At 50.5% G+C, this 56,476-nt stretch overlaps 2 protein-coding genes across 2 annotated transcripts; one reads left to right on the top strand and one right to left on the bottom strand.

The window, feature by feature from the left end:
• Positions 1-1,681: 1,681 nt before the first annotated feature.
• Positions 1,682-5,268, bottom strand: LOC119097649 (ATPase inhibitor mai-2, mitochondrial). Its single transcript, XM_037220690.1, has 3 exons — positions 5,095-5,268; positions 3,578-3,719; positions 1,682-1,937 (listed from the first exon to the last, which is right to left on the bottom strand). The coding sequence occupies exons 1-3, from the start codon at positions 5,148-5,150 to the stop codon at positions 1,794-1,796; spliced, it is 342 nt and encodes a 113-aa protein (XP_037076585.1). The 5' UTR covers positions 5,151-5,268; the 3' UTR covers positions 1,682-1,793.
• Positions 5,269-9,971: 4,703 nt separating this feature from the next.
• On the top strand, positions 9,972-45,240 carry LOC119096700 (integrin beta pat-3). The gene is made up of 15 exons (XM_037219594.1): positions 9,972-10,100; positions 12,148-12,239; positions 13,569-13,749; positions 20,610-20,729; positions 21,131-21,342; positions 24,985-25,149; positions 31,059-31,184; positions 32,584-32,724; positions 33,052-33,228; positions 39,343-39,512; positions 40,297-40,488; positions 41,174-41,386; positions 42,355-42,509; positions 43,236-43,354; positions 44,035-45,240. Exons 1-15 carry the CDS (start codon positions 10,043-10,045, stop codon positions 44,287-44,289), a joined length of 2,376 nt encoding a protein of 791 aa, XP_037075489.1. The 5' UTR covers positions 9,972-10,042; the 3' UTR covers positions 44,290-45,240.
• Positions 45,241-56,476: the final 11,236 nt, after the last annotated feature.

Consider the following 56,476-nt stretch of genomic DNA (forward strand, 5'->3'; position numbering starts at 1 on the left):
TGACTTATGACTTTATGACTCCAGAGCCGTCGCCAGACTGGCCGTGTCCGAGTTGCTGCTGTAGCGAACAGCGTGACCTACTTGTGGTACTTCTGCGCGCCCAAGGTGTTGTTAGTTCATACGTGCAAATGTTTGTTGCGAGCAATATGTGCGTGTTTTGACGCCTTATCGCGAAATTCTTGGATATTCTTCCGCGCTAGCATGCTTTTTATTTGCACTTGCATTTTCCGTTACGACGCTGGTCGCAAGTATCATTTCGTATCATTTCAGAAAGTATCATTTCGAACTGTCCGGACCGAGAACAATCCTCAGGTAGCTCATTTCCTGTGAATGAGCATAGACCTTCCACAGCTTTCAGGGGGCCGTTTAGATGGTTCTTTCTGGATGAGTGCAGCCGGGCCTCGTCATTGCGATTTCTTCCTTTGTTGGTGCTATTTTTGAACGGATTGGCGAGCGTCTTTGCAATTGTGGTCATGCCCCTAACTTTCTTTTATTGCACCAATAGCTCTTGTTCGTGATGCGGGCGTATCGCCCTTTCACACTTCCATGGATGACTGATATTTGTGTCCAGAACGACGTGAATGGTCCCTAACTCGTAGTACCGCACGTTTTGGGGTTGATTTTCTGTGATGGCAACACCGTGGCACTGAAGGAGCGCCTCATTTTGACCAATCCCCTGAAGCTTCTTGGCCCGAGTTTCCCAGACAGCCCAGTGCTGTCAGCGTGGTGGTTAGAACGGAGTATCCAGCCAAGTAACGCTCCATGATCTCTCTCACGCACACCCGACTCGAATGGCCACACCCCTTGTACGTGACTAATGTGAATAGGGAACCCAGGCGTGACTCATCGCACCTCCACCGGATATCAGCGATGACCCCTCCCGTTCTGCCCGAGCGATGGCCCCTCCCGTTCTGCCCGCACGATGCCTCGGACCGCGCTCCAGGTGGAGCCGCAGCCGACCGCCGCGTGTGGGTGGACTGATTCGACACTCGCTGGACGAGTCCACCTGGAAATACCGACTAACCACGCTACTGGCTCTAAAGTAAAAAGCAAGTAGAATCCCGAAATCATGGTGGTTTTAAACTGAAAGTCCAAACTGATTTGGAAACCTTTGACGCTACATTCATATAAGGATTTCTGATGCTCTAGTGTAATGCTGCATCAAATGTAAACATGTGTAAGTCTATCGCATTTGTGAATTTCGGGTCTGTGATAAATGCTTTTTCGCAGAAATCTCAGGTAGCCGTGTGTCAGAAGTGCCGTTTGCTGGTTGAGGCGGTATGGAATGACCCTGTTGCCAGACGAGACGTCGCCAGCAGCCTCGTGCTCACTGCTAGTTGTGTTCCTTGTGATCCGGCACCTTGTGTTCCGATGGGATGGTCTCCAAACGTAGAAGTTTAGACCTTCTGGGAATCAGTTTGGGACTCACAGAGGACCGGGAGGTTTCCTGGTGTCAAACTCCAGCCAAGTCTCTGAACACGCTCAGCGTTATTCGTCGGCAGCGCTTCGTGTCCGATGTTGTAACCGGCGGTTTTCACCGACAAAATCACTATGTTCGTTGAGACATGAAATCTTACAACGTGATCCATTTCACGAACGAACGAACGTCTGACGAGGCGCGTTTCTTCCCTGGGGCACGATCACCTTAATGAGGGGGCGCGTCAGCGCATACCAACACATCTAAAATTACGTACCTTTATTAACACATATGCTGCGATATTCCCGACTCGTTACACACCCTGCTCGGGGACCCACTACGCGGCAGGGCCGCGGCCAGACCGGGCCCCGGCCGATCACTTCTGCTCCTTCTGCTTCTCCAGGCTGCTGATCCGGTTCCGGTGCCGGTCGATGGCCTCCTGGTGGCGTGCGATCTCCGCCTCGTGGTGAGACACCTCCTCGTGCAGGTGCTTTTTCAGTTTGCGCAGCTGCTCCTCTTGCTGTTGGACAGGAACGAATGGAACCAGTTTACGCAGTCACTCGCTGCCACTGACAGCTCACAGACGCAAACAACCTTGCACTGGCAAGTCACCCCCGTCAGTTCAAGACAGGACATTTCCAGGTCATACGTACAACTCCCATGACGAGGGCTTCTAACAACCTTACAGCCCGTCGCAACCATGCTAATGTAGGGCACACCAAGTGTTTTAAGGGAACGTGCCAAATATGAAGAAACTGAGGCAAGCATCATGCATATCAAAATACTCTGGCTTGTAACATTAGATTTCATAAAGCTGGTCTAAACCACGAGCTTTGAGGTTTGAACCAGTGCATAACATGGATCATGTGATACTCTCATTCCTAATGCTTAAGTGTGACTCAACAACAGCCACTGTGGTAAACACCATAGGGAAGAACTCAAAGCCATAGTACAATGTTTCGTTGCATTCGCGGGATCCCATTCTTATTTTTGTCTTAACAATGCTTCAAGCTTTTGTAGCATTTATCACACAAAGATTCTGACACATTTATGTGTTCCAAACATAACAGGAGACACACAGCGGAAGGATTCGGGTAATGTTCCCATGGCCTGATGCATCAGACTACCTAGTCTGCATGAAATAGTCTGCACATGTTCCTGGGTCAGAAATGTCAGAAATCAGGGGTTTTAGGTCTGAAAAAGACAGGGTTGCAAACTGTGCTAAATGATCCCAATTTGTCAGTAATTTTCTCACTTTGATGACAGAGCTTTTCAGCCGCCTCCGTGGTCTTGGGGAAAAATGCTGGACTCGTAATCCAGCGGCACTGGGTACGAGTCCCAAAGTGGGTGCACTGTTTGACCAGGCTGAAATGGAAAGGCCAGCTGGCAACTGGCCGACGAGGTTCAACCCAGACCCGAGGCGGCCGTGTCACAGCATTGTGAGGCACGTAAAACCCTCCGCATTCCTGTCTGGCGAAAGGGCGGAGGCAAAATTAGCTGTTGAACTGGACGGCACGCTTGGGTGGTGGGTTCGGGGTACACGCAACAATCTATGCTTAGCAGGTACTCTGAATTCGAAGTCACCCATACAAACCATTCAGAATAAATTTTAGAAAAAGCCCTGCCAATCTGTTGTTTTTGTTTTCCATGTGTGAAATCGTGCAGGGGGAAAAAGGGCATTTCTAGGCATTCCCATAAGGAGGTTATATTGAAGAACTCAGGATCCTGTTCCATTACACAGTGCACCATCACCAGTCAGCAAACCACCATTGAACAGCTTGCCAATGGCAGATCTTTGGATACTGTACTGTGGCACATGATCCAATAATCCTCCATAGGGGAGACAATCAAAGCACACACTCAAAGTATCCTGAAAAATTCCCATTTTGTCAAAACTGGGGGACATCCATTGCTCCTTCTCCATTTGTGTCATATGGTTTTCAGATATCTGTTGAGAAAATGAACAAAGCAGGTGTGTCTCATACATACTGACCACAAGAAATGTTTCAAACTATTACTCTTTTATGGACTTTAAATTTTGCTGAATGTGCAAAAAACAGCCATTAAAGTTTCAGATGCATAAGATTTAAGGTCATCCCATTGCCATAGATAGCTTTGCTGAAGCTGTATTTTGACATTCATGGCCTTAAAACCACTTACCATTTTCCGGAAATACTGCTCCTCGTGAGCAAACTCCATCTTGCCAAAAGCACCACCAGCATCCCGAATGGAGCCACCAGTGCCACCACCCTGGCCAGCACCAGAGCCTGGCTCACCACCCGAGGAGGACATGCGCACTTGCCTGCAATGTAACAGTCTGTGTTCAGTAAACAAGTGTGAACTCAGTCAGTATGGATGATCAGCATGGGCATGCATTTGAGGAAAGCATGCAAGGCCATCTGGCTTTGCCAAACACACTCAACTGACTAAAACAATATGTCAAACACCACCAACAGACAAGCATAAATCAAACAGAGTTACTTGGGATTGTAGACAAAATGGTCATGATTGGTTATCACCAAATTCAAAACATAAAAATCACAACATTGCTGTGTAAAATTGCATGATACAATTGAAAAAAAACAGGCAGTTTTTGTGAGAAAAAAGTGGTGAAAACATAACCTTAATGTGGTGCAACACTCAGCACAGCCCAACCTGCCCTTTGATAAAATCTGACCTTTACTGCAGTCACTGCCACCAACCACACGCCAAACCAATCAAGACAAATAGCAAGCACCTGACGGGACTTGAACTCACTCTGCCAAGGGTGGGTGACTCAGAAGGCAGGTGCTTTAACCAACAGAACCATAGGGATGGACAACCAGAATATCTGACTACCTGACTGGGCCAAAATATTCATATCTTTGATTGAATTTCACAAGATGTTAAGTCTCCTGCACTTCCAAGGGTATTACAATAAAACTTTTGAAAAATGACTTATTCAAAATGTATTAATACATTAAAATATTGAATTTCTTTCTTGACTAGCCTTCTGGTAATGCCAGATTTCCCAGAAACATCTCAACTTGCAGTCACCCAGCCAGCCTGATAAGGAGAACAATGGATCTCTATGCACATTTTAGCACAGGACCTCCACCAATTACAGTGCATACAGTTACAGTTACAGTGCATAATGCATGCCATTCTCAACAGAATTACTCAAAACATTTTTCCAAAAAAAGAAGAAACTCATCACATTTTGGCCCAACCTGAGTCTTGTGTATGAGTGAGCCAAGTTAGGCACATTAATGTCATGTGGATGTGTAGCTCAATTAATAATTTGTTTGTAGGCTGAGGTGCTATTTGACTTGATCACTCAAAACAGGCCATCCAGATCCAACAATCATTAATATTTTAAGCTGAAGAAAGCATGTTCTTGAGTGGCAGTGATCAAACAATTACGATGTTAACAGGTCACAATAACTTAATTTTTAGCAGATGTCATTAAATGGAAAAACATAGCGTCCAATAACATATCATGTCCTGTCCAACAGCATGACATATTGTGTCCACCCCCTCCATCCCTCACTTTTTCATGTGTTTCCATAATTGTGAGCCATCGACTTCGACCCTCGGCAAAAAGCATGCATCATATTAGGTTGATCTTCGTCCAAATCGATCTTCTTATTACATCAGCCATTCTCTCACACATCGCCGGCAGCTGTCGTCCAACCCACCTGACGAGCGGTGCGCTTGCTCTCATGAGCGCAGATACGCGTGGTAGGGAAGCCATCACACGTATAAAAGACTCCAAATTTGGGTATTTACGCAGCGCGTATCTGCCTTCCTTGTACCTATAACGCTACGGTGCCACTCCGGGTCTCAACGACGTATATTGACCAAAGACAGGGTACGTGATAACTTGAGACGGCTTTAGGTAAGGAGTAATATCCAACGGTTCCTTAGGTAGCTTTTATGATCAAGAGTAAAAGTTTTTAGATTTTATAAAATCTTAAAATTGAATTTAAAAAATTTTATTTTTAAAATCAAAGTTTTGGTACAGTTATATTTTTATTTAATACAAAAAATGTGTCGTGTAATAATATATAACCACTAGGTTTACGCACCGCTTTTTTCATGCAAAATGGGACCAAAAAGTGTTCCCATTATGACACAGCTACGACAATCTCAGCGCACTAAGGAACCCTTCTATAGTTGCGCGGAAAATCCGGTAGATGGTGCAGTCTGATGCAATCTTGCAAAGCTGTGTGCTACTTGCATCTAGTACCACGCAAAGCATGGGCGCTGATGTAATTATTTTCGAGGGACCTGTCCCTTATGTTGAGTTGCCCCGCCTCCAGTGTTGGCTTGACCTCCTGTCCAATACTTGTGGCTGAATTAAAATAAAAAAAAAACGTAGGGACATGTTGACCATCACGCGACTATTTTCTTTGAACATTGCTGGCTATGACTGAAGGTTCGATCAAGGCATTTCGATAGATGGGACTCTATCTAGAATGAGTTTTATCAAGGGGCCCCGAACAAAAAATTCAGATTTTGCAAAAAACTTGATTGCCACATTTTATGAAATCGCTGAAGACACAAGCTACACACACTTGGCCAACTGGTCTACACCAAAGAGATAACCTTATGCGATGAAGCAAGGTCTGCCTCACGTGAGCAGTGTGTAGTTCGGGTTCCCGTAGTCCGTCCTGTACGACTCATGACTTCGGAACATCCAGCACCCTTATTGGTAGTGCTTTGGTTCCTACGATCGGCAATAGATCACAAGTAAAATACACCAAAGACCAGTTCGTACTTTGGGTTATTCGGCTATTATTGATCAGCATTTCGAACAAAGTAGCAAGGTTTTTTTTGTTTCGTTACTTTCCATACGCTGTGCACACTGCCTTTAAGAAATGTACACCCGACTCAGATGTGGGGGCGGAGATGGTTTCAGTTACGGGTTCGGCTTCGCGAAGTCAGTTTTTCTCCAGTGGCGCGGGTTCGGCTTCAGCTTTGAGCCGCTCTTTACGGCTGGTTCGATGACGGGTTCGGCTGCGGGCCTTTGAAACGGCTGGAAGCGGTCTCTGCTTCGGGTTTTCAAGCGGTTGCTACGGCTTTGACTACGGCATCGAACACGACTTCTGAATCATGTTTCCGTCAATGGAGTCTTGTCTTTTTGGACAGTTGGCTTCGGCCTTTTCATGGTAATTTTCCCCTGTAGTTGCGACTTAACTTCATAAAAGCAAGTATGAACTGACAAGTCTTGCCTATCTTGCCTGAAAAAGCCTGAGTTTGACCTTGAATAGTGACCTTGCGAGGTCAGGACCTTTTTACGGACGCCAGTTAATGAGCTGGTGAATATGATGATGCTTGGAAAGTTAAAACCGGCCGGTAGATTTTTGGTGATATTGAGTTCCTCGTCAATTGAACCTAGGTTTGACCTTGAATTGAGAGGACCTTGGGAGGACAGGAATTTCTGGCGGACGCTAGTTCTTGCGCTTGGGAATATTCTGATGCTTGAAAGTGTAAATTGGTCAGCAATTTTTTGCTTATATGGAGATCCCCATCCTTTGAGCCTGACTTTGACCTTGAAGGGTGACCTGGAAAGGTCAGGATTTTTTTACGGACGCTAGCTCTTGCGCTTTAAGGATTCTGGTGTTATTCTGATTCTGGGCTTAACTAACTAGTTTTAAGCTAAGCCCGCCAAAGTTTCACTGTGTTCCGCTTAGTGGTGAGAAAAATATACAGTTCTGAACACCAATGAAGCAAAAAAAAAAAAACGTCCATAAGCACCATCACAAAGTTACAGTTAGCCTAGCTTACAGTGCAGCCGATGAGGCAAAACGATCTGTTATCAACCTCTCCGCCACCCTTGCGGGGACAGAGATGTTAGAGGGTGAAGGGGGCGGGGTGATGTTTTGTCTCCGAGCACCTCTGACGTATGCCTCCGAACACCTCTGACTTAGTCGTGCGGGTGAACGCCTCATTATCAATGCGCCGGCGGCGAGGCTGCTCACGCCAGCCGCCTTATCTACGAGTCGCGATCCAATCTTGCCAAATGTGTGCACAGGCCAGAGGTTTCCAATGTCTGCCAGGCCCCGAGTCGTAGGTGGATCGATCGTGCCCGCGCACACCGAGCGCCCAGGACATAAATATTGCAAACTGTAAGTGACAGCTGCCCGGCCCCGTGGGTTAGGCCTGCGTCGTGTATTAAAAGGTTCGTGGTGTCGTCCACTGGAAAATAATATCATGGAAAATAATGAATCCTGACACATTGATAAAGTACTTCACTTTTTGGTTCCGTATTTTGAAGTTGGAGATCATACAGCCATATACTCGACCGATGAAATCACTCGGCGAGATTCTGCCTGGCAATACCTGGAACAAGTACTGCGGAAATGTTAGTCATGAGAGTTTTTGAAATTGTGGTGCGCCGTGAAGTATCTTAGAAAGCTTTAGGTGAATTACGCTGAACAGCACGCCGTGCTTAAGGCTGTATTTATATTGTCCATCGATTCTCAGGGTTTGGAATTCCAGCACAAGAGACCGGTTGAATTGTCGGTTACAACCTAACTCCCTTCCTTCTTCATAGGCTGATCAAGGAGGCACGCAGTTTCCCACTTGATCCCGGAACAGGCTACACTTATAATAAAGACAACAAGAAATAAGTGCATTCCTTCCAGCAAGGCACACAGAAACGTAAGGGAACAAGCTTTGTTCCTCAGCACTGTTACTAGTATTTGCACGCGTGATATTATATCGACGGGGGGCATTTGCGACGCGATGACTGTGGTATCGCATCGATGGCGTTTGTCACAATATCCACAGTCTGGTTGATCTCAACAAGAGATTGACGGACGTTTTGTTAAGCACTGAAAAGTTGTGGCATATCACAGCGTCAAATTGTGGAATATACCAATCATGATACTTCGTAAGGCATTGCTAAGTTATGAAACGGTTTTTTTAGGTTACGTATTGATCGCGCTTCTGTGTGCAATGGGAAGGGGGCATGAAAACACCCCAGGTTTAACTCACCCCAGATGATAACCATTTGTCATTTGTAACCAACTTACTTTCCGCGTCAACTCTAGACTGAAATGCAAGCATCCTAGATGTCCCAGATCCCATTCCTGAAAAGATTCCTTCCACATGGAAAATGAGAGGCTAATGCCCACCAATCAGTGGTGGCTGGGCCAAACACACCGCCCTTTTTATGTCAGCCTTACAAGAAAGAGATCACCTCATTTGGTACCAAATGAAATGCTCGAATACTTTTATAAGCGGTTGCGGAAACCATGGGCCGTCGTTAGGACTATTCAAATAATTCCGGAGGCATATTTCTTTCAGTATATACCCAATTGTCATGTGAAGTTTGCAGTGAACTATTGTCTGGTCTCATTGAGCCAAATATGCCACGGTAAATCAACCAGCTGGCACATGAAGGCGCAACAAAACGCCTGCAGCGTAAAGTTCACCGGCTATTTTAAAAAGCCCGACGAAAAATGATGGTTCGTCCCTTGCGCATTCCATTTCTGTGCATTTTAGAAAACAGATGCCTGTGGAACATAGCGGGACCAAACTAGTCATCGGTCGAACAAACATTAGAATGAGGAGATTTCTCGTAGATCCAAACAACGAACGGTGAGTACTTCCTATACACTACAGCGAGTCTCTCGATATGAGCCGAATGAGAGCATAGCCGTTAGAAGCAAGCGATTATCACCAGAAATGAGCGCAAGACTAGCGAAGGTCAGACCACTGGGTATAATTCGCGTGTGGTCCCTCTGTGTCATACTTCTTATGCACACGTCCATGGAAAACCTGTACACTCCATTTACTACTACGTTGGAATGCAAGACACGCCAAAGGCAAGAGCGCTGGGGAACAGCAAAGATCGGAGGTGCAGCACCGGCCGGCCGGTGTAGGTCAATGGTCCGGCCCCAAGTTCGGTCACGCTCCCGACCTCCCCTGGGCGGCGGATGGCGGCCGCGGCGTGTTTGCTTCAGGGACGTCCTTCCGGTCGCGCCGCGTTACGTGCGCTGCCGCCGAGGGCATCAATACGCCGGCGAGCACCTCCATCCGCCGCCGAGGGTCTCCAGCCGCCGCCGAGGGCCTCCAGCCGCCGGCGACGCCGTGGATGGCGAGTGTGACCGTCGACTCCGGCGCGCGGTGGTCACCGGCCGGTCGTTGCGCGACACCGGCGTTTGCGTCCCTGCCCGAGCAAGACACACTCGCCCGTCTGGCACCGTCGCTGATGGTGTAGGGCGCGGCAGCGGTGGAGGTTACGCGCCTGTTGTTGGTCTGTGCGGACGCTTCAGCGGGCGGTGGCCGTGCCGAGCTGAGGCCGGTCGCTGCGGCTGTCGCCTCTCGCCACAGGTCGGACGGGAGAACGGTCCTCACGGTGCTCCCCACGGTCGAGCGTTCCCATCGAGCCACAGTCTGAGTCACGCCGGCGGACCGCCACGCCCAACTCCCGCGCGACGACTCCCGGCCTCTTTAACGCAGGGCGACATCTATACGCGTTGAAAACCCCTGACGGACCGGAAGTTTCCGTTATCAGCCGAGCCTCAATCTGATACGAGAGCGAGGGGACGGGCCAGTGGTCTGCACGTGTTGTGCCTGCCGTGGTCGTCCTTGTTTCTCGCCTTTGCCAGCCTTTGGGTCGGATGTGCCGCGTTCATGGCTCTGCACCGGATAGTGGCGGTTCTCTGGGCCGTGCTGACACTCCTGGCGTACGGTAGGTGGCGAACAATCGCACGTCAACACCAAGCTATTCTAAACCAATGTCAGGTCTACTGAGGAGGTCTCACTGTAACCATCCAGCCGATTGGACACTTGGCGCTAATTTTAATGAACTCTGGGGAGTTTTGTGACAAAGCGCACGCTGGCCTGAGGCCATCGAACACGTAAAGCAGCCAATGCAACCTCTCTTCATGTCGAAATTCTTCATGGAGGCGAGGACGAAGCTAACCTTGCAATTACAGAGTTTCAGTGCGTCCAAGACGAAAGGGTATCCTGAACGACCAAATGTTGTCATGGAAAGTACTCTCGCCGCGATCGCATGGTTCCTGTAAGACATCACCAAACGGTACGCTAGATGCTCCTCTAGGAATGCACCGTGTGCATAGGCGGATCCTGGGGGGGGGGCACGGGGCCATGGCCCCCCAAAAAACTCTGGGAGTATGTTTGGCTCCACCCCAAAACATTCCCATAACTTCATAGAAGTTTCGTCTACTTACCGTCTGTTTTCACTTTGATGGTGCGGTATCAAACATTTCTTTCCGTTTCGGAAAACTTTATGATGAAAAGTTGGCAGCGATTTGAACATAAAAAGCGCATGTTGACGCGGCTTAGTCATACTCGGCGCAAACATCGTGCTTGATAAGTGCACTGGACCTCTGATCCCACACCAGCCAGCTGGCGACCAACGGTTGCCCTCCCCCCCAAAAACAACAACTCCGGGCTAGATCCGCCCCTGATCGTGTGATAGTTCCATCAAGCTTTTAGGATTGCATTTTGAAATATAGCGAATGGCCGATATAACTTTTAATAAACTGTATGAATAAACTTTATGAAATATAGTTTAAACATGTGGTTATGATTGCGTGCTGCGATGCGGCCAACCACGTCGATAATTGACATGATTCGCGTGGGTGGATAGGATGGGAAATGGATGGGAAATAATGAAGAGGCATTGGTGGACGTATTTTATGTGTAGCATTTATGTATCTACATAAGCCCCTAATGTGTCATATTTCTGGACATGATAATGTTACACAGCTTTCGTGCTTCAATAACGACTACCCGTCACCCATCAGAGCGCGTTATTTTTTAGCGCGTGCTCTTGACTGACAGCGGATGGCATTGTATGATTGTCCATAGATTGGGAAAATCCCGGGCAGAAAGCTCGTGCACAATATGGAAAGTTTGGATGTGAGCCAGTGTTATAAGTCAGTTTGTAATGAAGTCTGCAGAACAGGCTAGCCTCAGATAGCTCGTAATCTGAAAACTACAAATATTAAATAGTCAACAACATCAAACATGGCGAGGATATAAATCTGCCCCTGTTGTCTTTACAGGCAGTAATTATTAACTTGTGGTTCCGCATAGTCAGTGGAATATTTCATCTGTTTCAAATTGCACAGACAACAGAACGTCTTCCTGATGCCTTTTTTGCAAACATAAAGCAACGCTTCTAGTAGAAAGGCCAAAACAGGTCAAGTGAAGCCTATAACGGACCTAGAAATGTCATACAGATACCCTCAAGATGTCCCTGCCCTCTAAAGTTGATTCTAATCGAGTCCCAAGATCTGTTAAGGCGGCACGAACAGTTTGGCGGATGGCAGAAAATAGAGACCTCCTAAGTTTGAAACACTCCCACATCTCACCAGCAAGTCTGACTTCTTATATTGTCGCTTCACTGAAGTGATCTCGTTCTCGAACGCCACATGTCAGATATGTGTAAGAAAGGCGCTTTGTTTTCGCTTAACGAAGCATTTACCACATCTCTGCGCGCCGCAGTTATTATCCTAAAAAGTCTCAGGATGTCAAACGCTTATGAAATAATCGTTTTCAGTACAAAGAGGTCTGGAGGCAATTTGAGGTCAAGTTAACATTAAGTCAACCCGAAATTTTGTTTAGAACAGTCGGCGTGGTCTCAGTGCTATTCACCAAAGGACCCGAATATTACGTCACTAAAACCCATAATGAAAGTTGAGGTCAAGGTCATCTCAGGTCAAGTCCGGGCCACTCATCCGTTTTCAGAGACCTGTCCTTGCTCACAGGTGCTGCTGATCCTGCCGCCAGCTGTGAGGGTCAGACCAGCTGCGGCGCCTGCCTGACGGCTCACTACAGATGCGCCTGGTGCCGCTCGCCGGTCAGTCACGTGACCCGTGCGCCCGGCTCGCCGCCGGATGTCACATGTCACCCAGGTTCAACGCTTAACACGTGCCGGGTGGGGGTAAATTTGATCCACGAAGGCTTTTACAGAATAGTTTCCGAACGGTGCACTGTAGTCGAGCCAAGTTTTGCATAGTTGAAGAAAATTGGAAATAGGATCTTTTGGTATAAAAATTAACTTTGTAAGGCCGCCAACCTTTGGCAGATCAAAGTCAGGCCGTGACTGTGAGTGGAGGCAATTTCGACGGAACGGTTTAATCTGGCGCGTTAGCGGAGTGTCAAAAAACCATACATTCATGAGATGGTTTATTACACAATAAAACAACTAAATCTGGGAGTGAGTAAATTTCATCAACCTAGGGCCTGGTATGACGGTCAGGCCGAGGTCCATATTAGCCTGCTTTTTTACTCGGGAGTTTGCTGCATGACAAAATTTCTTATGATAAGTTCGAAATCAGCAATGACAGGGACTGCATCAGGCCTCTTCCAAGGACTTCTTAAAGGTCAGAGTAGCGCATTGACTTAAAATGACTCGGTTCAACATTTTGTTTTTAAGAACATATCGTCAAGCGCAATTCCTGACGCTTACTAAAATGAAAAAATGAAAGCAGCCTCCTAGAATTTTCGGCACCATGGCCTTCTGAGGGTAAAGAGGTCACTGACCTTAAATAAACCCAGAGCCACTTTCCTTGGAACAGGGAATCTTGGTTCAAGGCAGTTGCATGAGAAGGTCTTGGGTCTTCATGAGAAGGTCACGTTGGACAACAATCAGGGTGTTTGGCCTAATTTGATCTCACTTAATTCAAAGATCATGACCTTGTTTGATCTTACTTAACCAGAATGTCACGATTTGGTTTGACCTTTCTTAATCCAAAGGCCACGACCTGGGCGCCTCAAGTCTTAACACAAATGAGCTCACATAGATGCCAGTACACCCTGTGAACTCGGTGTACCTAGCTCTGCTGTTTTTGAGATCTTAGGGGGTCAAATTGACCCCACCAGAGCAAGGGTCTTCAATCGGCCACCCGGGCGCGTGTTAAGGCTCAGGCGTGGAGCTGGCCAGGGATGTCTCCGCTCGGTTTTGCTTACAAAACACCTGGTACCTGGGTACCGTACCAGGGTACCGGTACCGTGATCCGGGTCAGTCACTGCAGTCGCTGCCCACATCACGGCTCCACCGGTCAGCCCCGCTCCCTTTGCATGCGTTTCCCGCTGCCCGCTGTGTGGTGCCGTTCTACCGTCGGTGTCACGGGCGCGCCTGTGCCGCCGCGTCGCCGGATGACGGCGCGGACGTCGGCCTCGACAGGCGTTCGGCTACAGCCGGTGCAGCCAGCTGGCGGTGATGTCGCGCCTCTGCGCCGCCGACGACATCGTGTCACCCAGCTCGGAGGCCGAGATCGTCGGCGACGGAGAGCCCTCGGACCAGTCCCCCTCCCAGCAGCCGGCGCAGCTGGCGCCGCGGCACCTGCGGGTACGGCTTCGCCCTCGTGAGTACACGGCTGTGCCCGCGGCATACCCCTCTGTGCGCTCGGCGCTCATGCGCGGATCCTGCAAATGAAGTGCAGGATACCGGACTGGATCCCGCCCACAAAGGCTCTGTAGAATACAAGGTCCACCACTGGGTTTCAGGTCCATGCCTGCGTTTTGAACACCCTTCTGCGCCTTGTGAGGTACCTCGCTGCGTGCTTGTGACAATGTCCTGTAGGTCTCTCGTGACTAGCGAGAGTTACCGTGTGCAGCACAAGAAATAGGTCCTGTCTTGGCCGAGACAAGAACGGCTTGTGTAACACCCCACCGGCTTTGCGGATAGAGCGCAAACAATGAAAAGTCACCGAACGAAGACGATATTAGAACCTGAAGTAAGAACCCGGTCCAATTTCCGTCGCCTGAAAAGAATGCTTCCGCAAACGCGGAAACGAAGGCTTTCGAGCACCGAAAAGTAAACTTGGTAGCACAACTGCCGCCGGAAACGTTCCTCTATCTGCCCACTCCTTCTCCCGGCACTGCGGCAACTGAAGCCCTCAAGCCATAGTGGCGTCCCACCTCCTTCATCGGTCATGTGAGGTGACGCCTATTCTAGCAGACATACATGCAGACCTACATACCTACACGTGACCCTTCGTCGGTAACGTAGCGCGGTGCCCCACCCCCATTCCCCTCATCGGTCACGTGATGCGGCGCCCCACCCCTTCATCGGTCACGGGACATGGTGCCGTCTTCGTCCTCGCGGAGACGGGTCTGAGCAGTGTGCCGACAATGCTTCTAACACAAATCGGCTGCCTACGGAACTTCCGCGACACAACTCCTACACGACAGTCCTTATTGTGCAAGTACTTTCATTACACAAACTTCTATGCGGCAAAACTTTTATCACAAAAAGAATATGTGCTGAGTTTCTTCTATGCGACGAAACTTCTTACCAAAACTTCTACGCGACGCTCCTCCCAAAACAAGCACTCGTAACTTGTAAACCTCCAGGTGTCACAACTGCCAGAGCAAAGCCTTCTACACGGCATTATTTATGCGCGGCAAGCCATCTAACGCCAAACCGTATGCTCGACATTACCACTTATGCAAAACCATCAGTGCGCTGTCGTGCACTGATGGGATTCGGACGACAGTGCACGTGGGGATTCGGGGACGTGCAGTGCCCTGTACAAACTCGGGCAATCCCGGTGATGTTCCGGGGCGGTACGCCAGCCGAGTGCTTCCAGAACGGGTGAGATGTGATCGCTGTGGCGGACAACACTCATTAGCTTGGCTGCAAAGTGTATCACCCTTCGCACCCTGTGTGGGTGGTGCTCGGCCACTGCAGTGGACAGGCAGTGGAGGATATGGGAGAAGACGTGAGTTTAGACAAGGGGCTTCAGAACTCCAGGAGTGAAGCGGTGTCGAATTTTGGTTAGGCATACAATAATCGCATTACAGTGCCGAACGAGAGAGGAGACGTGCGGTTCCAAGATGAGGTGGTGATCGGGAAATACATCAAATACCTTCACTAAAGAGGACGAATGAATGCCTGTGCCAGAGATGGTGATGTAGAAGTTCCCGGGCCTTGCGATGGAGGATTTGGTACCGATCAGCATGAAGGCTGTCTTTTTGGGGCTCATTTTAAGGCTTTTTAACTGAAACCAGTTTTGTAGGCACTGAATGGACTCTTCGGCACGGGCTTTCATGTTGGACAGGCCGACGGCATCGGGGCTAGCGGGGTCAAGGAGCTGGATGTCATCAGCACAGGATGGTAGGCGGCCGCGGGGTAGGAAGCTGGATAGACCGTTGATGAAGATGAGAAGCTGGGTTCGGCCGACAAGGGATCCCTGGGCCACCCCGTGGGATAGGGTAACCGAGCTACCACTAACCACCTGCCTCTGGCCGCTCAGGTATTTCCGGAGCCATTCCGAGGACCGCCCGTACCATTCCAGCTCGCTAAGGAGGACGTCGTCATCAACGCCCTCAAAGGTGTTGCTAAGGCGAACCACGTCATAATCAACGCGACATGGCCGTTGCCAACAGCCCTTGCCATTCACCTGGCGGCGTCGATCAGGGCGTCCTCCGCCGAGTGACGTGGACGGAAAGCATGTTGCGATGACGTCAGTACAAGACGGTCGAGAAGGTAAAAAGTGAGCTGCGAGCAAACGGCCTCGGTAATTTTCAACAGTGTAGAGGGGATAGAAATGGACCGAAAGCTGCTCAGGTCTGGTCGATCGCCCGACTTGAACACCGGTGTGACGCACGCGATCTTTCAGGCGGACGGAAAGGTGCGCAATGTGATGACAAGTTGGTCAGATGTAGAAGATCAGCGCCGATTACAGGGAGACACCTTTTCACTGCATAGAGTGGTACGTCACTGGCACCGACAGCCCTCGACGCGCTCATCTTCCCGATGGCTACAGAGAGCTTCGGTAGGTGACTGAATGCAAGGAGAGCGCCGAGGCCCAGGCACGGTACGGACACGGTCCAGCCGGGGGCGCACTCGCGTTGCCATGCATCGCCGCCGCCTCCGCGGCGATGCAGGGGCCAACGGCGGCGAAGAGGGCATTGAGTTTGTCCGCCCGGGTGCCCATGTTGTAATCGGGCATGTCGCGTCCTCTCAATGGCTGCAGTCCGAACTGCATGAGGCGGCTCCAGAAGCATCGCCGCCCTGTTAGTGGACCGCTGCACGGGAAGGAGTGTCGCGCGAGTGTGACAGTCCCTTCACTCTGTCACGGCACCACTGGTACACGTAGCGCGCCTCTGTGGTACGGCAGCGCTCCCTGGTCTTGCAGACGCGCTCGCGCTCCCCCACAGCCGCGGAGACTTCGGTATCTCTACGCAGGCATGGACATGACGTCACGCCACGCCGACATGACGTCACGGTGATGGTCGGACGGTGATCCTCAACTGCGGCATTACACGTGTCCATAAATGCAGTCACCGTGTCATCGGCGGTGCCGGTGGTGTAGAGCGGCTCTCAATCGGTGAGCAGCAGACTCAGGTTGTACGCGTCCTAGTCGACGCGTCTCCACGGTCGCACGGCGGTGGTGACTGACCGCTGGCGCACTCCGCGGACGGGAGCGCGGAGCAGCACCGGTTGGTGATCCGCCACAGGCCCGAGGAGAACCTCGCCTGAGTCCCGGAGACCGGTCGCGTTGGTGACGATCAAGTCCAGTAGTGTGAGTGTCGGGTGAAGGTGGGCGGGCTTGGCGACAAACTGTTCGATGCTCACGCTTCTCAGGATGCGTTGTGTTACATCACGTATCACAAGTATTCGCATTAGAAGCCATGTAGGGGAAGTTGAGTCGTTAGCAGCAATTGCGTTAGAAGTTCTGCCGTGGGACCGGTCTGAGCCAGTCACGCAGCCAGAGCCTTAGCAAGGGGGTGGGAGGGGGCACAGGTTTGACAAAGGACCTGCTGATAGTGAAAAGGCTCCCCAAAAAAGTTACCAGATATGCCTAATTTGTTAATGACGGCATGCCTTTCGTTGATTTTTTATTGTTCCCTTCAATAACTGGGATACAAGCCAGAAGCTACCGCGAGACAAATTCTGGCTGAATTTTGTATTCAAGAAACTGAAGAAATTATGCTTAAGCGACTGCATGAAAGAAACCGCAGGCGCTCTTATATTTTATAATGGTCCGGTTGGCTCTTTTTATATCGACATAACCCAGAAGCTTTCTCATAATGTTTTATCTAAGCTCTGCAAAGATATTAGGGGCCCCGTGAATGTAGATTGCGGGTCAAAATGGGTCAACAATTTGTTTTAAACGGGCCAAGCCATGTTTGACTGGAAACGTTCAACATTCAGCCAGGATCGATTAGTGAAGCAAAGTATGTACGGAGTTCTGAACATGCGCGCCCAGAAATCTTGGTAACAAGAGCCTCGACGCCAGGCGTTGCAGTCTCCAAGGCCGCGCAGCGTTGGCTCATGTTTTACATTAAGCTGTGGCCAACAGGTGGACGACAATGATTACGTACCTGAAGAAGTACCTTTAAACGACTTCGGACGTCAAATTGCATACTTAGAAGGTAGTCTGGGAATATAATTCACCAGTGCTACTTTTAGATTGATGTTAAGAACAGATTGCATCTACAGTACCGCTAAGTGGTGCTGGTTAGAATCTGGTGGTGGATAAGTGCTCATCTGTCCAAAAGACATTCTCAACGTTGGAAAAAAGATGCGCCCAATCTCATCTTTAAACGGTGCGCATCAATGTTGAAAGACATTCGGAAACATCATTTCACGACGGTCGTTCTTGCGCCGGGCGCGACGTGCTACTTGCAACGGATAACAGCCGTTCAGTCTTACGGAAACTGCAACCCAGACCACTGCTGTCCTTGCCCCCGAGATTTCGGGCGCGCAGGCTCAAACCTTTTGATATAATACGTTTCACTTATCGATTTTGCAAAATAATGAACGTTCTCAGGTAAGCATGGGATGACCATGTTCGTTTCTAAACTCATCTCGACCTAGCCCAGTCAGAAACCGAAGGGCCATTCCATTCCACCGCGGGGTGTCATCCGGCTGTCATTCTGGCGAAACTGGGCAGGATCCCCTGGTTCATCCGGAGGCCCTTAGAGGGATACATCATGTCACATCGGTCCCTTCCTGACACGGAAGGCCTTCTGACTCGCGCACTTGGTCCCAGATCGAAGCAGCGACCCTCCTTAACGCAACAATATTCTTGGTCGCCGCAGGTGGTCTCATGATTGGCGTATAGACTCCTGTTCGACTTGGGCCATGCTGGAAATGGGCTGCAGAGCCCGCCGTTCGCCATTGGTGGCTCTGATTGGCTCAGGACTCTTATTGCCTCAATGAGAAGACTTTTATTAGGTTATAATATTTCCTTTCATTGTCAGAGGGCCCCGACCAACGCAAGATGTCCTGTTCTCATTCGAGGTCCCGTCCCTGTCCACGTTAAGCAAATGCTCCGCTAACCAACTCGAGATCCCTTGCTGACATAGAACACGCTATTAAGCACTGGGCCCCAGACCGGTGCAGGAGTGCCGCATCGTTGCAGAGTCCCCACGATCAATGCAAGTCGCTGGCCCGGCCGCTTGTCCCTGCTTGGGAAACGGGCCCCACGAGCTCAGACCGACACGGAGCCGAATGCTCGGTGTTGGTGATTATTGACCGAAATAGAGGAAACTCTGTCTCAGAGATTGCCAATCGGTACAATAGACCCTCTTACTGGCATTTGAGATCGCGGCCTTACGGCCAGGGTACTAAATGTGACCCACAGGCAGCCTTCGGATCCTTCAGTCTTCCAATATTTGGTCCTGATGGGCCCACTTCCCCTCTTCGGACCTCCTCAATCACAGCCTGTGACCGACTTGGGGTCACTACCCCACACGTGACCTTCTGTTAGGCATTGTGGCTCCTGACCGACACAGGGGTCCCAACCATTGTTTCAGGGACCCAGACTGATGCAAGTCGTGGCCCGGGCCTTGCTCCCGCTTGGGAAATGAGTCCCCAGGGCTCAGACTTACATGGAGCCAATTGTTCGTTGCTTGAGGTCTCTGGCCGACCGAGAAACCTGCACTGGCTTAGGAGTCCTCAAACGACGCAAGCTGACCTCTGGCTGATATTTTAGATCATGGCCTTTCGGGCCGCGATTCTTCACGTGACCTACGGCCAGTCCTTCGGGCCCTTATGTCCTCCAACCGAGCCCTTGATCGTCGGTTCTGCTGTGCCGCCCGGGCCCCTCTTCATGCCTCATCGAACACTGCCCTTGGTCGGCTTGCGAGCCCCTGCAACCACAGGACCCTTCTTTAGGCATTGCTGGCCCCTGACAGATACAGAGGCTCCGACCAGTGGAAATCGCTGGCCCCGGCTTTGTAGCTGATTAGGAAGTTGGCTCTCAGGCTCATGTAGACACGGAGCTGACTGTGCGGTGCTGGTTGTGTCTGGCCGATGCATGGGCCCATGTCCACTCAGGTTTCCCCGATCGGCGCAAAAGGCCCTCTGACTGTCATTTGAGGGTCCATCCCTGCAGGCTGGAGCCCCTGAATAAGGCACGTCCAGCACTTCGTGCCCATAAGCCTTTCAATCGGGCCCTTGATCATCGGTCCCTATGGGCCCTCTATGCGCTTTGGGCCCCTCGAACACTGCCCCTGCCAGACTTGAGCCCCTCGCCAACACAGGGCCCTCTCTTAGCCACTACGGGGCCCCTGTCAGGCATTGGTGCCCCGAACAATTTAAATTGTTGGCTCCTGCTCTGTCTCTGCTTGGGGTATAGGCTCTCAGGCCCATGCCGACACGGAGCCGTCTGTGAGCCATTGGTGGTGTCTGACCAACAGCTAGGCTCTTATCGACTAAGGGGCACCTGATCGGCACGGAGGGCTCCCTGAATGATACTGAAGTGCTCGGTCCTGTGGGCCGGGTCCCTGAATGCGACCTCCAGTCGGTCTTTCCGGCCCTTAATCGTAGGTCTAGGGGGGCATTCGGAACCTAACGAGGGGGGGACACCTCCCCTGTGCCCCCCCCCCCTTCCCAGGGATGCGCATGCCTGATCTGAACGACGTGCTGGCATGGGATAGAAGAAATGCCACGCGGAAATAATCACGGAGGAATTGCACTGTCATCCTACGTTTACCTGCCGATGTTGCTCGTGCTGTTCCCTCGTACAGAACACGTATGTACGTTTGGGTCGCATGCAGATGATAACGTTCATCTTTTCGGTCGCCCCGGAGTGCCCCCAGCGTTTAGCCAGATCGGCCGGTCACCCCGGAGTGCCCACAGCGTTTAGCCAGATCGGCCGGTCGCCCCGGAATGCCTACAGCGTTTAGCCAGATCGGCCGGTCGCCCCGGAGTACCCACAGCGCTTAGCCAGTACCTCTAGTGTTTACTGAGCTCGGCTTTCCTCGACAGATGAGCAGTATGAATTCGAGGTGAGGTTTCGGCAAGCAGAAGACTACCCTCTGGATCTGTACTACCTCATGGACCTTACTTACTCCCAGTGGGACGACAAAGACAAGCTGGAGACCCTGGGTGAGGAATACGCGATGGCAATACTTGTATGCACAACTTCTTGGTCAACGGCGCGGTTTAGCCCGCGCACTGGAGGGTCAGGGGAAATTACTCGCCCTGGAAGGGGATCACGTCCTTCCCTACTGTCTCTGGGAGCATAAGATTAAGAGTTACTAAGCTCACGGGGGTGATACTAAAAGAAACTATGCTGTGTAAGAAAATCGTGACCATGGTCAATATATTCAAGGTCAAGGAGAAAGTGGGCAGGACTTTTTCAAGTATGTGTGGGTATAAGGAGGAGGAGGAGGGTGGGGAGCTAAAGTATTTCTTGCGGTATCTATCGGCTTCTATGTATAGTCACAGTATCGTGACAATAAAGAGCTTAACTATGCCTTCATCACCCCCTTCCCACTCCCTTTCAGGCAAGGACATGGCCATCACGCTACGTAGCCTCACCAAAAACTTCCGCGTCGGGTTCGGCAGCTTCGTGGACAAGCCGGTGATGCCGTACGTGTCCCAGGTGCCGCAGGACCTGCAGAACCCCTGCGCCATCTACGGCCGCGAATGTGTGGCGGCGTACGGCTTCAGGAATCACCTCAACCTCACCAATGACGTGTATCGCTTCACGGCGCAGGTCAGTCGTCGAGAGCACTGCCCCGAGCGATGCACCGCTGACGCACTCAGTTTCACAGGCAAGGTCAGAGCATCACAAGCTGTACGCTAATAGCCTCAGCTCATGCTCGCAGAAGTGAGTTTAAAAGCTATGTGCCAGTAGCCTCAGTTCATGTTCTCAGCCAGAGAGTTTATAAGCTGCACGCTACTAGCCTCAGTTCGTGTTCGCAGCAGTGAGTGTACAAGCCGCACGCTTCTAGCCTCAGTTCATGTTCACAGCAGTGAGTGTACAAGCTGCACGCTAATAGCCTCAGTTCATGTTCACAGCCAATGAGTTTACAAGCTGCACGCTACTAGCCTCAGTTCATGTTCACAACAGTGAGTGTACAAGCTGCACGCTGCCAGCCTGCTAGCCTCAGTTCATGTTCACAGCAGCGTGTGTACAAGCTACGCGCTAATAGCCTCAGCTCATATTCACAGCAGTGGGTGTATAAGCTACTACTAGCCTTACTTCATGTGTACGGCAGTGAGTGTACAAGCTGCACGCTGCTAGCATCAGTTGATGTTCACAGCAGCGAGTTTACAAGCTACGCGATAATAGCCTCAGCTCATATTTAGTCAGTGAGTGTACCGCGCAGCCCACGAATGCGGGAACATCATCGGTAAAAGCTTCGTGACATGGTCCCGTCCTTCACACCGCCGTGTTACCAACACAGCAGCGGCAGTGTGTCTGCTGGGCGTTAAGGTCATTCCATCGTCACGGATGGTGACATGGTTTCTTCGCACATCTGGCACAAAAGTGGTCCACGGTTATGCTTGTTATTCTGCCGAACCGAGCAGAAAAACGTAAATAAATTGTGGCTTGTGGTAGGGTACCTTTTGGCACCTTTCAAGGTATAAGCTTTGCCAGTGAGTATTTCATGCAATCGGCACATGGAAAGTCGTTTCGTTGTGCGACGGTTCGAAACAGGATTTCCATATAAAGGCCATCGACATGAATACATCGACTCCAGGCCGTTTCCCGGTGGAATCCTTTGACCTTCTGATAACAATTATTTATGGATTCCGTGGTCTGTCAACCCCTTGAGATCCACTCTCAGCCGGGCAAAAATTGAAATGGGCTGTGTAAATGCTTGAGCGAAGTACAGAGTGTGGAGAGAAAGAGACTCCCAGTTGTATTTGACGTCGGTTGTGAAGTCAAACAAAGAGTCTAGTTTAACAAGTCAGAGGTGGTCTGTCGGTCAGGCTGCAGGAACACAATCATCCGGGGTGAGACTCTGATGTCTGGTGTGGCAGGGCATGCTTGGTCAGACGGCTATCGCGTACCAGCATGTGATGGAGTAAGCATCATCGACTGAGAGCATCACTGGAAAATGTCGGGAAGACCAAGGAGACAGCACGCATGACATTGACTAATAACGCCATTAGTAAGCCAAGTATAGACCTCAGCTCAAGATAATTCCCAGTTCTGCGGATAAATCACCAAATATCCAGATAAATGGCATCAAGTCCTAACACTGAAAGATTGGCATTTTGGCCGGCTGAGTTTATAGAGCACTGGCCTCGCAATTAAAGAAGACGATAGTTTCCAGAAATTTCCAAGCAGAGAATTCGGGTTGTGATGCATACATGGCCAAGTTCCTCCCAGTCCTTCTCAGGACTCCATAACAGCTGACGGCGACCGGAGAGTTAACCGGCCGAGGCGCTGTGTAACTAACACGCCAGACGATACGGTAGTCCGAACAATGACTCCATCCACGCCTCTTTTCAGCCCTTCCGTAAAATTACTTTATCCTGGCTGCCTCCCTGTCGGTAGGTGTGCAGTACTTGTAGAAACTACTGACCTTGACATGGCTCACGATAAACGAACATTGACTAAAATGAACATCTAAGTCCGTCTTGCTGCACACGACACCAATGTCAAAAATAATGGCGCGGCCCTTGTACAACGCAGTCGACCAATCCACATCGTTATCGGACCTACCATTATCGTGTAATTTGTGTGGACGTAAGGCATAAGCCGAAGAAGCAACGGTTTGTAAATCTGAGTTCGATAAACGTGTTTTGGCTATTGAATGTCAGGGAAATTGCTCGAAAACGATTATTTCCTGGTCAAAGTGTTTGGTAATACTTAACCCCACCCTCCCCCCAAACAAATTTAAAAAGTTTTTCAGCATACAAAGCTTTCGTGAAAACGGCTACCACCCCAGATGAACATTGCTGGTGCGGTGACTCGACCTCCAATTTCCTTGAGTCAGATCACTGCGACGAACGTGCAGCAGCGTCGAGTACAGGTCTGGTGTCGGCCGGCATGGGAACCTCGTGCCGGCGCAGCACGTGGACGCCTGAGTCGGAACACGGGTAGCCTGCAGCCCCGCAAGTGCTCTCGGCGGTCACGTTTGAGTGGATTCACGCACGCTGCCGCTCACGCTAGTCTATTCCTAGCCGGTCGATGACTTCCGAGTCCTCCACGGTGGTGATCGTGCGTTATTAAGAGATGGAAATGTAATTGTGCCCCGAAATTGACAACTATGGTAGCCGGTCTGTTGCGAATGAGCACGTTTCGATGCTCTTCACTGCCATACCAGCCAACCGTGTTTTTAATTAGTCAGCTTCCTCCATCATTCATCGGCAAAACAGCAGGTTGGGTGGCCCATTTGGTCCATTTTCAGTTTCATCATTGGACTTAGGATGTTTTGCCATTCTGTCGTCTTATGTTTAGATCCTCATCCCTGGCAAGGTACATGTAAGCATGTTATCATTTTAGTCATCTTCAGTTCCAATACATGTCTTTATCGTATGTTTGCCATTTGGTGAGTTACTGTCATCATTTCCATGCCACTTCAATTCATATTTTATTCTTTGACAATTCAGCTATTTTTTTAACGATGCTTTTTGTCCTTGTCGATGCCTATGCCGTCGAGTTTAGCTTTCGACAGACTTAATTCAGTGTTGCTTCTTGATCAGTGATCATACACTTTTTGGTCTTCCAATGATAATAACGAATTTTGCACGACTCACAGATGTACTTCAGTGCAATTTGTTGCCTGATCTTTTGGCCTCAAAATGGCAAAACAGGGGAAAAAGATGGTTGAGTCTGCGAATTATCTGCGCTAGGACACACACACACACACATACACACACACACACACACACACACACACACACACACACACACACACACACACACACACACACACACACACACACACACACACACACACACACACACACACACACACCACACACACACACACACACACACACACCACACCACACACACACACACACACACACACACACACACACATGTACATATAAACATATGTATCTGCGGGATGGTTGTATAGCATCATCAATATCCGGGTGACCTTGAAATATTTGAATACCTGTATCGATGTCAGTTGCTTATCGTTGTTTAGCCAGCATATCCTGGTACAGTGACGGCCCTCAGGTTATTTCCAACAGAAAATATGACTCAGACTGACTTCCAACCACATGCTAATCGAGACTAGTCAATCCAGCAAAAATAATTACCACTTCCTGGCCGTGATATTGTGCGCTGCGTCCGTGGTTCAATCCTAGCCTTGGGTTTCCCTCAAACTGTCATCGCACACGACTGGCTGATGTTTGTTCGTGACCTGACCTTGGCACTGGTCCACAGGTGAGCGCCGCCAGGGTGTCAGCCAACGTGGACGACCCGGAGGGCGGCCTGGATGCGCTCGTCCAGGCCGTCAGCTGCTCCGACATCGTAGGCTGGAACAAGAGTGCGCGCAAGCTGCTGATCTACTCCAGCAACGGACTGTTCCATCTGGCTGGGCAGGGCATGGTATGTCGTCTTTCTACTCCAGCAACGGACTGTTCCATCTGGCTGGGCAGGGCATGGTATGTCGTCTTTCTACTCCAGCAACGGACTGTTCCATCTGGCTGGGCAGGGCATGGTATGTCGTCTTTCTACTCCAGCAACGGACTGTTCCATCGGGCTGGGCAGGGCATGGTATGTAGTCTTTCTACTCCAGCGGCGGACTGTTCCATCGGGCTGGGCAGGGCATATGGTCATTCTACTCCAGCAACGAACTGTTCCATCTGGCTGGGCAGGGCATGGTATGTAGTCTTTCTACTCCAGCGGCGGACTGTTCCATCGGGCTGGGCAGGGCATGGTATGTAGTCTTTCTACTCCAGCGGCGGACTGTTCCATCACGGACTGTTCCATCTGCGGGCAGGGCATGGTATGTCGTCTTTCTACTCCAGCAACGGACTGTTCCATCGGGCCGGGCAGGGCATGGTATGTCGTCTTTCTACTCCAGCAACGGACTGTTCCATCGGACTGGGCAGGGCATATGGCCTTTGTATTCCAGCGACGGACTGTTCAATCTGGCAGGACAGAGCATGGTATGAAGTCTTTCTTTGAAACAACTGCGCGAGCCCACCGGATGGAAACACTTCAGCGCTCCTTGACAATGACAGCGAAGTGCCACGTGACCACGGCGGTCACTTGAACGGTCGGAGGCGGCGCGGGGGTCGGCCGAGGGCGCGTATACACCTGCGCAATGTGGTCTGTGTCGTGCGCCAAAGTTTCATCTTGAATCATTGGGAAAATGCAGAAATCTTATCATTCACTTTTATCTTGTACTCATGTCATCCATTCTTATCATCAGAAGTCATAACATTCTATGCTACGATGCGAATCGTATCGTGCGCCACCGCGTCGCGTCGAGGCCGCAGCTCCCAGAGACAATCCGCGACGTCATCGCTGGCGTTCCGAGGTGACCGCGCCCGCTCGGAGCTCGGAGCGCGTTCCCGCCGGCCGGAAGGCAGGCGCCCAGCTCTGCGAGGGTATCGTCGACCGCGCTGTCCAACAATCAGCCGCGTGTGCCGGGGACGCAGTCATCCAGGCTCGGCAGACGGCCTCGGACCGGAAATCCAGTCAAGGCGACGTACACGGCGCAGATCACGCGCTACTGGAAGGATGAACTCGCGGCAGCCGGAGTCAACGCGGTAGTTGATGCCCACGGTGTCAAGCCCCCCCCCCCCCCCCCTCCCCCCGACCAGTCTGATAAGACGCCTGACGGCTGCATGGGGGCAACATTGAGCTCAGGCCCAACGGCGTCAAACGCGCGACACTTCTGCGCGGCCGGTCGAAGCTCACTCAACAGTGAGCGCGAAAAAGGTACACATCACCCTTCGCACGAGATGTGGAATTGTTAACGAGTCAACTGCCACAAGGAAGGTTGTACAAGGTTTTTGTGTTTGGTAATCAGTGTGGCCACTCAAATTAAATGTCCATCAGGTGAAACTTAATAAAACGGCAGCAATATTTGCCATGAATCGCCAGAATAGGTTCTGATATTTGTGAGAATGTGGTATTACAATTATCATGTCATGTTTTAAGGTTCAGACAATTATATCAGGCATCATGATGATTTCCTATGTCTGGCGAGGCGGAGCTAAACTGTTGGGCTCCTCGGGAAGGGGATGGGGCATCTCAACGCGGCCCAGGCCAGTCCGTAGAGCGCCTCTGTTCGCGGCTGAATTGCTGCACCACCGCATTCAGTACTTACTTTTCCAGGCACGGCTTCGACATATAATGCCCTTATTGCCCAAACATCTGTGGCCCAGCATGTGCCCCGAGAAACTCTGTGGTCATGCGGCGAAGCTATGCATTTTTGAGAGGGACATGGTCCCCAACGAGCAGCCGCCTCTCCCCACACCACACAATAACAGAACATCAATGCTAAAAGTAGTCTAGGGGGCACATTAGAGGGCACATGGAGGAGAACATTCCTTCCAAATATTGGTTTCGGTCTCCCAATGTTGTTTGCTTACGAAGTTTAACTTCTGTGGTCCGAAGTCGCTCCTTTCATGCACTTCAAACACATGTCGAAGTTGGAGCTCGTTTCCATAAAGCTCGCGAATTAAACCAGCAAACGGCAGTTTCGGAGACGAGCTCGAACAAGCGGCACACTCAGCGGCAGGCCCCGCTGTTTACCACTGCGCCATCGCAGCCCAGCGCCTTTGTTTCTCCGCCCCACTGCGGACTGGTGGAGTACAGCTCGTTGAGCAGGTCCAAGACCCGGCCTGACTAAGGGGTGAAGCGCGTCACATACCTGCCGCTTGGTTTGGAGATCTGAACTGCATGATCTTTGATCTTTGTGTCAGGAGTGTCAGCGGTGCATGTCCTCCCGCCTCTCCCACCGAAGTGTAGGCTTGTGATGCCGGACTCAAGCATGTCTTCAACCTGCTCTTACGCTGCATCTGTTCTCATACGGTGTCTGGCGCGCCGAACCATTTCAGGATCGATGTTTTTACTTTTCAGTCGCTGTGCCTCGGTCAGTGTTAGCTTGGAGCTCGTTAACCATTAACGCAGCAGTCCGGTATGACACATAACGTTCGTGAGCTTTCATTGCCTGGGAGCCAATGAGAGTCTAGCACGGCATGGGAGGGATATTCTAGGGACTCGCGTTCAGGTTCACCGGTGCAGTTTGCTGTGTCGTTTGTTCACCACCAATGATCTTCCCTCACTCGTGTGCCACGGACATGTATATGTTTCTGGTGGTTCAAGATTGATGGCACAAGCTGCAGTGTGCACAAAGTTGGCTTCATTTCATACTTCACCCACATTTGTATCGGGAGGAAAGATAACAGCACAAGACAGGCAAGGAAGAAGCGAAAATTCCTACTGCGTTTTAATGACGCTGACACCTGATGATAAAATAAGCAGTGGTACGCCTAATAATCTTAAGGAGGTCCTTAAATGCGCAAAGACCTAAGAAGGGCTTAATACACGTGTTTCTCACTCATCGAGCCTACCGGTTCCCTGCTTTGTCGCCGATACAACAGGAGGGAGGCTCCTGAGCCATGACGTCATTGGGCCTGACCGAACAACAAGCGCACCTGTAAAATGAAGCAAACTATCGGAAGAGTGACGCAACAACAAAAATGTGACAATCATAATTGTATGTGCACGGGCAAACACCGCTATCTAGCGTCCATATCAGCAACATGTCGCTCGAAATTGCGTTTTTGCGCAGCTTGCAACTCGAAATCAGGTCAAACTCTGTCTAACAGGGGAGGGTGCTACATCGTGTGTTTATTGATGTAGTTAAAACAGTTGTGTGGGGTATTGTGGCAGTCATCATGCTAAGCGGCATGTATTTGGCCAACGGTAGATAAAACTAGTCCCAGGGTAAAATGGCGAGTTAGGGAAATACTCTGCGTCGTAATGGCATAATGAAATACAAGGTAAATAATGACTCAAATATAATTGCATGGTGTCGGGCCCAGTGCCTGCCCAAACCACACTCGGGTCGGTAGGGCTGGTTACCTTATTAAGTTATTTTTGTGAAACTGCATCTTCAAGCCGGTAAGCGCCTTAGAACGGCGCTTTTGAAGAAACATTGTCATCCATAAATTGCATTCTCTTAAATCAATATCGAAGGAATACGCTATCTCACTGCCAGCTGGTCACGTGCTCGATCCTTTTCCGTATAATATGAGGCACACGTCGCGCTTGGGCTGGGTGCCACGAATCTATCTGTATTACTAAATGAGCGGCGTGCTCGTGTCCGCCACTTGATTGGGATCACCTGCAGGCTAGACGGTAAGGAATTTTTCAATGAAGTTGGCACACGACCGAGGTCCGCTGGCAGCGCGTGACAGAGTCGTGTCAAAATTCTGCATTGCGCAAAAGTGAGCGCGTGCCGAGCGACAAACGAGCGCAAAAATCCCCATAGCTTTATCACGGGCGACCCCAATTTAGCGATGCCGGCCGACGACCCGACACGCTTGGCTTCCCGGAGCCGTATCTCAATAAGCAAGGGTCGCAGCGACATTAAACTTGCACAGTGGGATAGAGCATTGATTAGGCCATCGCAATCTGGTGCGTTTTTCCTCCACGTGACACGTGGTACGTGCACACGTGTTGACAAGATGAAATCGGCCGTGTTTGACGTTTTTTTACGTGTATTATTAAACCTCGGCACGCAAAGCGCGTAGAGACCTGAATGTTGTTTCCCAGCATTCACAATCAAAGCGGCTTCACTTTTACCTTATTGTGAGTTTGTGCAATGTACTGTTGCGCTGCAAATTGTAATACTATTTGCAACGGGCCGAGTTTTAAAAACCGTTGCCGAATACAAGTCGCTACCATCAAACTTACGCATGATTTGGCATTGAAAAATACATCGGCTTGTCGGCCGATTTGTCCTGTCCCTGATGCACCCTTTTGTTTCTCACATTAAAAAAAATGTTGCTTGCAAATGAGCCTAGACTAAGGGTTGCATGACGGCTTTTTCGCCGCGACGGCAACAAGTTATTGCCCCGACTCCCGGCGTACATCGAAGGCGTTAAGGGCTAAAATGACCGTTCGCGCCGCGGGCTGTCGACTTTGTTCATATTCCTGGTCTTCATATTAGAGAACGAGCACTCTGGTGTGCCTTCAGCCTGTACAAGTCCAGGCAGGCGGACGGGCTCTCCCTACGCGCGGTTTCTGCCCACGCATTGTGGTCGGCGGCGCGCTGTGCGTGATGGCCCCCGGGTCCGCCGTGCACTCACAGGCGTGGATTTTGTTTCCCAATGTTCACAATTGACGCGGGTGCACGTTCAGTCGCATCGCTAGTTAGTGCAATGCACCGTTACGCTCCGCATTGCAGGACAAATTGCCAGATGCCGGCGCCTAATACACCAGCCGCTTCCGTCAAAACTGCGTGTGATCACATCTCGGCACCCAGGGCACGGAGCCACTGGGGAGTGGTATGCATTGATAAGAAGTCGAACAGACAATGACCCTGCTTGAATTATTATGTTGCACGTGCTGCGTGTAACGCGTGCACGAACCAGCAAGATCGATTTGGTCGTTACCGGCCGTTTTTGACATTTTGCGCTACATCTCGGCAGCCAGGGCACCTAAAACCGTGGTGATGGGTGGCTTTCACAAAGGATGATGGATTTTGCTCTTTTCCACAGTTCTACACATTTTGTGTCACATCTCTGCACCCAGGGCACGGACGCACCCGGGAATAGCATGCATTGATGGTAAATCGAACGGACAATCACGTGCTCTAGATTGTAACGTCACATGTGCGCGAGCCAGGACAATTGATTTAGCCGCTACCGACCGTTTTTCACTGTTCGATACACTACAATGATGTTTAATACAACGGCAGTGCGCGCTGCTAACATTCAAAATGCTGACAGTTGATGGAAGGGGTAAACATCACCGACCACGTCCCGCGGTCAGTCGCCGATCCCATGGAATAGGTTCGGCTGTGTTGCAGAGAGCGCAGGCGAAATGCGCTCGCTCCTGCCGGCAGCCGCCCGAGGGCACCAGCACCGCACGCGGCCTGAGGCCGAGTCTTTTTCACACTTCGCGCGATATTTCGGCAACCAGGGCACCCAGAACTGTGATTTAGACTGAGAAATATATACAATTAAAATTTCTAAATTTTTCACGTAGTGCAGCGAAGCAGGCGTGCAAGCGCTTGTAATATCTAAATCTCGGAATAAACGGCCTACATTCGCAAAGTTTGATCAGTTGCATAAATGCCAGCAGTCTTTGCTGGCCGGCTTTAAAAAAGATGTTCTTACAGGCAATTTGTCTCTTTCGTGCAACCGCATTGCCATAGCCCAAGGTATTTTGGACTTTGCACTACGTCATGCGTCTCGATGTCCCTGCGTTCCGGCATGGCTCACTAGTGTGAATACGTGACACCCTCCTGACTGGGTGTCATGTGGTTTCAGCTGGGAGGAGCTGCGAAGAGGAATGACATGCGGTGTCATCTCGACGAAAAGGGCTTCTACACACTGAGTACGGTCCAGGACTATCCATCCGCGGAAGAATTGGATGGCCTGCTAAGGAGCGAAAATGTAAGTTGCCAGTATGCCATTTTGTACGCTAACGTGGCTTGAACGTAACTATTGTGTTTGCGGCGTACCTGAGGTGCAGCTGTACTGCGTGACTGTAGTGTGAATGCACTGCGCAGCTGAGACACATCTCAAATAACTATGTATTTGTACCAGTCCAATTACCATCAGTTATGCTTGTGAAAGTGTCGCAAAGCGATTTAAAAGAGATGCTCGATTGTTGCATTGAAGCGGCGGATATCCACCGCAGCTAGCCCACTGTCGTAATGGATGTTTACATTCCATAGGTCACGTTCACGCGATCAGAGCTGGGGTCGGTTTGGCCACCCGTATTTTTTCCGGAATAGCTTCCGAACAGTGTGACGGAGCTCCGTTACAAGTTGTTTAGCTGAAGGCAACTGCATATCTGAACTTTCTGTGGAACTAAATAGAAATGTTTATTAAAGTCACAGGCCTGTAGCGTTCACAGTGAGGTAGTGGCTGTCAGCGAATGTAATTCCTAGGGAAACTTTCAAAAACTTTGGGATGGTTTCGTAGGCAATTTGAGACAAGGATTATGACTAGCGCTATTGGCCTTCCGTCAGTTATCATGTTATATTAAGGGCAAAAAACGAGCCGCGTTTTTATTTTTGCTGCATTGAAAAACATGCTTGAAGGGATATTAGTTTCCTTTGAATTCGAATTCCTTGGTCACTTGGACGTTAACAGATTTATTCCTTAGCTCAATGGAGGCTTGTTGGCAAATCACTGACTTGAAATGGTCTCTTTTAAACCCAAAATAATATCGAAGGGCTCTAGTCATTTCGGTTTTCTTCAGGTCAAATAAGGCCACTGATCTGATATGAACTCAAGTGATCTTTTGCTTATAAATTGCAGCTAGGTTAAAGCCGATCGCGTGATGATTTCTTTTTAGGGTATTACGCACAGTAATCTCGAGCTCGGCCTTGTCTGACCTTTTGTGACCCGAATTTCACAACCAAGGGACCTAAAATTTGAAGCAAGTGAGTTTACAAAGAACACTACCTGTTCTGTCAGAATAATGACTCCAGCTCTCTCAGCCCTTGCGATTTTCGGGCGGTTAAGTTGTCTACCCTCAGCCCCTTTCGAGTGCGTTGCATTCAACCGGCCACCTGGGCGTGTGTTTACTCACCCGAAAATGTTGTCTTCCAGCTTGGTACAACTGTTTATCCCCGTACTGCACGGGTGCCTGCGGTACCTCTAGGTGCATTTCTGCACGAGTGCAGTTCTTACCATATTTGCCCGATGGTAAATAGCATAATCCTTCCCATCCTAATTATTATCAACATCCTAATCCGAGCTGGTTTCTGGTTAGCGTGTCGTCGCAATGAAGAATGGATCGTGGTAAAACAAATTTGAATTATTACTAGCTTTATAATTTCAGATGAACGTGGTCTTCGCCGTGACCAAGAAGTATAAAGATCGTTACGAAAAACTAACAGAAATCATGAAAGCCAAAGTGGAAGTTGAAGAACTGCTTGAAGACTCGTCCAACATCTTGGCTGTAATCAAGAAGCAGTATGAGGTAAAAAAAAGATGAAATTATATTTTCCTACGAGCCGAAGATTGAATGGAAACGTCGGACCAGCTCCGAAGGCACATTTTGAATTGTGAGATGACGTGCAAAACACTCCTATATGACAGGATATATCATAAACCTGGTGTTTTGTGCCGTTTTGGTCTCATAAAAATGTAGAATGTCGACCACAGGAGTTTCCTGGGCTCAGCAGTGCGCGTGCTGCTGGCAACACCTGGCGAACTGGCATGTGCGCTGTGACGTCACCACTGCGATCTGGCCTATGCGCTGTGACGTCACCAGGCCAGGCCATGTGACCTGCGGCGCTGTCAACAGGCCATCACGTCACGGATCGAGCTGCTGGACGACGCCGACGCCGACGTCCGCGTCCGCTACCGCTCCAGCTGCCTCGGCTCGGACGTGCAGGAGCGCAACAACTGCACTGGCATCAAGACGGGCGACCAGGTGTCGTTCATGGTGAAGCTGGAGCCTCTTGGCTGCCCGGCCGAGAAGGTATGTGCTCGCGCCGATCTGGCCCCGCCTCCACAGCTGCCGACGGTCCCATAGGCTCGTTTCAGGTATAGCTGGAGTGTTGCTGTCGACCTAGGCTGTCGTGCTGCTTTGTAATGAATATGGGTGGCTTTAGAGACAGCAGCGATAGCGCATTGCCCGCTATGACGTCAGGTTAAATCAAGCAACGTGTCCGGCCTGTCGAGGTCAGATTTCTGATTCGGTCCGCTCTCTGACGGAATGGTGATATCACTGAGTGAAGTCTCGACTGTTGTCATGGAGGAAATCAGACCAAAAATAACGCTTGTATATATATATATATATATATATACATATATATATATATATATATATATATGTATAACATTTTATTTGTATTTGAAGGTTTTATTAAACGACGAGCAAGGCAATGGGCACGCTATGACCATGTATCTTTGCTGTAGGTGGTTTGAGATTTGAAGAGAAACCAAGAGTGTATTCTTTTCCCGCACTTTGAACACCTTGGAAGCATTCGACGTCCATTCGTTCAGAAATTATTTTAGGTCGAATTGCTAAGGAGTTGAAAGAAGGATCGCCCTATTTCTATAGCTGCTATAAACCAATTTGCAATACATAGCATGCCCTTGTAAGTGCGGTACTATAAAATATAGTATGCATATGAAGTGATAAGACCAGTGAGTCTCTCATTGGTTGCAGTTAAAAGCTATTCATTTGCATTTTCGGGTCATTAGATGATCTTTCAGGTCAAGATTCTGACCTCATGGTGGCCATATCGGAAACGAAATAACATGTTTTGTCCGTGAACTTACACACAAAGAGTAATTCCGTGAACACCAGCATCTTTTTTGCCGTCTTCCGGGTCTGGGATTGTCCGGATTTCGAGTCTGGTTCTAATGTGAGACTTCTCAGGTCACCGTGGCATCATCACAGCTGAAATTCCCATTAGAACGCATGATGCATATGGCACCACCACCTACCATGCTGGTCAGGGTGGAGTGACGGAAAACAACCGACACTATGACGATCGTCTAAGCTGTCCAACTGCCCTTTTTATCGCTTGGTTAATTTACGCCCTCTCAAGACAAGCTGTGTCATTCCTATCGCGCGTGCTTTGCATTGTCATGCTACTGAATATTTTCGCTGCGGTCATCAGAAAACGTGAGTTCAGTTTTCTGACCTAGTTTTGATTTTAATTGGCAATAATTTGTCTTTTGTGCATTTAGCCTTTGGCAGATGAAGTTCAAAACTGCCCACGAAGCCGAGTATTCTCTCTATCTGTCATATGATAACCACCTACGTTTCGACGACACGATAAATAGCACCCGGCACAACGTGGCGAACGTTCTCAGATGACTTAGATTTGAAACCATGCGAAAGACTTGTATCAGGTCCAGCGAGGTTGGAAGTACTGTAAAGGGTTGCAATGATTATCATAGTACAGATGTTACGTAGTTAACAGTAAGGAGAACAACTGCACTCAAGCTGTACTAAGCACATATTGTAACTGCAATCACAATTTATAAGCGATGTCAGCGTAGCCAATTTGCTGCATGTAAGCACTTATAATTCAAGGCGAGGCCCTTTTTGCATTGGGAAGATCACTGTCCCTGCATTCGAGTACCGACAAGCAAAGATAGATGAGAAATGAGCAATCAACACTAAAGGGCCTCGACAACGACCACGGCGCAAAGTGCCTGGCGTTACTTGCTTGTTTTACAGTCATCTTACCCCGTGTAACACTGACCTCAAACTTCTCTATTACTGATCACACGATGTTCTTCAGAATAAGGTTGCTGCGATAGGTCTTAATCCAATATTTATGCAAGCGTTGGTGTTACAAACTCCGTATAAAAGAATGATAGGACATGTTTGACTTAACTTGATCTCTGATGACTTAACCCCTCGACCTCAGACATAATTAGGCCTGATATCATTGACGTCGAAATCTATTGCATGTGTAACACAAGCAAGTAACATCTCCCAATTGCCAACAAGTGATCTGCATTGTGAGTTGGCGGGAAACCAGACTGACATGACCTTCATAATTGGGTCATAGGTCATGACGTATTCGGACGAAAGTGCTAAAAATTGACTGGACAGGTTAGGGTACTGAAGTCGGCCACTTCCAAATATCGGAATGATATATTTGAAAGTTATCATGATATCTAGGGAAATCCTCAGGAGAAGGGGCACTATAACCACCTATTTGATATTAGGGCGCGCCTTATAGACAGTAAGCAACAATTTTGACGCTCACTGACGTTCCTGGTTCAATTTGCTGTACCAATCACCTACATAAAATTATATGTTTTCAAAAACAGTGCAACGTCGAGTTTTTGCATGTTTAAACACGCGCCCGGGTGGCCAGCTGGATACCCTTTGTTCGTATAGGGGGTCAATTTGACGCTCCTGAGATCTGGGGAACTAAGAAAGCTAGAGACACTAGATTTGCAGCGTGTGCTTACCTGTACGTGAACTCACTTATGTCAAGGTTTGAGATTCCTAGGACATAACCTTCGGGTTAAATAAGGTCAAACGAGGTCAAATTCCAGGCTGTTCTCTAAAATGCCCCCCGAACCTGGATAACTGTTTCTAAGCCAAATACTACGTGCTCACTCAATGTCAGTGACCTTGTTTGACCTTTTGAAGGTAATGGTGACTTGAACCATACAAGACTGCTCTGAGGATGGCATTTGAATGAGCTACAAGGATTACTCTAGGCAGTATGTTTCTTAAAACAAAATGTTGCCAAAAACATACATTGTCCTGGGTCATTTCAGGTCAATGACCTATTCTGACTTCTAAGAAGTACATGGAAGATGTATAATTCGGTTCCTGCCATCAATAAATTCGAAATTAGCACCAGAAACTATCTCATACAGCAAGCCCTGGAGTAATAAGGCAGGTTGGTTTTGACCATGGGGTGACCTTCATACCTGACCTTAGGTCAACTTAATTTACTCATTTAATATTTGTGTTACCTAAGAAAGCATCTCAGAGATGTATGGCTTCGTCTGACACTGCGCTGTTGCATCAGGTTGAACGATTCCCTAGAAATTGACTTCGCTGAAACCATGGCCTGACTTTGACCTGTTATAGGTCAGCGACATTACAAGGTACATCTAAGTTTTTGATACCAAACGATCCGCTATTTAATTGTCTATAGCTCTATAGTGTGGTTTTGTGTGTCTATAGTGTGGTTTTGTATGACCAAAGCGCTGGCATTGAAAACACCACATCGGATTCGGAACGAAGACTCTGACTTTGACAACGGCATAGCCAATGCGGATATCTGACGGTAGATCAGGCCGGTTAAATTTCAATATAACGTTGTTTGTAGGGATTTGGTCATCACCCCTCATGGTCGTGATCCTGCGCGCCGCGGTGACCCCAAAGATTCTCAGCTTTTCGATGATTTCCTCCTCTCTGACGTCACGAAGTTCATGGCAGTTTATGGTGCCTTTTGAGAAGTTTTTGGTGTGGTGTGGTGTGGCCGTGACTGGCACGTTAATGTCTCGTTTTCCACCCTCGGTTCTCGCGGCATAAACAAATTCAGTGGCTGTCATGGCTCGAGTCGCATCGGTGCCGTTTGCGAACTCCACCTCGATCGTTCCATCTCTCAGCTTGTCACAGTGGATGACTTTCCAACCTGTCGCATCCGTTTCGGCGCTGAAACTGTAAAAGCAATGCTAGGCTCTTCACATCACTCCGGAAGACAAGAACGCGTGGGGCAGGTGGAACCGACTCCTCGCTGAGCCCTAATTTCATTGCAGTCCGTCCCCCTCTTGGGGGCGGGTGTTTTGGGGGTTTATGGATGCCATGCAGTGATATTGTTAATTTCGGCACCGGGGCTCCCCACCCACCTCGGAGCCCAACTGGGGGACGGCCCACTCACCCAGGGGGTGGTGGTGCCGCCAGGGCTACCTCGGTGCTATACGGGGCGAACGACGCCTCCCGCACGGCCAGATGTTAACGGGGAGACCCCTCCCCGTCCTGACCGTGGTTCAGCGTCGCCGCTCTTTGACCCCTTAAGCCGCTGCGCACAGCCAGGCGCCCCAAGCGGAGAACCGCACGGAGCACCCAGCCGCAGCGCCAGCGACAAGCCGCTAGACCCGTGTGGGGCCCCACGGGTCTAGGGAGCCCACGTGCCCGCAGGGCCGCTACGCCCTGAGATGAACAGCTTGCGCTGTCCACCCGTTACCGGAGCTGGGACCCGAGGGGGCGCTAGTCCCTTACACCGGCCAAACCCGGTGCCCCTGCGAAGTCAGGAACGGTGCTCACGATCTAGGAGCAAAACAGACGAGTAAAGGGTTTTGTAGAATTTAGCGATATATTCATAGTTGTCTGTGGTTTTGGCCACATGGCCTCCTAGGCTGACGCGCTGCTTTGTCATTATTGCCCATGCAAGTGTACATACTTTGGTGATTCAAATGGGAGACGAGATTTTAGCATCGACTTCTCTATGGGTTTTACTCTCACTTCGCGTCCAAGTTTAGAACTCAAGTTGAGCATCCGCAAAGCGCACTGGGAACGCCTTCCATCGATCCGACAACTGGGAGCTGGTGGAGCTGATGGCTCTGTATCTAGGCGCAGCGATTCCTGATTTCAAACGTCACAAAGCAAAGAAAAGATCCGGTGCCAGGTTCAAGCAGAGAGCCGTTTTCTACCTGATGACAGAAGTAGACATACCTGTTGTACCTGATTACCTGATATACCTGATTAGTTATACCTGATTATACCTGATGGCGAAGTTTCGGCGGAGGAGAAAGCCGAGGTCGTGGAAGCCCTGCTTTGTATTGACAGGCCTAAGCCAAAGAACAGATAAGCCAAAGCTTTTTGCCTGCTGGACCGGCCGTCATTACCGGCGCAAAGTTCGTTGACAGCTTTAACTTCTGGCCGCAGTACGGCAGCAGGCCTAGCCTGGCAGACCCCGTGGGAGAGGAGACCTGGTTGGTCTCCCACTGCTTAGAGCTTCGAACGCTGGACCAGCTGGACTGGCTGTTGGTGGAGGTCGGTGGCTGGCACATTAAGGGAACGCCAGGGGCACATCTGGTTCAAGGAGTTCGTCGTGAGCTTTACACGCATTGAGCATCCGGCGGAGCAAATTGCCAAGCTAACGAAGGACTTCCTTGGGAGCGCTTGGACCGAGACCGCTCTGCAGAATACATTTGTCACCGTCGCCGACCACAGGAAGAGGGACGGGGCCCATAGACAGGCAACATCACCAAGGGTACCCTCAGGATGATAAGGGAGGGGTAGTCAGGTCAGGCAGTCAGGTAGACTACAGGTAGTCCTGTAGTCAGGTATACAGCTCAAGGCGTCTGTCTTAGATAAATCGCCATGGAAATCCAACATGAACATCTGGATATTGCCGAGCGCTTATTGCACTGTTGTACTGCATCGGTTCCCAAGTCACCCAGACCTAGGTCCAGGAAAGGCACAGGGAGTGGTCGCCTCGCTTTCGGAGCGTTTTTTTAGATCGCCTAGGACCGTCTCTGAGATCCCCGAAAGCCTGGTCTTGTCCGCAGCGGATAACGAATGTATCGCGCGTCGCCGCGCAGGTCCTTGAACCGAATGCCGAATTAATACGAAATTTAAACTGGAGACTGCAACGCTTGAAATGCAGTGACAGCCAAACAGCCGCAGAAACCCGGCATTCATTTTTCTCTGTAGGATTAGACATTTTGTGTTGGTGATCGTTACACCAAAGCCAACTAGGAACCACCGGGTGCAGGTCAGACTCATTTTCGTCTTCTGTGAGGCACGCTTTAATGCCATATATACAAAAATATGTCGGTTTTCTCACATTTCGACACTCGTATTGCATTTACTCGAGTTTCGAAAGCCTATGCTAACGTGGATAAAGCTGGCGAATAATTGCTAAGCATGCCCACAGACGGCTGTTTCGCACTGCTTGCGCTTTCCTTCACCACTGCCAGCGATAAATTCATCATGAATGAATGAAAACCTTAGCAAATATTTGATTTATGGATGTACGCTCCTGCAACAGGTGCAACTACACACATGAAAGAAAGACTGAATGAATAAAACTGAGCCAATGATCGGCAGTGAGTCAGCTCCGCCTAATCAAACAACGTCTCCTGCCCGCGTGAGCAGACTCGGACCATCTACCTGAAGGACGCGCGGAGCTCAGAGGCCGTGCGGGTGGACCTGGAGGTGCTGTGCACGTGCGACTGCGAGGCGCCGGCGGCCACCCGCGCCAACAGCTCCGAATGCAGCGGCGTTGGCAGCCTGCAGTGCGGGGCCTGCGTCTGTCCGAACGACAGGTGACTGGGGCATCAGAGCCACACACGGCTGAGGCGGCGAGTGACCGTGATAGGGAGGGTGTTAAGCTTTCACATAGCCACAACCATAGGCTCAGCCGGGGCTTAACGCCAGGGAGACAATTCACGGCGAGGAAGAGGGTGCAAGTTGATGCTAAGGGCACTGGCAAGTGAATGAATGAATGAATGACCAGTTCATGGTTGGTGAATTTGGGAGGCCAGACAAGTCCATTTAGCGCAACAGTACTGTCGCTGGTGCCAAGGGGAAGGGGCACTGCACTGCTCCAGACGGGTCAATAATTCCTGCCCTGCCCCACTTTTGGCCCGTCCACGATGCGCTATGTCTGATTCCAGCATAATTGTTAATAGAATGTGTTTTCAGGTACCAGGCGGTTGGTGGCTTATGAATTGATGTGTGTTGTCGCTGCCGTGCTCGGCTTTGATGTTTTGTTTTATCTTTTATCACACCGCTTCCGTCTTGTTTGGTGCGAACTGCCGAGCACATTTAACTGCCGGCTGACAGGGCGGGCCTGCGCTGCGACTGCTCGCAGGGTGGGCAGAGCGACACGTGTCGGGCGGAGACGAGACTAGCTGTGCTGTGCGTCCGACAGGGCGGGTCTGCGCTGCGAGTGCTCGCAGGGAGTGCAGAGCGACACGTGTCGGGCGGGGACGAGACTAGCTGTGCTGTGCGTCCGACAGGGCGGGCTTGCGCTGCGAGTGCTCGCAGGGAGTGCAGAGCGACACGTGTCGGGCGGAGACGAGAGTAGCTGTCCTATGCGTCCGACAGGGCGGGCCTGCGCTGCGAGTGCTCGCAGGGAGTGCAGAGCGACACGTGTCGGCCGGCTGGCTCCCCGGACCGCAGGGTCTGCTCCGGCCGTGGGGACTGCATCTGCGGCCAGTGTGTGTGCAGGAGCAGCGACAACCCCGGCCACAAGGTGTCCGGCCGGTTCTGTCAGTGCGATAACTTCTCCTGCGACAGGTGAGTCCACCAGATCAGGTCTTCAGCGGTCGAATAATTGGGTGACGCCGAACCAAGTCAATCAGACGCTCTTGCTTCCTCATGCGACTGGTTAGGAGAGCTTGTGTGCCAACTAGGAGACCATTTATCAATCTCCTTTTTGATGATGAAGCGTATCACGTGCCTTTTTTGCAACTGCTTTCTTAACAGTTTTCAAGACACCCAACACAACAGTTTTTCGGTGAGTTGTTGGGACGGTTTAAGCAGACGCTTGCTTTGACATTATCCCGCAATGCCACATCCACTTATGGCTGTTTATGTGATGCATGCTGGTATAGTCGAGGGTCTTAACGGAGATCCTAAAGAAAACCCACTGTCAAACGAAGCACGATGTGGCATTGTGAGCAGCCTTCAGGCAAAAGAAGCGTTGCGAGACGCTGGCTCAATGGAGCACCAGCTGTCCCCTTAAACAGGTTCCCGTGGCTGCTCAGCTGACGCGGTCTGAGCTACAGGACGCTGCCCTGCCCTGCCCCGCCCTGCCCTTCCCTGCCCTTCCCTGCCCTGCCCTGCCCAGTCCTGCCCAGACCATCCCTGCCCTGCCCTGCCCTGCCCTGCCCTGCCCTGCCCTGCCCAGACCCGCCCTGCCCTGCTTTGCCTCGGCCTGCCTTCCCCTGGCCTGACCTGACCTGACCTGACCTGACAACAGGGCGCCGGACGGCTCGATCTGCGGCGGCGAGGATCGCGGCCTGTGCGAGTGTGACCAGTGCGTATGTCGGCCCGGATGGACGGGCAACGACTGCGCGTGCAGTAACGACACGCGGCTGTGCGCGCCCGTGGACAGCACCAGCGGCCAGGTCTGCAACGGCAAGGGAGACTGCGTCTGCGGCCGGTGCCAGTGCTACACCACCGAACAGGGCAGGTCAGCTGGTCGTAGGGCACGCACGACTGGGGTTAGTGCAGATAGCACTTCGCTGGGGCCTGCAAAGGCTAGCGCAGAGGACCGCCCTAGGCGTGTTTTAATGCGACGTTATGGGTCATTGGTCGCTTGGTTGAGCCATTGCTCACAATACATTAAAGCATTGGCGTCTACATTGACGGTATGAGCTGTTGGGGCTTCGCCACTGGCTGAGCCGGCTGGTGTCCTTATTAGGAAAGATGCATTAGTCTCTTGCTATTATATATATGCGTATTATATATGTATATATATATATATATATATGCGTTAGTCTCTATAAGTAAGATGGAAGGGCTTGGTCTATTGGCCAGGAGCATTCGATTATTCACTGCCTACAGCGGATGTCGTTTTCAAGCTTCGCTTTGCCAAGATTTCCAGACATTCACAATATATCGCTATCTATACATATCCTTCGTTTTCATCTCCGATAGCCATGAATGCTGGCAGCGACTTAATGAGCCCATGCTTGGCTAGTTTTTCCGCGTGCACCAATAACAACCTCATCTTGTTCCACAAGGCTCGTATCGTCGTGTAATGACGTCGGATCACGCCCATTTCCATGTTTGTGTTTGATGCATGCGCGCACTAACAATTTCCGATTTGGGTTAAGCTTTGACAAAGGCGACAAAGAAGCATATCAGTTGTCACAATCGCATGTTTGGTCCTTATCAGCTAGCATCGCCGTTCCTATTCGAGGATGATAAGCAATTCCAGTGGTCCGCGGTACGCTGCTTTGTTGTAGCGCACTGAACCCGATAGTACAGAGCCAACACGTGACTGTGACTTATATCATCAACACGTGACCGTCCGTGACCTTCATCGCGAACACAAAGCTCATCACTGCGTGTGCACAGCACGTGTCGCTTCGGCTGGCGTGCGTGGTGGAGGGGCGTCGGGCTGAGCGGCCGGCGCCGCCCCTGTGCCGCCTCCAGGTACGCCGGCCTGTTCTGCGAGGACTGCCCCACCTGCCGCGGCCTCTGTCTCACCTACCAGCCGTGCGCCCAGTGCCTGCTGCGCACCGGCTCCGTCAGCGCCTCCAGCTGCAACAGCAGCTGCCCCTACGTGCTGACGCTGCAGGACGCTTTAGGTGGGCTGTCGCGGACCGGGACGGTCCTCCCGCGCGTCGGCCGTCACAGTCCGGAACGGTCCTCCCTCGCGTCGGCTGGTCCTCCCGCACGTTGGCTGGTCCTCCCGCGCGCTGGCTGTCACAATCCGGGACGGTCCTCTTGCGTGTCGGCTGTCACGTCCCGGGACGGTCCTCCCGCGCGTCGGCTGGTCCTCCCGCACGTCGGCTGGTCCTCCCGCGCGCTGGTCGTCACACCTCGGGACGCACCTCCCGCCACCGGTGGGGCTGGGTCCAGTCCGGTCGGCTGGATTCGGAAGGAGCTGTTGCCTTGTACGTCAGTCCAAGCGCGTGGGATCGATGTGAACGCGTCAAGAAAACAAACGGCTTCGTCCAAGCCCCCTTTTTTGAACACAGGTCCGGCAGGATAAGTATTTCTTGCCGCACTTTGTAACAATGTTTCGGCAATGCGGGGGAATTGCATGACGGATGTTTGCAAGACGACGTAGTGGCATGGACGCCCATTTCGTCGAGCGTCCAGGTCGCAGCAGCACTGTGAACCGTTAGTCAACGTAAGCGTCACGAACTCTTGATGTCACGATTACCACTTGGTGATGCCTGGTGGGTCCACAGCAGTTCGCGATTAACTTGCTTACGATGGTGTTCGATACGGGAAGTTTCATACGCATGCAGAGGCTACGTAGCAGGTGGCCTGTTTGATCAAGATGACATACAGGCTTCATTCAACAGGAGATCCCGAGAAGGGCACCATTTGCCGGTTTGAGGACGACGTCGACGGCTGTTTCTACAGCTTCCAGTACTATTCGGATGCCGAGGGTCGCGCCATCATAGATGTTCTTCGCAAGAAGGTGGGTATGCTTCTTCTGAACTCCAAACCGTAGACCTTGACCTCAGGTCTGATAGCCGACGTTTGCAGAAAAGGAAGGGAATATAAAATTAAAGTTGCAAACTCTTGATGGCGTTTTGGTACATTTGCGGGGTGAAGTATCAGCCAATCACGAATAGGGAAAACACATCCAAAGGCAGGCAGCAAACCGATTTGATGGGTTAGCTTTTCTGTGGTACTTCCTCTTCGTGATGTGTGAAATGCGAAAAGTCGTGTCCACAGCAACGGTAAAAAAGGGAAACGAGTTTGTAGCATCCCGAAAATTTTCGTCACGCAAAAGTCGTCTATCTCTTAGACCCTGTGTGAGATAGCATGGCCTAGCCTGGCTTAAATGTGTGTGGGGAAGCTCCAAAATGTGGTATGGCGTTAGTATGCTCGCCTTGCTGCATCGAAACCTTTGGCTCAGTTAACATGCTCGCTGAATAATTTCGAAGCGACTGCTCAAGCTGGGCACATGAGAGTGATTTGGGAGCCGCCTGGCATCTGAATGGTTTGAAGGCACCTCATTAAGCTGAATACGTGAGCGAGATTTCCTGGTCACCTGGCTCAGCGAACACCGTCGCAACAGTTCTCCCTCCCCGAGGCAGCTGAGGTGTACTGTAGTGCGTTCCAAGGGTCCGACCGAGCCTCCGCGCATTGCAGGAGTGCTTCGAAGTGGACGTGCTCGCCATAGTGCTGGGCACGGTGGGCAGCGTGCTGCTCGTCGGCCTGCTGACCGTGCTGCTGTGGCGCCTCTTCACCTACCTGAAGGACCGACGCGAGTACGCCCGCTTCGAGCGCGACCTCGGGGACGCGCAGACCAGCAACCTGCAGACCCTGAACGCACTCTACCAAACCCCCGTCACCACTTATGTGGTGCCCAACCGAATGATGAGCACGTTCAGGGACGCAGAATGAGCTGGAAGCGAACACAGAGTGTCGTGCAGTGGACTCCACCGGCCTGCAGTGGAGCTTGTGTCGACTTAGGTCGCTGCGTTGTAGGCTTGGCGAGAGGAGGATGTGCTTGCCCTTGGCGCACATTCCACCAGAGTCGGTGGCGTGCTTCTAATGAGCGCAAACATGCCTGACGCGCCACGCCTTCGCACAGCTGGTTGGGCGAGAATCATATCCTGTTTCGAAAAAGGTGAGAAAGTGCGACATGGTGGTGCTCGGTGTGCTAGGTATGACCGTGCCACATCCGTTCGGGTAGAAGGAAGCTAAGAGTATATTCCCTCTTTTTGAGTCACACTCAGAAGCGGTGTTACGTTTCATTCCTCTCGAGTGTTGAATGGTAGGATTGCTGTCTCCTATGAATATGCATATCCTAACCTAAATTTGGACACAGTTTTCTGCCGCAGCACACTTATTACACCTCAGGCACACTGGGCCGTGTTCACGTCTTGCGAAGTAAATTTCCTGCTCAATCGGATGGGCTGTCACGTGTCGAACACGTGACAGCCGTAGGACGCGGGGTGAGGGGTGACGCCGTTTGCAAACTGAGTAGTTGGAGGTGCTTGTATGAGGCGTGGTGCGCTCTTTTGGGCATTGCATGATTTCATGTATCATCATGGGAAGCTTCATGCATGTAAAAATAAAAAATTAGTCTACACATAATGAGCCCAAATTTTACGTGCCGTTTTAGTTCTACGATGTAGTGCACTGGCAGATACAAAAGGCAGACGAAAGTCATCACGGCTTAAAAAAGCTCCCCCTCGGTTACTTTGTCGCCAAGCGGAGCATAACAAACCATGGCGTTTTCCTCCTACGCTTTGATGTATTCGGACACTTTCGAATCGAATACAGTATCGGAGACAATCGAAAAAAACGAGACTGACGAGAAAATCGTGATGCTATTAAAGCCACAGCATTCATGCGAAACAGGTTGTCGGAAAAAGTTTTCCTAATGTAAAACATGTATTGGACGTTGCACTGCGAGCATTACCCTGTATTATATCGGACAGAAAACATCGGTTTACCACATCACCAAAAAGAACACAAAGTGTGGCGCATGCGTCTCGAGATCAGCCGGGCTAGCTGGGGGCGAAACATTCTGCGACTTCTGTGGGAAGGAGGGCATGGTCGGAGGACAGACCGGAGGACTGAACTGATGTGCACACAGGGGCGGGCGAAAACCGGGCGGCGTGATGGTACACCCGTCACCATCCCATAGATTATCAGCCAGCGTCCCCAGCCAAGCATCAGTGGGAGGAATGACCGTGTCCTGAGGAGGAAGAGGGGAGTGACGCGCCGTATAAAGGAGAGTGATCGTGCCGTGAGCAGTGGGGGAGGGGGGGGGGGGAGTGGCCGTGTCGTCGCCGCGACACCCGGCTTACCAAGAGGGACCCGATCACCCCGAAGTCGTTTCGGCCGGTGACGCGCGCCTCGCCAGCGAGCCGCCTCCACGACCGACAATGAGATGTTACTATCACGGCGCGTCCCGAGAGCGGGGCAGACAGCAAGATCCATGCGACCTTTGCAGCCAGTGTAAATAACACGGCACTGCCATGTTCATCTCAGACCAGAGGAAGAAAGGGCGTTGGTAAAGGTCAGAAGCTGACGTGGTCTTGGAATGTACATCTTGGTTAGATCATTTCCTCAGTGATTCCTTAAATAATTTATGCGAACTCCTCTGAAACCCAATTTATTACTAGGGCGTACTTTCCGAGTAGAAAGTATTCACACATGGCTGACAACGGGCACTGCTCAGCAGAGCTCTGATCCTTGAAATCATTACATTCAGAATTTACTGCTTGGATCTTCTAAAATGTGCCTTGCAGATGAATCGGATTCAACCAAATCGTACTTCTGCATACCGGCATATAAGCTATTCAAATATGACCCAGCAAAAATTACCCATATTTTCACATTTTCCATTTTGTCAGCACAGTTGCCCAATCCAAGAGGCCGCTGCGTAACAGCGAACGAATGCTTTAGACTCGCATTGAGCGTCCTTTTGTCTTTTTGGCGGGCTTCCATAAGGATCTGGAAGTTGATCTGGTCGTCTGTTACTGGACAACACTGATCAGTGTTGTCGTATTGGGACCCCTCAGGATTCTGTTTAAAGAAGCTTCGATATGGTCCCGGTTGACGAAGAAGCTCTTCCGGACGATGCCATTAGACATTACATGTACGTCTGATATATGGATGACATCTTGACGGACAACAAAGACGAGAGAACACGTTGAGAGCCTAACTAGAACCCGCGATTGGGCCGCAGATTTACCATAAAGAAGACATTCCAGGAAATAGTTATTAGGGTTCTGGATGTCTCAGTTAACGCTTCCGACAACACTCGTTTAACCAACGTCTATCTGACGCTGGCCTGACGTCGGCAAATGTGTAAACAGAGAGAGAGAGAAAGAGAGAGAGAGAGAGAGGGAGAGGAGAGAGAGAGAGAGAGAGAGAGAGAGAGAGAGAGAGAGAGAGAGGAGAGAGAGAGAGAGAGAGAGAGAGAGAGAGAGAGAGAGAGAGAGAGAGAGAGAGAGAGAGAGAGAGAGCGGGTGTTCGAAAAACCAACACAACATGAGGTGACGCCCACGTTGTGCGAACGCATTCTTCGCCACGGAGCCTCGTGCACAAGGAGCTGAAGACGGAACAGGAAATCCTAGCTAGCAATGTCTACAACGTTTGTAACAATTAAGGAGGATCTAATCCATCAAACTGTGCCACAGTTCCTAAAGTGAAAATCACGAACAGGAGACCTGAACAACTTTAACCCGTTCCCTAAAAAGATGATGTTCCCAGTTAGTTACGTTAGTTACGTTAGTTACGTTACGTTAGTTACGTTTACGTTCCGTTAGTTACGTTAGTTACGTTTAGTTACGTTCCAGACAGTTACGACGATGGCAGAAGACAGATGAGAAAGCACTGCACAATAGTGTCCCTCCCAACCGCCAAAAGACCCAAATATCAAACTTAATATATATTACCAAACTTCCACAGCATCCTCTCTCGTCATGTAACACTCTGCCTGGCTCGGCTCCACTCAAAATAAAAGTCCTATCTCGCTGGAAACTGATGAAAAAAGTTTAGGATGTTGTGCGTTCCACTGAAAACACATTCCGGGTGCCTGACCACGCGCCTGCAAAACAACGGTCCCTCCCCCCCCCCCCCCCCACCAACCATTCAGCCCACACAGTACCCCAACACAAAACCCGCCTGACGCCCCAAATGCTCGGGAATGCGAATATAGCACGCGTATAACGCGAAAACCTATCTTTCTTGGTTAGTATTTAGCATTCGCACGTCCTTGTTTTCCCTGAAGTGCTTCATGCTGAAAAGCTTCGACAATATCGGGTGGAAATGGCCTTAACACGTGCTCGTGTGGGGGGTAAATTTGAGCCCCCCAAATTTTTTTCAGGACATTTCACAAAAGACGTGGCGTAGCCGAGGCAAGCCTAGAATATCTGCAAGAAACTGAATAGTGGATCCTTAGGTGTAAAAGATAAGATGCATGTTGTACGGTCCCCGATCTATGGTGGGCCAGAATCAGACCGTGCCTGTCAGCGAAGATAATTTATACGGAATCGTTAAATCTGGTGCGACATTGACGCCTTAGACAAAGTCATGCATTCCTGAGATGGTTTCTTAAATACGCGGACAATATGATTTGGGATAACAAAAAATTCCGTCGGCCTTCGCTCAGATGTACAGGTCGGATCGGGACCAGAGCTAAGCTGCTTTTTTACTGGAGAGCGTGCTTTATGAGGCAGCTTCCGATGCTCATTTCTATTCTCTTGATGACGGGGACCGCAACTGACCTCTTACATGGACTTCTTGAAGGTCAGATTAGATCACTGACCTAAAATGAACCAGATCAACACCTTGTTTTTAGGAATACATTTCCTGGCGCAATCATTGCCCTCCATTCGAATTCCAAAATCTAAACAACCTGGCTAACTTATTACACACCAGGACTTTCTCAAGGTCAAACACGGCTACTGACCCAAAATTAATACCAGTTTCCTTTTTCTTAAAACAATTATATAGGCTCAAGGCTGCTGTACGTGGAGCTCCGGGAGCTCCGGGAGCTCGAGTTTGGAAATTGACCTTGTTTTACCTTATCTAACCCGAAGATCATGACCTAGAGCCTAAAATTTTGACACAAGCCAGTTCGCACACAAGCTGATCCACCCTGTAAATTTAGTTCCGCTAGCTCTCTTAATTTTAGAGACTTTGATAGGGTCAACTTGACCCCATCCGAGCGTGTGGTACTCGACCGGCCACCCGGGCGCACCCGGGCGCGTGTCAACTACCGGTATATGCATATTGTACGTGTCCGCACTTCATGGTTTTACAACGGTTATGTGAAGAGTACAGCTTTCTGCGTCTCCTCTCACAGCACAATGCATTGTTTTAAATGCTGTAAGGAATAAGAACAGTGCACAAAATATGAAACCTCGCTGATTATCTATTTCGTCTACAGTTGCACCTTGCGTAATAGAACAGCGCAGGAGTGGACCGTGTATTACAGATGCATTAGTACAGCCAGGCAGTATGATCGCTAAATATTACAGCTAGGCGAATCCGATGTTTGGTGCAAAACTAAACCCCTGCCGCTACACAGCATGCCAAAACAATATCAGAGCACCGAAACTGATAAGCGGTCAGCTGCCGCAAGCACATCATCATATAAGTAAATAATGACAGTGATAGTGATGCATTACGAGCAATGGTAGGATTATCAATCAAAAGTTAGGTCACAACAGAATGAGACGCCACAATGAGGTTGATGAGCGCTAACGGCTCGCTTGACGTCAAGTCGCTCAGCCCACACTGGAACCAGCGACGGTAGTGACGGCGGCGCTCAGCCCACACTGGAACCAGCGACAGTAGTGACGGCGGCGCTCAGCACACACTGGAACCAGCAACAGTAGTGACGGCGGCGCTCAGCGCACAGCCCACACTGGAACCAGCGACAGTAGTGACGGAGGCGCTCAGCCCACACTGGAACCAGCGACAGTTGTGACGGAGGCGCTCAGCACACACTGGAACCAGCGACAGTTGTGACGGCGGCGCTCAATTTTCGCTGAATGAAGCACCTTCATCAACATGATTGCTGCTTCAGCGTACGCATTAAAGGCAGCAACGCTGCTCCTCTACCAAGCGCGGCCGCCGACGTCATTACCCGCATCCACGAATTTGCCTAGCAGACGTCACACTCCCTGTAACTTTGGAACATCAACAGAGCACATGAAGACAGTCAGCTGTGGTGCCAGTTCTGCGTTAAAAAATGACGACTCTAAATGTCAGCTGAGTTGTTTTGTGTGCGCTGTGGAGCGTGTTCATCGTGCACCATCTTGCGGTCTGGAACCGAATACACTCATTGTATTCGTTTACGAACGTCAAGACTGTTCATCCAGGCTGTCGTGGTGCGTTCGCAGCGCGGCTGTGTCGTCCGGCTGTTTTCTGGCGACGGCGCGGGTCGTGAACCGATGCCTTTGTCCGTGTGATGGCGCTGTCGGTGCTGTTTCGTTCCGCGAACCATGCTCTTATGGTTGGCTTGTAGAGGAGAATGGTTTCCAAATATGGCAGCAGAGGCCAAATTGGCCATTTCCTTCCCGATCCGTTGGCGGTATTGTGTCTGTATGGGGAGTCGGGACGGAATGTTTGATGACAGAGGTCATTGAACTGCGGGCGTGCAGCACGGCACTACTGAAGATACGACCGGAAATACAGCAGCGGGATGGGAGGTTGTCGTAGTCCAGCGCTGTTTAAACGCACACTGTCTGTGCTGTGAACTACACTTTTAAGTTGGTTAGCAGCTTGATGTGCTGGTCACGGGGTTCCAAGACATGGTATGCAAATGACGACTTAGTGCACCCATGCTGTCGCAACTCCATATTTTGTCCTAAAATCCGTTCGGAGAAAGCGAGATTCTGATTCACACCCATCGATCTGGGTTACCTGAACCGGATATTTCAATAGCCGTTGCATTCAGCAAGTGTACGATGCAAACTGTGCACTGTTCCCTGCTCGCGTCAATGCAAGGGGTGTAACAGCGCCGGAAATGATCGGTTAGCAATTAAGTGAAGTAGCAAAAACCGACCGTGTGAGAGAAAGCACCAGCCAACAGCATAGCATATCCCATATGTACTGATGTGATCTGCGGACATGGACTTTTACGACCAGCTGGAATGGCTGTCGTAGCGCTCCCAAATGGCGCCCTCTGGTCTTGGACAGCTCATTCTATACCCTCTCTTCATGCCGTGAGGCTCTGCTGCGATCTTGCCATCTGACGGCAGTTCTGTCCCATGGATCTCTGCACCGCCGCTGGCGCCACGACCGGTCCGCTCAAAGACATGTCACTGCGTCACACAAACAGGGGGAGAGGGGAGGGAGCTCCGACCGGGCCGACACCTGTCCACAGACGGCGTGTCGAAGCCGCCCCTCTGCTGGGGCTCTGCCATCCACCGGCAGCCTGACGGGCTGGCGGAGCTTCTCCACCGCTGGACTCCTGCCATCCACCGGCAGCCTGGCGGGTTGGCGGAGCTTCTCCACCGCTGGAGTTCTGCCATCCACCGGCAGCCTGGCGAGCCGGCGGAGCTCTTCCACCGCTGGGGCTCTGCCATCCACCGGCAGCCTGTCGGGTCGGCGGAGCTCTTCCACCGCTCGGGCTCTGTCGTCCGCCGGCAGCCTGACGGGTCGGCGGAGCTCTTTCCACCGCTGGGGCTCTGCCGTCCGCCGACAGCCTGACGGGTCGGCGGAGCTCTTCCACCGCTGGGGCTCTGCCGTCCGCCGACAGCCTGACGGGTCGGTGGAGCTCTTCCACCGCTGGGGCTCTGTCGTCCGTCGGCAGCCTGGCGGGTCGGCGGAGCTCTTCCACCGCTGGGGCTCTGTCGTCCACCGGCAGCCTGGCGGGCCGGCGGAGCTCTTCCTCCTCTGGGGCTCTGCCATCCACCGGCAGCCTGGCGGGTCGGCGGAGCTCTTCCTCCGCTGGGGCTCTGCCATCCGCCGGCAGCCTGACGGGCCGGCGGAACTCTTCCACCGCTGGGGCTCTGTCGTCCGCCGGCAGCCTGACGGGTCGGCGGAGCTCTTCCTCCGCTGGGGTTCTGTCGTCCGCCGACAGCCTGACGGGTCGGCGGAGCTCTTCCACCGCTGGGGCTCTGTCGTCCGCCGACAGCCTGACGGGTCGGCGGAGCTTCTCCACCGCGTCCCGCCCGGCTACATTCGGCGAGCCCGCCCGTGCCGTCCGCCGCTGCCGGACGGCGCCGGGCGCGGCCAATCACCAATAGGCTCAGCTCTGAATGTGACTAGGTCAGATGCTGTGGGCCGCGCCGGTGGGTCTGGCGCAACTGCAGGGATGGAGACTTCGTGCTAACCGATGCGGCTTTTTTGTCATTCAACCCTCGTTGGAAAGTCGCGTCAGGTGTCTTCCTCGGGTTTGCTCCACGATTTGTGTTTGCTGCTTCTAGTGTCAGCTCAGTAACTCAGTTTAAACTACGTCTACAGATTATGTGAAATTTCCGGCTTATTTTATTATTCATAGGCCCTGAACTTTGCTGCATAGTCATGTCAAATGGGTTTCCATTCAGACTGCTAATAACGCTGGTGCTGCGTTTGCTATGCGCTCAGAAGCTAATCATAGTATAAAGCCACTCTAAGGACGTTTATTTATTTATTATATTCATTTATTTATTATTTTATATATTTATTTATGCATTATGTGATATATTTAGTTATAGATTAAATGATATAGTTATTTATATATTATATGCTATATTTATTTATATATTACATTATTATATCATTGACTACCTCTACAGAGCGCCACTCTGCGGATGAGATAGTCATCTCAGTTCAACTGGCTGCTCGAGCCTACGAGACGAAAAAGTTATAGGGTGTAGGGGAAGGTGGAGTAAGACAGCCCGGTAGGAAAAACGTCTCCTCCCCACTAGCGGTCAATCTGCGCACTGGGACATGTTTTCAGAGCTATTGTGTTGTAGCAGAAGCCGAATTTGTTATTGAATCGCAAATTTGAGTCCGTGGTATCACGCTGTAACAGTCGGTAAACCAATTTTGAATTTTGACTGTTTTTTTAACTTAAAACACATCAGCAAACATGTTGATAATGGAATAATTAGCATCAATATGCAAAGTTAACTTTTCTTTACCAAAACATCAATCGTTTGCTTTGTTTTTACCCCCGTAACTGAACGCTTTAGAAAACACTGTGTTTAATTTTGGGCGTATATGAACAAACGCCCTGTGCAAAAATCGGGTAAGATGCCACCGGGGCGTCCCACCCAACAGGAGAATATTGCTCTACCAATCAATACGCCTCTCCGTTCTCTCTATGTGTGCATCGAATTTCATTACCGTGGCAGTTTCTCCCACTTCAGGGCCACGAAGGCAATTATTGAACACTTCGGAAGATGGATAACTATGGTTTGACCTCCTTGTTAGTTATCTTTTGGGGAGGAGGATGCGGATGGCCTCTCTTTGGATAGACTATTTACATCTAGCTTCCACGAGTTTTATCAGCGTGCGCCACGATGAGGCAAACGAGACACCGAACAACTGAGAGAGCTTCCTGCGGTCAAAAAGGTCTTCAGCTGGCACTCGAGGCCCTGCTCCACGAAACTTCTCTTCACCAGACCTTAAGGACACACAAGATCACAAGAAAAACACAGCGAAGCGATCAAAATAGCATCGCCTCGGTTCCAGAAAACCTGGAACGGTCCACAAACATTCCAAGACTACTTAAAGATCCCCTTGCCAGCAAGATCAGCTGATGGAGGAGCTTCTCTTCGGCCTGACAACGCTCGACGTGCGTCGTCCGGTATTTGCGTTCGCTGAAAGAACTTGGACTGGAGACACGGTTTTCCAAGAGAACCAAGATGACGGGCTAAGACTGGCTCCATGGATTCCTGCTTCGTCATCCCATCCATGCGTAAGGAGTCCAGAGGCTAGGAGTGTTGTCCGTGCTGTGGGTTTCAACCGACCTAAGGTGATGCCGTTTTTCACAGCGTACGAAGCGTTGCTGGGCGGAAACCAGCGTGGGGCCTCTGCAAATATGGAGCGTGGACGAGACGGGCGCAACACTAGTTCAAACCTTTGCCAAATAATCGCCTCAAAAAGCATTAAGAGGCTGGGAAGAATGACCAGCGCAGAACACGTAGAGATCGTAACCGCACTGCGTGTCGCCAACGCTGGTGGACAGTGCTTCCCGCTGGTGCTCATTTTCGGAAGAAAGAAAATGGTCGCGAGCCTAATGAACGGTGCTCCGTCTGATTTCATTGGAACATGCACCAAGTCCAGATAAAGGGATTGAGATGTCTGCCAGCCTCTAGAAGTGGTTCCTCTTCCAACATTTTCTGGCCGTGGTAAGGCCCTTCTCCCACAGGATAAGCGTCTGGAGACGTTGGATGGTCACCACAGTCATAAGTCCATTGAAGTCATCGACATGGGTCGAGTGCACGGTGATACAACAATCACACCACTGCCACACTGCACTCACCAGATGCGCCACACTGCACTCACCAGATGCACCACATTGCACTTAACAGATGCACCACACTGCACTCACTAGATGAGCCACACTGCACTCACCAGATGCGCCGCAATGCACTCACCAGATGCGCCACACTGCGCTCACCAGATACGCCGCACTGCACTCACCAGATGCACCACACTGCACTCACAAGATGTGTCGCACTGCACTCACCAGATGCACCACACTGCACTTACCACATGCGTTACACTGCACTTACCAGACGCGGCCACTTGATGTGGGGTATTAAACCACTCAAAAGTGCGTAAGACAACTCCATGGGCAGCTGGAAGCGCGTTCATCCGGGCAGACGCGTGAGCGAGCATAAGGTGACCCAGATCTTTCGGACTGTCTACGTTAAAGTGGCCACCATGGAGAAGGTGATCAACGACTTTAAAGCATCAGGAACTTGACTTTGTAGCATGCTGTTCACCGATGAGAATTTCGCAGCTTCTCAAATGAAGGAAGAAGACAACCCTGAAGAAGCCGACGACCGCGGCGACGGCACTGCCTAGAGACATCGTGGGTATGAATATGGAGAGATCAGCAAACTACCCTCCCCAGAAAGGCTGAAAAAATGCATCCAGCTGATGTCTTGGACTCGCTCTGCACACCTCCCGGGACAAGAAAGGGAAGAGCTCTCGCCTGGCGGACAGGCAGCAGTGATAATGTCCATTCCTGCAAAACAACTGTTGAAAGAAAGGCAGAATAGAGCGTACTCAAAAACAAAAACACGATTCAAGGCGGTGCGAAGGATGATAACAGCAGACAAGACAGGGAATAAACGACAAACAGCCATAACGTCCGCGAGGCCTGAGAAGACCATTTGCATTCTCCGCAGCATGCGCGTCGAAAGGTCCCGCGAGGAATGGACCCAGTACCCGACATGCCATGGCTGGGCACGCGTCTGCCGCACCGACGCTGATGCCGGTGGCGAAGGAAGCTGCACAAAAATTCAAAGTTCTTGGTTTACAGACTGCAAAGTCCTTTTAACAAAGAAGTCGTATCTCGAGCCCATCACTCCGATCGCCGTCAAGCATTTGATGCGGCATGCCTGATACCCTCTTGCTTGCAGTTGAGAATATGCAGGCCCTAGGTCATGTCAGGAATAAGATTACCATCACATTCGGTATTATATTAGAAAAAAACATCATATTATGATGATGATGCCCATACTTTGACTTGCATTTACATTTTTATTTCAGGCATGATATTGACTACATAATGTCGCATCGCGATGGAAAATATGTGCCATGGCTGAGGAATTATCACCGTTTTACTTATCGCATTTCCGCCATTGTTATCGACTGACGTCAACACAAAACGGCCTAGTGCAAACGCAAAGTTCTGAAACCTCTAGAAACCTCCCATGCGCAAGTAGGAAAAGTACGCCTTGGAACGGTTGTGCTACCAACGTACTTCGGTGGGGGCTGGTCAGGGACAGTTGATTTGCTGTGAGTGCTTGGGGGAGGGTAGCTGACCGCCCGGCGACCATACCTCTAGAAACACAAAAATTGCCAGGGTAGGTAAGGGTTTTTGAGAAGTTGCTGGCCATGATCTCTATGTCATGACCTTTAGGTTAAAAAAGGCAAAACACGATTAAACTCTACATCGTTGTTGAAAGTGCCTTCAGACCTCTTCACCAAACAGCTTAACCCTGGAGCATATTTTACGCAAAAATTTCGTGGTGTTCATGCAATGTCGGTGACCTTATTTAGCCTCGACAAGGTATAAAACGTCAAATATATTCCGGACTATTCTGTTGTTTAAATTTATAATCACCAGTATTTACTTCTCCAGGCAGCATGCTCCTCAAAAAAGGTAGCTCGACGTCACTTCGACTCTTCTGACTCTCAAGTCAAAACAAGAAATATTTTGGGGTCTTTGTGATCTTTAAAGCCGAAGTAAGCTCAACATATATTCAATAAAACACTTTTTCCAAGAATAAGGTAGGTTGGCTTTGACCATGACCTAACCTTCATGCCTGACCCATGGTTAATGGGATTCGCCTTAAGTTTAATTTAATTGTTTAACCGTCACAGAAACCATTTCGAAATTGCATAAATTCGTCTAACACCGCGTTTTCACGTCATATTTAACCATTTCCTTGGAACTGTATTCGCTGAGTGATATGGCCTGGCTGAACCGCTACAGGTCAGCGAACTTGCAAGGTACGTCTATGTTCATACAAAAAAATTGGCTATTTGGCTAACTACAGCTGTGCTGCTTTTGGCAAGGCTACGACGCGCCGTTCAAAATAATGCTGGGAAAACCTGAGCGGCGTCAAATTACCCCATGCAGCGAGAGGTAAGGCTCAGGTTGCATGCCCTTTAGAGATCACATCTGGCCACGAGATTCATGGCTTGAAGAACATGCTCCAAGTATCTCCAGCCTGCACAGTTTCATGCCCTCAACTAAGTGGTTGGATTCTGGAAAGCTTGCAGCTTCAGACCATCCAAGCTGCTGCGTACAGCCATAAGTGTCATTGCAACGCTTGAGAGAAGCCTTTAAAAAGTGTTGTAAAGCTCTTTCTATGGCGAATCTTTCCGGGAAGAGGCAATATCCCCGGCTGAACGTAGCGCAAGCTCATTTAATTAGGGCGGCTGTCGTTAA

This window comes from Pollicipes pollicipes, unplaced genomic scaffold (genome assembly GCF_011947565.3).
Source record: "Pollicipes pollicipes isolate AB1234 unplaced genomic scaffold, Ppol_2.1 Scaffold_4295;HRSCAF=5057_pilon_pilon_pilon, whole genome shotgun sequence".
In the NCBI taxonomy this organism is placed as follows: Eukaryota; Metazoa; Arthropoda; class Thecostraca; order Pollicipedomorpha; family Pollicipedidae; genus Pollicipes; species Pollicipes pollicipes.

Bases quoted from the DNA above. Each gene is read 5' to 3' on its own strand.
- LOC119096700 (XM_037219594.1), top strand. From the start codon at position 10,043: ATGGCTCTGCACCGGATAGTGGCGGTTCTCTGGGCCGTGCTGACACTC. The intron at 32,725-33,051 runs GTAAAAAAAAGA...CGCTGTCAACAG, and splicing joins TAATCAAGAAGCAGTATGAG to GCCATCACGTCACGGATCGA. The intron at 42,510-43,235 runs GTGGGCTGTCGC...TTCATTCAACAG, and splicing joins GACGCTGCAGGACGCTTTAG to GAGATCCCGAGAAGGGCACC.
- LOC119097649 (XM_037220690.1), bottom strand. From the start codon at position 5,150: ATGGCTTCCCTACCACGCGTATCTGCGCTCATGAGAGCAAGCGCACCG. The intron at 3,720-5,094 runs GTGGGTTGGACG...GTTACATTGCAG, and splicing joins GCAAGCGCACCGCTCGTCAG to GCAAGTGCGCATGTCCTCCT. The intron at 1,938-3,577 runs GTAAGTGGTTTT...CCTGTCCAACAG, and splicing joins AGCAGTATTTCCGGAAAATG to CAAGAGGAGCAGCTGCGCAA.